At 43.1% G+C, this 72,089-nt stretch overlaps 1 protein-coding gene across 1 annotated transcript; it reads left to right on the top strand.

Moving 5' to 3' along the window:
• The first annotated feature begins 7,445 nt into the window (after positions 1–7,445).
• LOC143958156 (collectin-46-like) lies at positions 7,446–29,601 on the top strand. The gene is made up of 4 exons (XM_077467614.1): positions 7,446–7,485; positions 8,262–8,342; positions 19,491–19,553; positions 29,147–29,601. The coding sequence occupies exons 1-4, from the start codon at positions 7,446–7,448 to the stop codon at positions 29,527–29,529; spliced, it is 567 nt and encodes a 188-aa protein (XP_077323740.1). The 3' UTR covers positions 29,530–29,601.
• The last annotated feature ends 42,488 nt before the right edge of the window (positions 29,602–72,089 follow it).

A 72,089-nucleotide genomic window follows, 5' to 3' on the forward strand; every position in this document is an offset into this window, starting at 1 on the left:
CCTTAGTTAGTATACAGTCTCGTTTTCCGTCACATGACTCGTATATACTTCTTGGCCCACCCCCCACCCCTCTCCTCCGAGGTAGTTATAACTCTCTCATCTACAATTCCACCTTCTCTTCCGATATACCTCCTTATTCTCCTTTCATCCCCCTCATACCATACATTTACAATATACACCTTGATGATTTCTCCATATGCTTTATTAATAACATGCCCATATATTTATATATTATGCCTGTTTAGATGGCTCAAATTATAGTTCCCTCTCTTCTGTCCTTTTGTCCCCGCTTGTCTGCTCGTTTCATCTGTATTCATTACATCCTCTCCCCCTTGTCTCCTCCCCTATCTTCCTGATTCACGCCCCTCTCCACTTAGTCTCTCTCCATCTGTATGCTTACCCGGAAGCCACGCCCCACTCTCCGCCCAACCACGCCTCCTGTTTCAATATCTCTTCCTCTATTTAAACCCCTGTTTTCCCCTTCTCATCTGATTGGCCTGATGAAAGAGCGCGGTCGTCTCTCCACCTTGACCCGAACGCTCAGGAAACGCGTCGCCCGCCGTGACGTCACAACCCCGCGACCCACGTGTCACCGCTAACCAAGCCTCGCTTTGGAAACACATCCTCTGCGTCCACCAAGCCGGCATTTTTTAACAACAAACTCGTGGTAACGTCAGGAGAGGACAACATGACACCCGCGGACCGGATCCTATGTGACGGACGAATCAGATGAAAAAACCGCCCCCCTTGTATTCTACATGCCTTTTTATGCCTTGGAAAATGTGAGTGCATCATCTGTTTGTTTTACCTGTGAATAAATTGCCTTTTAAAAATCTACACCCAGAGGCGCCCCCTTCTTCTTCTCTTTTCCTGCAACAGTCTAGGAGCCTGGTTTCAGCTCCCTGTGGTGGCAGCCCTGCATTCCAAAGTCCCACTCAAAGAACGAAAGACACTTTCACAGGACTTGAGAACTAAAAGTTCTCATTCATATTATCGTCCAATATAACTTTATACAGACAGCCCTCTGGAGTATATTATTTTCTGATCTTTTGCGCCTCTACTTGTCGTATACTGCAATGTGGTCTGACCAGGGAATGGGGACTATGTTGGATGTAAGAATTTCCGGTATCATAGCTGTGGTTAGAAAAATGTGGTCAATACGCGTGAATATCTTATGTGTGTGTGAATAGTAGGTAAAGCTTCTTTTAGATGAATTACATTCTCTCCAGGAGTCTACTAGATTATATCGAGAGAGTAGTTTAGAAAATGATTGCCTGCTTGAGATGCGAGAGGGCAAGGTGATTTGTCTAGAAATGGGAGGAGGACCTGGTTAGAGTCACCGCATATTATGATTTTATGAGTATTTACTAATAAGTGTGAAAAAAATTGGTTTGGTTTTTTTATTAGGAGCGCAATATAATCGTTACTGCATTATCCATCCACATGTGACCAGTGTGACCAGTGATAATGAGATAATGCCCCTCGGTGTCTTTAATTTCTGATTGGATTAAGAACGGGGTAGATCTGTGGAAGTCTATAAGGGTTCCTCTTTTTTTGACACTTGCCGAAGCTGTAAAGACTGAGGGTAAAAAGGACTAATATATTTATGAGTAGAATTTTCCGTAAAGTGAGTTTCTTGTAGGCATATTATATGAGCTTTCTTAGCTTGAAAAGAAAAAAATGCTTTTGTTCTTTTTTGTGGTATCTTGATTCCCCGAACATTCTGGAAAAGAATCTTTAAGGGTGCCATAATAAATGATTTGAAAGGTAATGCTCACCATCGTCTGTTAGTGTCCAGCTGGATGAATCGACCTGTGTGGACCCAAAGAGGGGATGGGGAAGAGGGACTAAAGCTGTTAGGAGTATAGAGAGATAGAGAAAACTTAAAATAAAAAGGATAAAGTTAGACAAGATGTATAAAAGCATATAATGAAAAGTAAGGTTTACCCATGATGGAGGGAATAGGCCACCATCAGGGGGAATGTAGCCTACGTCATTTGCCCACATATTATGTATGGGCAGACGAGGAGGGCTAATTGGGGCACATTGAACTTTCCTGTGAGGTAGAAAAGTCCTATTAGTAATATTTAAAAGAAAACAAGACACAACAAAATGCACAATGATTTGATGTAAAATTAAAACAAATAAATCCTGCTTGGTGTTGGGTTATATTATTCCTAGAATAGATGGAATAATATGAATCTCAATTAAGGTAACCATCTAATAAAAATTTGAATATGCTAGATCAGAACAGAACCTAGATTTCATGGTAAATCTTAATAACTTTGTAAAATAAGAAGACCAGTCGGTAACCTTAGGAGATGACTTTAAAGATAAATCAAATGAAATAAAATAAAATAAGACCTACAACATTGTCTTTAAAAGTCTAATCACAAAGGGAGGTGTGGGGTGAGGGGGAAGGGGGAAGGAGACCACATATATTAGAACAGAGCAGAATAAAAATCTCTTATTTAATCTTATTAATAACTTAGTAAAATGAAAAGACCAGTCAGCGACCTTGGATGTTTTCATTTTTTTCTTCTCTTTTTTCTTCTCTTTTCCCTATTCCTATCCCTTTCTCTCCCCCCCCCCCCCCCCCTTCCCCTTTTTTCTTTCCTTTTCTCTTTTTCGTTTTTATTCCTTTTTTTTTTCCCTCTTTTATTCCCTTCTCCTTCCCCACCCCCGGAAGTAAAATATAATAGATTAAAATCAAATAAGACCTTCCAATTAGTCTTGAAAGGATTGGTCACACGAAAAAAATAAAAATAAGAACAAAAATTTTTTTTTTTAAATAAAATGTATAATATTTGGTGGGGAATGGGGGAAAGGGGGATCAAATAAATGTGAACATAACATTAAACAAACAAACGTTCATTTAGATGATCATTTTTGTAATTGAGCCTACTTATATGTTGATCTACACATGTTTAATACAAAAGGATATGAATATACTTAAATATATAATCATGTTCTATATCATAACAACAAGTAACCTCAGATTAGGCGTTGCAATATTATGTTTTGAATTTAGGAAGCCAAATGAGTTTTCATCTAGGTTTAAAAAATAATGGGTATGTGGAAAGGCGAATAATGGGTGGGTAAGTTATGATTTAAATATAATAGCAAGTCAGGGGAACAGCTTAAATTGTTCAGTCCATGGTTTCTTCAATTTGCTGTAGAAGGGAATCCAAACAACTTCTTTTGCGATAGTGGGAATGATTTCTATTGTTTCCAGAAAGTTCGGAGGATTTTTGTGAAGAAGATGATGACGCTAATTTTCTGCATGGGGAATCAGAAATGGTATCCATTAAATGCAGATTTTGTAGAGTTTGATGTAGTTCTGCCTCTGATCTGCAAATTAATTTTAAGCCTTTACATGCGAATCGTAAAGAAAAGGGGAAACCCCATTGGTAATTCATGTGATGATTTTGTAACATCAGTAGTAGGGGTTTTATTACTCAGCGTTTGTTTATAGTGAGTTGGGAAAGATCAGCAAATAGTTGGTACTTGTATCCTTGAAAAGAGAGTTAATTTCTTTCCTTAGTGTGATAAAAGTGAAACTTCGTACGATTATATCGCGTGGGGGACCTTCTGCTTTTTTAGGTGCAAGAGTGCGATGGATTCTATCCATTTCAAAACGTTCTGCTGACAATGTAGCAGAAGTTCATGAAATAAGACAGTAATTGCAGTTTGCGGGTCTGTCACTGACTCTGGGATACCTCTGTTTATAATATTGGAGCGTCTAGCTCTATTCTCCAAATCCTCTAATTTTGATTGTAAAGCTGGATTTTCCTCCTTAAGATTTCCCAGTTCAGACATGTATTCCTGTGCTGAAATTTCTATTTCATCCACTCTGGTTTCCAGCGCTTCAGTGTGGCTACCCAGCTCTCTTATCTCTTTTGTGAGGCGTTACATGATATGTTCTGAAGTTTGCCTCAGAGCTTTGTTAAGCATTTTTTTCAAATTGCCTTAAAAGTGCCGGAGAGGCAAGGCAATCTTGTGAAATAGACTGTAAGTCACTTGTTTCTGAGTCTGACTAACCAGGAGAAGTTATTTGTATAGGCTGGTGCTTCTGTGAGAGCGCTGAGGCTTTTGAGGAGGAAGGTGTCAACGCCATTTTAGCTGCGGTGTGTGCTTTGGTATCTTTAATGGAGGGATTTTTGTTTTTGGTGTGGATGCTTCCCAACACCATCATTTTGCCCCAAACGTCGCGGATGACAGTCCAAGCACCGCATCATCACGACAATAAAGTCTGGATCTGCCAGGTGCCTGGACTGACACCCGCCTCAGCCTCTCAGCCTCTCAGCCTCTCTCACCCCACCCCCTCCACAGCCCAGTGCTCCAGTGAGTGAGGAGAGGGCAGAGCAGAAAGCTGTGACTGACAGTCTACAGCTCTCTTCTCACGGAGCTCTAAAAACTGAGCAATGTTGGCGGTGTTCGATATTTTGGTTCTCAGTGCAGAGGCACTGGTTGACTGTCAGGAACCATGAAACAGACAGAGACAGAAGTACAATCTAATCACACTTGTTTATTAATAAAAATAAAAGGTAAATAGGAAAAAGCATATTCAAGCAAGCCAGAGTCCAGTAGCCAGATCGAGTAGTCAGCCAGTCCAAAGTTCATAAACCAGATCGGGTAATCAGCCAGTCCAGACGTCAGGGATCCAAGGAGATCAACTGCAAGCAGGATGGAAGCCAGGAGGGATGTTAGCAAGCCAGTCTTGAAACAACAGCAGGAGATGGTTCCTAGTGATGTGACCAAACGTGAAGGCAATGGAGAAATGAGCTGGAAGACTTTAAATAGGCAGGCCAGACAAGCATCATCGGAAACAGCTGGTAACTGTGGAGAGAGAAGAGAGCTGGCAATTAGCCAACAGCTGAGTGGCCAGCCCAGAGGAGGAAGGGCTAAGCCAGCCCTGACATTGACAGATGCAGCATCGGACCGATGTTGCATCCACCTAGGTAAGTATGAATCTGAAAAGAAAAAATCCTTTACTTCTCTTTTAAGTTTCCACTCTCCTGCAAACACAGATGGGAAGAGGATCTGGTTTCTCTCTCTGAGGAGCTCTGAGAAGATACACTATAGTACATGCATCTGGTTTTACTCTCTCATATGCACAGCTTTATATCCTTCATAGAGTGCATTGTACAGCTGACTTTCTTTATAGGACTGGTCTTAGAAAGAATTCACGTGTCAATGTAACCATGTGCAGGGTACCTTATACATTTATTATGGAGATGACCAAAGCTTAGGAGGTATTGGAACAAGGTCATCACAACCTTAAGTTGACTTTATGGTATTACCATGAATCCTGAAAAAAGGGTTATGCACACAGAAGTTTAATAATTGTAGATCGTCTATGTCTCATGGTAAACCAAAGCATGTCTTTGTAAACACTAAAAATCTGATTACTGGAGTCATTATTTTATTTAGGAGAGATCTGGGGTCAAAGTTTGTATTTGCTGTTTTTGATTTACTGAGTTTGCAGGTAGAAATATGTACAAGGTCAGATAACATATCAGTATATATATATATATATATGACCACTTTGGATTTTCTGCTTCATCTTCTCCAGGTCTCTTGTGTCTACCTTTGTCAGGTCTCTTGTGTCTACCTTGGTGAGTACCATTGTACGATTAAGTACCATTTAAATGAGCACCTTACTTCTATTCCTCAATACATTTATTTCTATGTATTGGTAGGTCCAGCTGACAAAATTACTTAAGATCTTTTTTTTTAAATTCACCAGTTTTTGGATGGTGCGAATCTTTTTAAATTTTCTATAAAAAAAAGAATGAATTCAATGGAAAATATTTTTTTATTTATTTTTTTCGTTTTGGATAGATTAAGGAAGAGTAACATCCACTGTGATGATTTCCGCTTGGGAGATTCACTTGATTTGTTATGGTGGCCATCGTCACCAGGACATAACGAGATATAAGAACTGGAACAGCAAAGATCATCCAATAGGGACACCTGTTTCACCAACAACTAGAAGGGGATTCATTGGGGAGAACATTGGGAAGATTTCCTGGTGCTTTTCCAGGACGGAAAGTAAAAACCTCCTCAACTGGTCAATGACTTAAAACACATCCTTGTTATTAAATTTTCATGACAAGTAGTATTTTTGAGATCAGCAAAGGCAAGTTCATTCAATAATGGAGTGGGGGCATTAGCATAAATTGAAAAAAAGATTTTTTTTTCTTCCTCTGTAGATCCGCTGTGTTTAGAATATGAAAGCTCTGTTGGGTTTCGGTCTACTTTTTCTCCATGCGGCTTTAGTGACGTCGAGTGATACTGCTGAAAAAGCAAAGGGAGAACGAGGTATAAATATTCATATCTTAAAGGGAATCTGGAATAGGAGTTTTGGGGAAATTTGTTGCATCGATTTGCACTTTTTAAAATCAGTTAATTGTTTCATAAAAAGAAAAATGTGTTTATGTGATAAAATATAAAAATGTTTTAAATTGATTGATTGTAGTCAAGTTTTAGTTTTTTTTCTTTTAAATAAAAAAAGCCATACCTGCGCTGTCAAACCTCCCCTTCTCGAGCCCCCTGCTGCACACTCCTGGCTCCTCCCCTTCAGCGAGTGCCCCCATAGGAAGGGGGCACTCATGTGGGCGTTCATAGACACAGACAGCATGACTTGATCCCGCCCTCTGTTACTCATCACAGAATTTGACTGACAGCAGTGGAAGCCAACAGCTTCTGCTGCTTTCAGTCTGTCCTGTGAGAGTGGGGAGAGAAGACAGAGCCACTCCAGACAGGCACAGCACTGGATTGAGCGAGAACTCAGGTAAGTATAAGGTGGGTGAGGCGGCAACACTGAAGCTAAATATTTTTTTTACCTAAGGGCCAGTTCACACCATAGAAAAGCAGTCCGGCTGCACTCCAGATGCTTTTTTGCATGCGCATTTTTGATGCGTTCCAGTGCGTTTTTGATGCATTTTTTATGTAGACCAGTGCATTTCCCCCACTCTTTTTTTTCTTAACCATAAATAAGAACATGGGTGTTCCAGTGTGTTTTTGGTGCGTTTAGGTGCATTCCTGTGAGTTTTTGATGCTTTTTACAGCGTTCCAGTATAGTGCAGGAAAAATGCAGCATGTTCTTTTAATCTGGAACTGGAATACACTGGAACTGCAAGCACTGGTGTGAACTATGCCATTGAAAGCCATATAACCTACTTTCTATGCGTTTTTGATTGGACTGCATGTGGTGAGAACTGGCCCTTAATGCAGAGAATGCAGTAGAGGGAATTTGCACAGGAACAGACAGCTGCCACTCCGGTAGCTGTCTACTCCTAACTGCGTTAGGGAATAGTGTGGTGCCCGATTCAGCACATCACATGGCTAACTTTTTTTTTGTAGAAACTATATGTGACTACACTTCATTCATGGCAATGTAGAGCACTGTGCTGCTGAACAGTGCCACACGATTCAGTATGATGCACTGCAATAAAATGCAGCATGCAGCAAACAATTGTTGTGTGTGTCCCTGCCGTGACAGACGTTTTAGGAATGCAGTAAATTGTCTGTCACCATAGATAGTGTGAAATCAGCCATGTTTAGGCATTAGAACCCCTGTAAACATTTTATTACTTTTACAAAAAAATAAGTATATATATATATATATATATATATATATATATATATATATATATATATATATACACACACACACAGTATATATATATATATATATATATATATATATATATATATATATATATATATATATATATATATATATATATATATATATATATAATACAGTATATCACTGTTTACACAAATTGGCAAAGAGGAACTGTGCTGTGAGTATTGAACCCGTCAGATCTTTTTAAATCAATGTTTCAACGGTCTCTAAAGTAGGGGAAGGGATAATGGGGGGAAGGGGGCTGGCAAGTCCAGAGGCTAATTAAAAAAAAAAAAGTTTACTTAAAATTAGAAGAAAATAGGTTTAACCTTAAACTCTTGCCATTCTTTACTGTAAGAGTGGCAAGGGTGTGGAATTCCCTTCCACAGGCAGTGATCTCAGTAGGGAGCATTGATAGTTTCAAAAAACCATTAGATAAGCACCTGAATGACAACATACAATGTAATGCTGACATATAATCACACACATAGGTTGGACTTGTTGGACTTGTGTCATTTTTCAACCTCACCTACTATGGAACTATGCATCTTTGTTTAAAGTGAGCCCACTCAAGGTGGGCACCTCAATTTCATATTGTGTTAAATTTTATGCTATAATTAAACAGGGTTGCCTGGACCGCCTGGAATTCCAGGACCACGAGGAGTACCAGGACCCCGGGGGCCACCAGGCAACTGCAAGGATATAGGTAGGATGGAACATTGTTCTCAAGAATCTTTGCTTTAAATGATATACTATATCTAGATGATATAATTTTTAAGGTTAAAATAAAGCTCTGGGCATTTTTTTTCTTGGCTTTGAAGAATGAAGGTTGGAACCTCTGTTAAGTTTATAATGCTGTGTCCTATTTGGGTTCATTTTATTTTTTTGGTGGATGTTTAATATTATTTTTTAAACATTTTGCTATGGAAACCAATTACAAAAATTCCTTTAAAAAATGATTCCTTTGATTTACAACTGAACGTCTGATACAGGGATCAGCATGCAAGATATATTGCAAAGCATTCTGTAATAGGAAAGGCCCAGAACTGGCTGTGTGCACTGAAGCAGCTTGTGTACAGCTCAGAGAGCCCAATGGTTTGATTTGAGAAACAAAAAAAAACATCTAATGCGGCGTACACACGACTGGTTTTCCCATTAGAATAAACTCTGAAGGTTTTCCAACGGAGTTGCATACACACGATCACACCAAAGTCCAATCATCAAGAACGCGGTGACGTACAACACATTTGACGTTTTACTAGAAAAAGGAAATTCAATAGCCAGTAGCCAATAGCTTCCGTCTCGTACTTGCTTCAGAGCATGCGTCGTTTTTAGTCCATCGAAAAAGCATACAGACAAGTGGTTTTCCGATAGGTGTTTAGAACATGTTCTCTTTCTAGGTCCATCAGAATTTTCTAAAACAAAAGTCCGATGAGGCATACACACGATCGGAATATACGCTGAAAAGCTTCCGTCTGACTTTTTCTGTCAGAAATTCTGGCCATGTGTACGCGACATTGGTGATGAAAGTGTAAGGGGGTTCCTGTATGTGACTCAATTTAGAGGTTGTCTAACCTGATTCCCCCCCACACACACTTTGCCATAACAGTTAGATAGAAGCTGCTATTAAAGAGGAAACTCCTTCAACCCTTGTTCACTAGACATGTACAATTTGTTTCGGTCCGAATACAAATTCGGACAAATTTTTGGCTATTCGGAGATTTGGATGTATCCAAATCTCCAAATGAAATAGTAATGAATAGTATTGCGTTCTGTTAAAAAAAAAATTATTTTGTTTATTCCTTTTCTAAAAAATTCCAACTTTTCAGAACAATTAGAATTCGAATCGGTCGAAGAAAATGATCTATTTGAATTCTGTGTGAAGAATAGCAGGTTGTTAAGCAGCCGGGAAGCTGCTTTGTCCTTAACAACCATGAGTTATCATCTGTCAGTGGGCTTTTCAATGTAAAGAAAAGAACATCGGCATTGTCATGCGATTGAAAAATATTTTAAAAAAAAAAGCCGGTGCTCCCCCCTCCCAGGCCATACCAGGCTCTTTGGGTCTGGTAATGGATTTTAACCACTACAATACAGGGCACTTTCACCCCCTTCCTTCCCAGCCCAATTTTCAGCTTTCAGCGCTCTAGCGCTTTCAGTGACAATTGCGCGGTCATGCTACACTGTACCCAAATGAAATTGTTATCATTTTGTTCGCACAAATAGAGCTTTATTTTGGTGTTATGTATTCACGACTCCGTTTTTTTTTTTTGCGATATAAGCGCAAAAATAGCGGAAATTTGGAAAAAAAACTATATTTTCTTTTTTCTATTTGAAAAGAAATCCAATAAAATCAAATTTTGTCATAAATTTAAGCCAAAATGTATTCTGCTACATGTTTTTGGTAAAAAAAAATCCGTTAAGTGTATAATAATTGGTTTGTGTGATCACGGACATATGTACGCAAATGATCATGTACATATGTGTGCAGGTGATCACGTACATATGTGTGCAGATAATCATTGGGACATGTGATTTTAGTGGGACATATGTGGGGGACATGTTTTTATTATTAGGGACATGTGTTTTTATTATTTGGGGACATGTATGTTTTGGGGACATGTGTGTTTTGGGGACATATGTGGGGACTGTGTTTGTACTGTGTGGTGTGTTGTGTGTTTACACTACACTGATGATCAGTGAGTAAAAAGCTGTAAAAAGCAGCCCATACTCACTGATCATCAGCCGGCTGCAGCGTTCTGCTCTCCTCTCCTCAGCGGTGACTTCCGTGTGAGGAGAGGAGAGCCGATTGCCTAGCAACCGGCTGTTTGTTTACATCACATGACAGCCGTGATTGGACACGGCCGTCATGTGATCAGGAGGGCCAATCACAGAGCCCTCCTGCCGATCTGAGATGTGCCGTGTCCGGGTGACACGAGCACATCGGGATCGCGCCGCTGCGCAGGCGCGCGATCCCGCTACTCCTGAAGGACGTTCCTGAATGTCCTATCAGGAGTAGACGGCTCCCACCCGGCCGTATATATGCATTGGCCGGGTGGGAAGTGGTTAAGGGAAACCGCTGCGCCAAAAAAAAAAAAAAAAAAATGGGTTCCCCTCCAAAATCCATACCCCCCTGCCCCAAAGCATCCCCCATGTTTAGGGCATGTTTTTGTCTGGTATGGTTTCGGGGGGGGGGGGCTGTCACCCTTTCCTGACCTGCCAGGCTGCTTGCCTGAATAAGAGTCTGGTATAGATTTTAGGGGGAACCCCACGCCATTCTTTTAAATGTTTTTCTATTGCTGGGTAATTCCGGCTTTCTTTTCTTTACATTCATCGGTCAGTGGGGAAGCCCACTGACTGATAATGTGTCATGGTTGTTAACCTCCCTGGCGGTACGATTATTTCGGATTTTAGGTGCTAAAAGCGGTACCATTATTTTGCATGAAAATTTGGCGTTTTATATTGTAGTCCTGCAATTCTTAGGAATAACTCTCTTAAATCTGTCCAAACCAGAGTCTAGCAGACATCCCGGGTATGATAAAGTTTGAAAAATTCAATCATAAATTATAATATAATAAATAATTATAAATAATTGTACCAAATAATAATATAACAATAATAAAAATTATTCAATAATGTAATCAAATCAAAAACACTGAAATTTGCTCAGTTGCAGAATTGTCACTGTCATTACTTTTCAGTATTTGATGACGGATCTCCCCACAAATCGCTATCGCTCAATTCTGCGAGTGATTCTAATTTATTATCGCTGTTTTCTAGCTGGTCTAAAATCATTTTTGATGTACAGTGACAGTTTTGGTTGCTATGGGCAATCTCCAGTTTCCAGGCATAAAGAACAGTTTTTATTATATAAAACTGCATGCAGGACACTGGGCAGACCACTAGGGACAACGGGGATGTGAAATATTTACATACAGCAATGTAATCTGTAAGATTACATTATACTGTATGTTTACTGTTTGTTTCACTTTTTGAATTTGGCGCCGATCTCCGTGCCCGTGCGTCGCAACGCTCGCAGGGCACGGAGATCGGCGATGTAATGCATCGAGCGAGACACGGCTCGCTCGTACAGCGGGGAGACAACGCTGGATCCGAGGGAGAAGGTAAGTAAACCTCCTCCTGGATCCAGCGATGCAGTCCCGAGTCTGACTCGGGGATACCGCTCTTGGTATAAAAAATCCACCCCGAGTCAGACTCGGGAATACCGTCAGGGGGGTTAAGGACACGGGCAGCTGGCTTTCCAGTCCGCAGCTTAACAAGTAATCATATCTTTGCACAGAATTTGAATAGGTCGATTATTTTTTCCACCAATCCAAATTCTGATCATTCTAAAAAGTTGTCATTCATTAGAAAATTAATAAAGGAAACATTTTTTAAGGTAAACAAAACAAAACTAAACAAATTCCAAAGCCAAACTAAACGAATTCCATAATGAAACTAAATTAGTAACATAACAAATCTATCTGAAACGAAACAAAACAAATTTTTCCATTCTGCACATCTCTATTGTTCACTGACTCTAAAAGATTGCTCAACTATAATGGTTCCATTCCTGGCACTGTTTCAAAAGTTCTATATCATATAAATTAGACAAGATGCATAACGTTGAGCTTCTTTTTAAAGAATTACCTCCCCCCCGGGGTAGAGATATTGGGGGGCTGCTGTTCATTTCCCAGACACATCATTTTCCCTTTTATAATGAACAAAACCCTGTTTAAAGCAACAAACTCAAGCCACTCTGGTAGCTGGCCAAGTTCTTCCTGGCACCTGCAAGCTGCAAATCCTAGGAGCCATACACCTGTTCTTTACTTCAGATCAGGAAGTCCCCACTGTAGCAATCTCAGGCTCCATCCTTCCAGCCATTAGTCACTTCAATGAAAGGCACTTTCACCTGCTTTCTGCCCAGGCCAGTTTTCAGCTTTCCTGCCCAGGGCAATTTTCAGCCTTCAGTGCTGTTGCACTTTGAATGACAATTTTGAGACAGATAGAGCTTTTTCCTTTTGGTGGTATTTAATCACTACTGAGTTATTTATTTATTTATTTTTGCTAAACCATGAAAAAAAAGACAAAAAATTCTGTTAGTTTTGTAAATAAATAAATAGAAAGGCCAGTATGGTGGCCTGAAATTATGGGAGGAGCCCGGTGGTGTATATAACCTGCCGTCCGCCCATCTTCCTTGTCGGTTCCGGTGCGCGATATCTGACACGTCAGATATCAAGGGCCGACTATCCAGATCAGACGCAGCGAGCCTGTTCGGCGGTTCCCGCGTTTCGTCTTCAATTCGACAATCCCGTCTCGTCCATCAAGCGTCCGTAGGTTCGTCGTCGCTGTACCCATCGAATTTGTCGCTCGGGCCGGCTGTCGCAGGTAGGGCTTCGGCACCCTCTTTTATTACGTTTTCGATGTACCATTATTTTGCTTGTACGCACAAGCCGCTCGGTTCTGTCATATCAAATGTTTCGGTGGCCTCGTACACTTGTCACTGTATGCTACTTTCGACGTAGGCGTTGTCATCATTCGACACGTTCGATTACGCCACGACAGGCGATTCATTCGCAGCTACGGCATTCGAAACCGTTCGACTGCCGTGCATTTCTATTGTAGCGGTCGAATCGTTCGACCCACAGCCGACTGCTTGTTACGACAAGGCAATCAGTCCGCACGTGTCGCTGCTCTGCTCCAGTTCGAATGTGTCTCTTCATTTCTTGCAATTATGTTATGTGTCTCATTTCACCTCGTTCAAACATTTCAGTCCCAGTCATTTCTGCTGCTCCAATATCATTTCTGTCACTAGTCGCGCTCCGTCGCGAATCCTGTCGCACCGCTGGTGCACCGATTCGCTTTGAAGTGCCCCAGGGTTCGGCCTCATTTCTGTACATGCTCCAGTGACGGAATCACTTGCAGGTTCACGCTCGGTCCCTGATTCTTGTCTTTGTCATGGCATATCATTTCTGTCACTTATTACGCTCCAATTCGAATCCTGTCGCATTCCTCTATGCACCGATTCGTCCTGGTGCGCCCAGCTGCTACGCCTCATTTCAGTACATGCTCCAAAGACGGGATTCATTTGTTAGGTGCATGGGCTCGTCTTCTGATTCCAGTCTTTGTCATGGGTTTCATTTCATTTCACCTATCACGTTCCGGTACGAATAGTCATGTTCATGGACCAATTCGTCTCGGCGTGCCCCAGGAATGGCCTCATTTCAGTACATGCGCCAGAGACGGATTCATTTTTGCTACCATCGGTCCACTCGTTGAATCTTGTCTCTGTCATGGGATATCATTTCTGTCACTTATTACACTCCAATTCGAATCCTGTCGCATGTTACTATGCACCGATTCGTTCTGGCGTGCCCAGCTGCTACGCCTCATTTCAGTACATGCGCCAGAGACGGATTCATTATTTGCTACCATCAGTCCAGTCGTTGAATCTTGTCTCTGTCATGGGATATCATTTCTGTCACTTATTACACTCCGATTCGAATCTCGTTGCATTTATTTGATGCACCAATTCGTTCCGGTGTGCCCAGCTGCTACGCCTCATTTCAGTACATGCTCCAAAGACGGGATTCATTTGTTAGGTGCTTGGGCTCGTCGTCTGATTCCAGTCTTTGTCATGGGTTTTCATTTCATTTCACCTATCACGTTCCGGTACGAATAGTCATGTTCATGGACCAAATTCGTTCCGGCGTGCCCCAGGAATGGCCTCATTTCAGTACATGCTCCAGGTTCCGCTTCGTGCTCGGTCGCAAGTTTGTGGCATGGCGATTCGGATCTCTGTCATGGCAGATTCACTCATTTCACGGTCACGTGTTACTTCCCGCTTCTAGTCCAGTTGGTTTTTCAACGTTGGATTCTTATCGGAGGGCCTTGCTCATCAGCCTCATTTCACTAAAAAAAAAAAAAAAAAAAGAGGAGGGGAAGGAAAAAAAAAAAAAAAGAGGGAAAAAAAAAAAAAAAAAGGGGGGGGGGGGGGGGGCGATTCAGGGGGGTGGGAAAGAGGGAAATTTATTTCCTTCCTTGGTGTCGTTTATCTCGTGTGTGACGTCTCACTTCCACTGTTAGCTAGCCTTCGTCAGGTGGGAGTCTCAAACAAACTTCACCTTCATCTCCTCAGGTCAGTCGAGTTCAGTAGGTCCAGCCTGCACCTGGTCAGACGGTGCCTTCTTAGGTAAGCATTATCATCTAGCGGGAAATACCCTTCAGCAAAGCTGCCTTCTTTGAAACAGGTATTTCTTTAGGAGTCTCCAACCAGTTGTAATCCATCTCACCCCTTATAGGTCCGTATTAGGAGAAAGAATCGCATCAGAGGGCTTGTGGCCTCGTCAGACCCAATTTCCGCCACCATGTCCCAGGCCGGCAGCGAGGACCTCACGGCTCCATTGTCTCCATCCGGTTCAGAGAATGGCAGCCAAAGGGCCTTCAGAGCTTGGACCATTCCCAGGCTAACAGCCGAGCTAAGACGCAGGGGTGTCCCCTTCCCAGCAACAGCCAGAAAGGCAGAGCTTTTCCGGCTCCTGTTTCCTCCTCCCGCGGCGGTGGAGGCTTCTACTCAGCAGGCCTCCTTAGGCTCCATCGCCTCTTCTATCTCCCAGCTCCACACCCTGGTGTCATCTATCACGACCTCGATGACAGATCTGCAGGGCCGAGTAGCCCTCCTCGAGACCCAACCCTCTGTCTCTCCGCCTGTACCAGCGTCCCTACCAGTTGTGAGCCCTCCTGCAGGTATCCCCGGAGCTGCACCGATAGTGTTCCCATCTCATATGGTGTCAGCAAACATCAGGAAGGACATTTTAGAGGGAAAGGACGTCAATTTGGCTTCCTTGCTGATCTCAATTCATGAGCTGGCAGAGAATAAAGCCTATACTTGGGGGGACGTATCAGTGGTCCTCAAAGCTAAGGACTCCAGATTAGATAGGAAGCTCTCAGTTACTGAGTTTACCTTAGCTTTTGGCATGATGAGGGACATCATTTGCTCGGCCTCCCCTGGCAGGAGGGAGGAGCTGGATCGGTACCTCCATGTGGTAGTTGACCTGGGCTACAAATACGGCGGATCTTCTTTTTATGACTACCACCGATCCTTCTCCGCTAAAGCAGCCGCCAGGCTTTCCCAGTTCCAGACCCCTACGGATTGGAGCACAATGGACACAGAACTGTTCTGCCGCCACTTCGCGGGGCTTCGGTCCCCTCTGTGTACAATCTGCCAGTCAGCAACACATACTGCGGCCTGGTGCGCTACCTCAGTGGCAGCCCCGCCCTTCGTCGGCCCATCTACCTCGGGGGCCGCTCAGGGCCTGCAAGTGCCAGCTCGCCCGCCACAGACCGATAAGCTAGGGCGCCCAGTTAAAACCATGGGCGGTGCTTCGATCTGCAATAATTATAACAGTGGGTCGTGTAATTTCAGCCAGTGTAGGCTGCTCCATGTGTGCACCCAATGTCATAGAGCTCACCCCCGGCTCATGTGTGAGATCAAGCAGCTCAAAAGGTCCTGACTAAGCCGGCTCAATGTGTCGTGGCTTAGCGTCTACCTATCCAGCCACCCTACCCCCTCACTGTCCACCTTCCTCGTCCAGGGCTTCACGGAAGGCTTTCACACTGGACTCATCTCTCTCCCTCACGTCACACACGAGTGCCAGAACCTCCGCTCAGCAGCCACGGATGAGCTTGCCATCGACCAACTGCTGCAATCTGAACTAGATCAGGACTTCGTCATCGGCCCTTTCATACAGCCCCCATTCGTCACCTGGCGAGTCAGCCCTATTGGGCTTGTCAAGGGCAAGTTCTCTAATAAACTCAGATTGGTTTATGATTTGTCAGCGCCTCATTCCTCTACGGTCCCCAGTCTCAATTCCCTTATTCCCTCTGAGGAGTTCTCCCTTAAATATGCATCAGTAGACATGGCCATCCAGGCCATTCTTAAGACAGGTACAGGTACCTGGCTCTCCAAGGCCGACATCTCAAATGCTTTTAAACTTCTTCCTATCCATCCTTCCCTCTGGTGCTGGCATGGAATCAAGTGGAGGCAGCAGTACTACTTTGCCACTAAGCTCACGTTCGGGTCCAAGAGTAGTCCTTGGCTCTTCGACACCTTCGCACAGGCTCTTGCTTGGATCTTGTTACATGTAGCCCAGTGTCGGGAAGTCATTCATTATCTGGATGACTTCCTGCTGATAGAGCCGCCCGGCTCTCCCCCACAAGATCTGGCTAAGTTGAGGGGAGTCTTCGGTAACCTTAATGTCCCCATTGCGGAGCACAAGGTGGAGGGTCCGTCGCAGGCTATCACCTTTCTCGGGGTCAGCCTAGACACTAACACCATGCAGGCCAGCCTTCCCCCGGATAAACTGACCCGCATCAGGACGGTCCTGAGGGACTTTACTCATGCCAGGACCTGTACCAAGAGACAGCTCCAGTCCCTCCTTGGTATGCTCAATTTTGCTATGCGCATCATCCCCCAGGGGCGCTCGTTCGTGTCACGCCTGCTGGCCTTATTATCCCACTCTCAGGACCCGGAGCAAGTACTCAACCTGGATTCCGCGGCTATTGCAGACCTAGCCATGTGGGAGGAATTCCTGTCCTCCTGGAACGGAGTGTCCCTGTTCGTCCCCTCCGTGTCCGCCCTGTCACCTCGGGTGGTGACCGACGCAGCGGCCTCCACGGGCTTTGCGGCTATTTTTGGCAACCTCTGGCTCGCAGCCCCCTGGCCTCCACAGATACTGGCTATTCCTGGCTTCACTGAGACGTCCTCCCTGTTTGAGCTATATCCCATTGTAGCCGCTGCACACACCTGGGGCCGCAGCTGGTCAGGCCAGACGGTGGTCTTTTCTACAGATAACCTGGCCACTGCGGAGATTGTCAATAAAGGCAGGTCCAGATCTCTACAGATTATGTCCTTCCTGCGGCGACTGACCCAGCTCTCATTATTGTTTCAGTTCAACCTTCATTGTTCTTTTGTCCCCGGCAAATTTAATCAGGCGGCGGATGCCCTCTCCCGCTTTAACTTTGTTTCGTTTTTTGATCAGGTACCCGGAGCCGGACCAACTTCTGCAGCTATCCCGGACTGGTCTCAACTGACATTGGATTAGCCCCGCACTTGTCAGCAGCGACTCAACTTATTGATCACTCCCTCTCAGACAATACCCGCAAGGCCTATCAGTCGGCCTGGAGGGCCTTTACTCGCTTCATATCGTCCCACAATACAGAGACCTCCCGGGTCAAGCAAGTCCTTGCCTTCCTTTCCTACTGCCATTCGGACTTGGCATTATCGTTCAACACAATCCGATTGTACTTGGCCGGGGTACAACACTTCACGTCCCTCCAGGACCCTACTAAGCCCTCCTTATTCACCTGTCACGCCGTCCGGGCACTCATGCGCGGCATTCAGAAACGTCGGCCGGTTTCCAGCATCAAACGGCTGCCTATCACGGGCGAAGTATTCAGGGACATGTCAGACATTCTGGCCTCCTCACCTTTCGGTCTCCATGTCAGTGTCGTCCTGCAAGCAGCCATACACCTGGCCTTCTACGGCTTCTTGCGGCCAGGCGAATTTACCTGCAGTAGCCCCTCGGCACGTATGCTGTGCAAACACCATCTAGTAAGGTTTGAGGACCATTTCATCCTACATTTAGCGGTCTCAAAGACACAGCAGCTTGGCCCAGGTACGGACATACATCTCTATAAGACCCACAACCGCTGGTGTCCGGTCGCTGTCCTCACCCGCTTGCTGACCCTTTTGGCCGATCAACCAGGGACTGGCCCACTTCTCCCCTTTCACTCCAAACCTCTCAACGCAGCCCAGTTCATGGAGCATGTCAGGATACTCCTGAGCATCCTTCACCTCAATCCTGCGCACTACTCGGGACATTCGTTTCGCATCGGGGCAGCTTCAACAGCCTCCCGCCAAGGGGTCCCGGTCCACGTCATCAAAAAGTTGGGTAGATGGAAGTCCTCCTGTTTTGCCCGTTATGTACCCAATCCGCAAGTGGAGATGGCTCAGGCCTTTGTCAAACTTACCCAGTAACAATCTTGGTTCAATAAAATGCATCCCCTACCTGAGTGTTTTGCCCCCTTATTTTGGTATACCGTACGTTAGACCAGGGCACACTTTCAGGTCCATTTCAGGTAGCGAGTTTATGTTGTCCTTGTCTATCATCCTTGTCCGTATCGGTCAGAGGGCTCTTCACCATAAATAGAAAGGCCAGTATGGTGGCCTGAAATTATGGGAGGAGCCCGGTGGTGTATATAACCTGCCGTCCGCCCATCTTCCTTGTCGGTTCCGGTGCGCGATACCCGCCCACCCGTCCCCTTTTATCAGGCCTTCACTCTAGCATACTCCTCATATGAGTACTCATTTCACCCATTTCATATTCATTTCATTTTAGGGTATGCCCCCTTATTTTGGTATACCGTACGTTAGACCAGGGCACACTTTCAGGTCCATTTCAGGTAGCGAGTTTATGTTGTCCTTGTCTATCATCCTTGTCCGTATCGGTCAGAGGGCTCTTCACCATAAATAATATTTTTTTTCCTTCACTGATGTGCACTGATGAGGCTGCACTGATAGGCACTGATGGGGAGGCACTAATATGCAGCACTAATAGGCACTGATAGGCGGCACTAAGGGGCACTGATAGGCAGCACTAATGTGCAGCATTTATGCCCAATAGGAAAATGTATTGCCCCCTGACCTGGATTTTTGGTGGAATAATCTGATAGGTGGATAATAAAGAGCAGCCAAATTATTAAATTAAATACAAATCATGGAGTACATTTTCTTTCAGTAGGCATAGAAAAGCTCTTTGTATGAATCCTTAAACATTATCGAATTCTCTTTCCTCAGTATGTGAAGATCTCCAAGGGAAATTCAAAGCATTGAATGGACAACTAAAAGAACTGCAAACAGGTAAGAAGAAATGAAGGATTGTTGGAAAAATCTACTTGGGCACCTTTTGGACCTGATGTACCAAACTTGTTCTATTAAGGACTTATTTTTGACCTGAGAGACTAAATCTGAGTTGGACCATGGTGACATATCTTGTTCTTTGTAAGAATACGTTGGGTTCTTTATGTTTGGATAACTTGAATTGAATGCAGATTTAATAGTAATTTAATAGTATTTAATAGTAATGTGTTGGGACATTGCTTTTTTTATTAAATATGTGCAAACAAAAATACCCTTGATCTGGGCAGGGGTAAATGTAGTTTGCATGTCAGATGCAATGCTCTGTTAAATGGAGGAACATAATCCCCCAGTGAATAGGTGAGTTTATAAATTAAAGACAATAAATAAGGAGCATATTGCATGGATTTGCGTTGGGCCTTGTCTTAGCTAAAAACAGGAGATAGCAATTAGTGATGGACGAACTTCCGACGGGACGTTTCGCGAACGCGAAACGCGAACGGACACAAACGTTCGCGAAAACGACCGTTCGCCGCGGGCTCCATTGACTTCAATGGGAGGCGAATTTCGCAAACCTTTAGGTCGAATTTGCGGCCACGGGGTAATTATTAGGGGGTAGCACGTAGTCCCACCACCTGGACAATAGCATAATACATGTATGAGGTGAATTTGGGATCGATAACTACAAGCATTTTTTTTTTATTTGGGAAATTGTTCTGACAATTCAGGACTATGGAGCTAATGAAGGCAATGGAGGAGAGGGAAGGTCAGGGACCAGGGTAGGCAAACAAGAGGGTGCAGGAGATACAGAGCACTGACAGCAGCACCGTAATACAGAGCACTGACATCAGCACCGTGACATACAGCGCTGACAGCAGCTCCGTGACATACAGCGCTGACAGCAGCTCCGTGACATACAGCGCTGACAGCAGCTCCGTGACATACAGCGCTGACAGCAGCTCCGTGACATACAGCGCTGACAGCAGCTCCGTGACATACAGCGCTGACAGCAGCACCGTGACATACAGCGCTGACAGCAGCTCCGTGACATACAGCGCTGACAGCAGCTCCGTGACATACAGCGCTGACAGCAGCTCCGTGACATACAGCACTGACAGCAGCTCCGTGACATACAGCGCTGACAGCAGCTCCGTGACATACAGCGCTGACAGCAGCACCGTGACATACAGCGCTGACAGCAGCTCCGTGACATACAGCGCTGACAGCAGCTCCGTGACATACAGCGCTGACAGCAGCTCCGTGACATACAGCGCTGACAGCAGCTCCGTGACATACAGCGCTGACAGCAGCTCCGTGACATACAGCGCTGACAGCAGCTCCGTGACATACAGCGCTGACAGCAGCTCCGTGACATACAGCGCTGACAGCAGCTCCGTGACATACAGCGCTGACAGCAGCTCCGTGACATACAGCGCTGACAGCAGCTCCGTGACATACAGCGCTGACAGCAGCACCGTAAGCAGCCCCAGGAGGAAGTCAGCACAGCACAGGGATGGTGTGATCCCCTCATAATAAGAACCCCCAGGAGGAAGTCAGCACAGCACAGGGATGGTGGGAGCCCCTCATAATAAGAACACCCAGGAGGAAGTCAGCACAGCACAGGGATGGTGGGAACCCCTCATAATAAGCAGCCCCAGTAGAAATATGACACCGCTCAACCTCTTCAAAGAGGAGGGTAGGGGCATATAGTACGGTGTGCTTTTTTGGGTCAGGGAAGTGAGCCAAATGAATTAAGAAGGTCTGTGTGCTTGATTCCAAAAATTGTTTATAGACATATACATGGTCTACTGATCACATGTGTTGAATTCCTCCGAGATCCATGCCTCATTCATTTTTAGAAATGTGAGGTAGTTAACACTGTGGTGAGCTAGGCGAGTACGCTTATCGGTCACAATCCCCCCTGCTGCGCTGAACGTCCTTTCGGACAGGACACTGGATGAGGGGCAAGCCAACAGTTCGATTGCAAATTGGGCAAGCTCTGGCCAGAGGTCAAGCCTGCCCACCCAGTAGTCTAGGGGTTCATCACTCCTCAGAGCGTCCACATCGGCCGTTAACCCAATGTAGTCGGACACCTGACGGTCTAGGCGTTCCCTGATGCTGGATCCGGATGACACCTGTCGATGGGTCGGCTGAAAGAATGACCTCATATCCGAAGTCACCAACACATCTTCAAACCGGCCTCTTCTTGCAGGCGCTGTTGGATTGGTACCCGCAAATCCTTCTCTGGGAGTGGGAATTGCTCCTCTGCCAGCGCACGCAAAAGCAGAATGCAGCATTTCTCGAAGCAAGGCCTGGAAGTGCTGCATTCTGACAGCCCTCTGCGACGGCGGTAACATTTCCGCCATTTTGTGTTTGTACCGGGGGTCTAAGTACGTTGCCACCCAGTACTGGTCCTTGACCCTCATGCTTTTTATACGGGGGTCCCTATTAAAACACTGGAGCATGAAGGCCCCCATTTGCACTAAAGTGGAAGCGGTGTGGTGGCCTGGCTCCTGCTCATCATCCAGGATAATGTCGTCCTCTTCATTCTCCTCTCCCCATCCTCGCACAACAGGGATCCCAGAAAGGTTTAAAGCATGCTCTTCTTGCTCCTGCTCATCCGCCCCGGCACCATCCTCCTCTGACTCCTCATCAGACTCCTGTTGTTGACTTGTCTCAGATAGAGTAGCCCCCCCTGGGAATTCATCCAGCATTGCGACTTCCTCATCTTCCCGCTCCTGCTCCTCCACAGCCTGATCAATGACACGACGCAATGCACGCTCCAGAAAGAAGGCATAAGGTACCATGTCACTGATGGCGCCATGGCTGCGACTGACCAGTTTGGTGATCTCCTCAAATGGCCGCAGAAGTCTGCATGTGTCGCGCATGAGCAGCCACTGGCGCGGTGAAAAAAAACCCAGCTCCCCAGAACCGTTTCTTTCGCAGAGTTCATACAGGTAGACGTTAACTGCACGTTTCTGCTGGAGCAGCCTATCAAGCATATAGAAGGTTGAGTTCCATCGCGTCGGGCAATCGCAAATAAGACGTCTGACCGGCAGATGGTGTCGCCGCTGAATGTCAGCAAGGCGAGCCATGGCCGTGTAAGATCTTCTGAAATGGGCCGAGATTTTCCTTGCCTGCCGCAAGATGTCCTGGACCCCAGGGTATTTGACAAGGAATCGCTGCACGACCAAGTTTAAGACGTGTGCCATGCACGGCACGTGCGTGATTTTGCCCTGTTTCAATGCGCTAAGCAGATTGGCACCGTTGTCACACACCACTTTACCAACTGTCAAATTGAGCGGTGTTAGCCACTCATCTGCCTGTGAACGCAAAGCTGAAAGGAGTGCCGGGCCAGTGTGGCTCTTTGCTTCCAGGCACAACAGACGCAGCACGGCATGGCAACGTCTCACCTGGCATGTGGAATAGGTTCTGGGGAGCTTGGGCGGTGCAGTGGAAGAGACGCTAGCAGCGGAAAAGGAGGAGGCAGCTGAGGAGGAGAGGGAGGAGGATGGAGTAGGAGGAGGAGAAGAAGAGTCAGGCCTGCATGCAATCCGTGGCGGTAAAACCAAATCTACACGGGTGCCACGGGTTACATGCTTGACGGCCGTCAGAAGGTTCACCCAGTGGGCAGTAAAACTGATATACCTTCCCTGCCCGTGTTTGCTAGACCACGTGTCTGTGGTCAGATGTATCTTGGCACCGACACTGTGTGCCAGAGATACATTCACTTGCCGCTGAACATGGCCATATAGCTCTGGGATGCCCTTCTCTGAGAAATACTTCCTTCCTGGGACCTTCCATTGTGGTGTTCCAATGGCCACAAATTTGCGAAAGGCCTCCGAGTCCACCAGTTTATATGGCAGTAGTTGGCGGGCTATGAGTTCTGACAAGCCAGCCGCCAACCGTTGGGCAAGAGGGTTATCCGGCGTCATCATTTTTTTACGCTCAAACATTAGGCCCACGGAAGCCTGCCTTTTTGCAGAAAAATGTGAGCTTGGCGTGATGGAAGGTGGAGTGGAGGACAATTGTGAGGAGAGAGGAGAAGGAGAAGTAGAAGACGAGGCTGGACGGTGAGAGCCTGCAGTGTGGCTTTGTGTGTTCCGTTGCTCCCACTGGGCTCGGTGATGGCTGCTCATGTGCCTTCTTAAGGCGGTCGTCCCTAGGTGAGTATTGGGCTTACCGCGACTAACGCGTTGACTGCAAAGATTGCAGATGGCAACGCTATTGTCAGCAGCGGACACGTTAAAAAAAGCCCACACTGCGGAGCCATGTGCCGGTGTCCTGGGAGCGCCAGATGTGACCGTACATGGTCGATGACTCGCTCCTGATACATTTGCAGTCTGCTTTGTCCCTGCTGTGCAATGTAAGTCATTGCTGCTTCTCCTCCCTATCTGCTGGTCCATATCTCCCTCTGAACTCCCCTCCTCTTCCTCTCTTGTGGGCACCCACGTGACATCACTAGACACGTCATCATCAACGTCACCTTCCCCACCGCTATAAGTAGAGTAGGCAGCAACACCGGGGACCAACCTCCTCCTTGGGCTGATCTGGGTACTGGCGTCAGACTGCTGAGTAGCGCTTGTTGCTACCTCCTCTTCCTGATCCAATACCAAGAGTGGCTGCGCATCAGAAATGTCCTCTTGATATGGATCGGAAAATAATTCCAGTGACTCAAGCGGAAGGTATGTGGTGGTGGTGGTGGTGGTCGTGTTGTTGGTGGTAGTGTCTTTGGGGGTGCACATAGCAGAGAGTGAAGAAGAGGGTGCAGATCGAGAGGATGAGGAGGGTGCAGAAGAGTAAGGCTGAGCGAGCCACTCAACCAAGTCTGGTGCATCCTTTAAAGTAATTGAACGCACCTTCTGCAACTTCCCACTTTGGCTCAAGCCTGTTGCTCCTGCCCTACCCCTACCACCCCTGCGGAAGGGCCTGCCTCTTCCTCTGCATGTCATTTTTTAAATGACCCTGTGACAAAACTCTTAGTCCCTATACCGCTGAAGGACTGCTGCAGTATAGGTGAGCGGTCAGCAGTGGTGCACGTCAACCCTATCTATTGTGGACCGATAGCGGTCCTTACAGAACAGCAGACTGTACCGCACTCAAGCCTATGTACCGTAGCACCCTATACCAAGTTACCAGTCCTTATAAGAACTTTTGTGGACCAAGCAGGTTGTGTATTAGTGTTTAGCAGACTGTACGTCAGTCCCTATACCGCTGAAGGACTGCTGCAGTATAGGGCAGCGGTCAGCAGTGGTGCACGTCAACCCTATCTATTGTGGACCGATAGCGGTCCTTACAGAACAGCAGACTGTACCGCACTCAAGCCTATGTACCGTAGCACCCTATACCAAGTTACCAGTCCTTATAAGAACTTTTGTGGACCAAGCAGGTTGTGTATTAGTGTTTAGCAGACTGTACGTCAGTCCCTATACCGCTGAAGGACTGCTGCAGTATAGGGCAGCGGTCAGCAGTGGTGCACGTCAACCCTATCTATTGTGGACCGATAGCGGTCCTTACAGAACAGCAGACTGTACCGCACTCAAGCCTATGTACCGTAGCACCCTATACCAAGTTACCAGTCCTTATAAGAACTTTTGTGGAACAAGCAGGTTGTGTGTTAGTGATTAGCAGACTGTACGTCAGTCCCTATACCGCTGAAGGACTGCTGCAGTATAGGTGAGCGGTCAGCAGTGGTGCACGTCAACCCTATCTATTGTGGACCGATAGCGGTCCTTACAGAACAGCAGACTGTACCGCACTCAAGCCTATGTACCGTAGCACCCTATACCAAGTTACCAGTCCTTATAAGAACTTTTGTGGACCAAGCAGGTTGTGTATTAGTGTTTAGCAGACTGTACGTCAGTCCCTATACCGCTGAAGGACTGCTGCAGTATAGGGCAGCGGTCAGCAGTGGTGCACGTCAACCCTATCTATTGTGGACCGATAGCGGTCCTTACAGAACAGCAGACTGTACCGCACTCAAGCCTATGTACCGTAGCACCCTATACCAAGTTACCAGTCCTTATAAGAACTTTTGTGGACCAAGCAGGTTGTGTATTAGTGTTTAGCAGACTGTACGTCAGTCCCTATACCGCTGAAGGACTGCTGCAGTATAGGGCAGCGGTCAGCAGTGGTGCACGTCAACCCTATCTATTGTGGACCGATAGCGGTCCTTACAGAACAGCAGACTGTACCGCACTCAAGCCTATGTACCGTAGCACCCTATACCAAGTTACCAGTCCTTATAAGAACTTTTGTGGACCAAGCAGGTTGTGTATTAGTGTTTAGCAGACTGTACGTCAGTCCCTATACCGCTGAAGGACTGCTGCAGTATAGGGCAGCGGTCAGCAGTGGTGCACGTCAACCCTATCTATTGTGGACCGATAGCGGTCCTTACAGAACAGCAGACTGTACCGCACTCAAGCCTATGTACCGTAGCACCCTATACCAAGTTACCAGTCCTTATAAGAACTTTTGTGGAACAAGCAGGTTGTGTGTTAGTGATTAGCAGACTGTACGTCAGTCCCTATACCAATGAAGGACTGCTGCAGTATAGGGCAGCGGTCAGCAGTAGTGCACGGCAACCCTATGTATTGTGGACCGATAGCGGTCCTTACAGAACAGCAGACTGTAACGCACTCAGGCCTATGTACCGTAGCACCCTATACCAAGTTACCAGTCCTTATAAGAACTTTTGTGGACCAAGCAGGTTGTGTGTTAGTGATTAGCAGACTGTACGTCAGTCCCTATACCAATGAAGGACTGCTGCAGTATAGGGCAGCGGTCAGCAGTAGTGCACGGCAACCCTATGTATTGTGGACCGATAGCGGTCCTTACAGAACAGCAGACTGTACTGCACTCAGGCCTATGTACCGTAGCACCCTATACCAAGTTACCAGTCCTTATAAAAACTTTTGTGGACCAAGCAGGTTGTGTGTTAGTGTTTAGCAGACTGTGCGTCAGTCCCTATACCGCTGAAGGACTGCTGCAGTATAGGGCAGCGGTCAGCAGTAGTGCACGGCAACCCTATGTATTGTGGACCGATAGCGGTCCTTACAGAACAGCAGACTGTAACGCACTCAGGCCTATGTACCGTAGCACCCTATACCAAGTTACCAGTCCTTATAAGAACTTTTGTGGACCAAGCAGGTTGTGTGTTAGTGATTAGCAGACTGTACGTCAGTCCCTATACCAATGAAGGACTGCTGCAGTATAGGGCAGCGGTCAGCAGTAGTGCACGGCAACCCTATGTATTGTGGACCGATAGCGGTCCTTACAGAACAGCAGACTGTACTGCACTCAGGCCTATGTACCGTAGCACCCTATACCAAGTTACCAGTCCTTATAAGAACTTTTGTGGACCAAGCAGGTTGTGTGTTAGTGATTAGCAGACTGTACGTCAGTCCCTATACCAATGAAGGACTGCTGCAGTATAGGGCAGCGGTCAGCAGTAGTGCACGGCAACCCTATGTATTGTGGACCGATAGCGGTCCTTACAGAACAGCAGACTGTACTGCACTCAGGCCTATGTACCGTAGCACCCTATACCAAGTTACCAGTCCTTATAAGAACTTTTGTGGACCAAGCAGGTTGTGTATTAGTGTTTAGCAGACTGTGCGTCAGTCCCTATACCGCTGAAGGACTGCTGCAGTATAGGGCAGCGGTCAGCAGTAGTGCACGGCAACCCTATGTATTGTGGACCGATAGCGGTCCTTACAGAACAGCAGACTGTACCGCACCCAAGCCTATGTACCGTAGCACCCTAGACAGACCAAGTTACCAGTCCTGATAAAGAGCTTTGTGGAACAAGTGAGTTGTGAATGATTAGCAGACTGCAGCAGAAGGGCAGCAGTCAAGTATAATATTCTTTCTATATTTGGAAGAAAGAATATTATACGTGTACAAGCCTATTACCGTACCACTGATACCAGTCCTGAAAAGAACCTTTGTGGAACTAATAGTAACAGCAAGTCTTTAAAATTATCCTCACTGCCTGACACACTGCTTCCTGCCTGTCCCTATACAAATTGGCAAAAAAGAGTAGGCTGGAACGATTAGCTGGAACAGCTCTTTTGTGGACCTGATAGTAACAGCTAATGATGATGATGATGATGATGATGAAGAAAGACTAATCTGGCTGAGCTGTCCCTAAAATAGCAGCATACAGCGCTCTGTCCCTTTATCTAAACTGACAAAAGAAACTCAGGCTGCTGACCTAACACCTATACCAGTCCTGAAAAGAACTTTTGTGTACCAAATAGCTAGCGTTTTCTCTGTCCCTACTCCACACAGGATCCTTTCCCTACAGTGACAGAAGAAAGAATGTAAAATGGCCACCGGATCGGGTGTATTTATAGGTTAGGGGGAATGTCCAAGTGTCCATGAGCTGTCATGTCTCAATTGGTTGTCCTGTAACACATGATAAACGTGTCACGAAAGGTTAAAGTTCTTGTATACATTAAACACGTAAGTCCGCCGGGGCGAACGACGGAAAAAGGCGTTCGAACCCGCGGACGGCGAAAGTCGGAAATTCGCCGCGAAACGACCGCCGGGCGAACCGTTCGGCCATCACTAATAGCAATAGGTTGACATAGGATAGGTTCGTCTTTACAAGCATGTTATATGTTACATGCATATTTAAGGTCTGACATGTAACATGCTCCTACTACCCCCTTCCCCTGTGACAGAGGGCATGGGTTCCTCTCCCCGCACCCACTGTCACATTTTGAAAATTGGCCAGCTGTGCAGGGCTTGGCCAAAGATCTATGAATGAGAAAACTACAAATCCAGACCACCGCCTCAGCAGATGGCTTGTAGTTCTTATGCCCTGTGCACACGTTGGACTTTCTGACGGAAAATGTGCCATCAGATCTTGTTGTCGGAAAATCCAATATTGTGTGGGGTCCATCGGACTTTTTCCATCGGAATTTCCAACACACAAAGTTTGAGAGCAGGATCTAAAATTTTCAGACAACAAAATCCAATTGTTTAATTCCGATCGTGTGTAGACAATTCTGATTGACAAAGTGCCATGCATGCTCAGAATAAATTATGAGACGAAAGCTATTGGCTACTGTCCTCTTTATAGTCCTGTTGTATGTGGTTTACGTCACCGTGTTCTGAACGAACGGATTTTCCGACAACTTTGTGCGAACGTGTGTATGCAAGACAAGTTTGGGCCAAAATCCGTTGGAAAAAATCCTACAGATTTTGTATTCGGAATGTCCGACTGTGTGTACAGGGCAAAAATCAACTGCAAGGGTGCTGATGATCACCCTCATAGTTCCTTCACAAGCACTGCAGCTTTCAATCTGACAGAGGTATGGGCAGAAATCTGCAAGGCTTCTCTGCAGGAGCCTGACATTGCACCCGTGATTCATTGATCTTGGGTGCAATGCTCTGCAGGCTTCTATAAAAAAATAATAAATGCTTATTTTTTGCCTGCAAAAATATGTGCATTTATTATTTTTTTCACAAAGGTGAACTTATCCTTTAAGTACCAGCCCACCATCATCACCGTCATGTTATATTTTTACTTGTACATCATAATAGGTCTTGTGATGATATAATTTTTTTCTCTTCTATTTCCATTTCAGCATTTTTATTTTTCAAAGGAAGAGCTAGAAGTGGTGACAAAATTTACCTCTCAGATGGTGGTCTAGGCAATTTCACTGATGCTAAAAAAAGGTGTGCAGATGCGGGAGGTCAAATTGCCTCTCCAAATAATGCTGATGAGAACGAAGCCGTACGTTCCATCACCAATCATTTTGATGGCCTTGCTTTTCTTGGAATAAATGAACTTGAGACAGATGGTACTTACAGATTTCCATCGGGTGATGCGATCTCCTACACCAACTGGAAAAAAGATGCACCCAGTAATAATCAAGACACGCACTGTTTAGAGCTGCAAAGAACAGGAAAATGGAATGACATTGCTTGTCAAAATAAACGTCTTATCATCTGTGAGTTTTCTGTCTAGCGGGGAAATAATTACTTCCTTTGTCACTTTCATTTGTTGGCATGTTTTGGCTTTTGAGGTCTTAAATAAAACCATCATCAAAAAAAAGCTAAAGCATATCTAAACATAAGAATTAAAATGTAATCCTTAGATGAAAACAAAAAAATATTTAAATTAAAGAACTAATGTAGCCATGACATTTCAGCAGTTTATCAATCATTAAAAAAAAAAAAACTGCCTTCTGATTTTGTAGTATTAAAAAATGTCAATTAAAAATAAAATAAAAAAAATGAACATACCGTGTACTGTATATCATTATGTATTTCCATATTTTAAGAAAGAGCAAAGAGAATTAATGACAAAAGAGATGTTGTAAACTTACGTAACAAAGACTTTTCTAGTGGAGGTTTCAGATAAACAGAACATGAATTCTTTATTGTGCTTTAATGCACATTAAAATGTGACTTGAGCAACAACTTTTTTTTTTATTCTTTATTTTCAAGAGAAAGAAAAAAACAGTATAATGTATTTTCCAGTTCATGTGTAGATCTACAACATGGTTTCTCCAAAGGCACGCGTAGTTAGATACTGTATATAACGCACATTTTCATCAGTATGATTTTCTGCTTTGGGTAGGGCAGTGATCGGTTGGAAACTCACGGTTTAATCCATGTCCACATCCAAGAGATTTTTTCCCCCACTTTTTCTTCTGATGACCACATGCTAAGGGTAGATAATCTCCCCAAAGCTATTCCAACCTTCTGCAGGAAGACTAAATTGTCAACCATAAAATAGTTATGTTGTAACATAAATCAAATACCGTTCAATGTGAAGTTTATCTTCTCTCTTCATAAAAATTTCTTTCTCCACCAGTGCATCTTCCACTGCCATACAACCTTTCTCATGATCATTATTATATACAAAGATTACAAATGACAATAATCTTATCTATATAACTTCCTCATAGAACAAGGTACACACCCAGCTTATCATCCTTCCAAATAGAAATGGATTCCCAATATGCCATAAACCAGTTGGCCAAGATGTGTACGAATCTTGTTCCCATACAAACTTTCTCATAATTAATAATTGTATTCAAAGACATCACATCTGTATTATAGTGCTCAATAAGGAAAATATATATTTAGGGAATAGACTATGTATGATACAGTTATACGTGATTAACAGTAGATATGGGCAAAATTATGTACAGTATCTCACAAAAGTGAGTACACCCCTCACATCTTTGTAAATATTTTATTATCTTTTCATATGACAACACTGAAGAAATTACACTTTGCTAAAATGTAAAGTAGTGAGTGTACAGCTTGTATAACAGTGTAAATTTGTTGCCCCCTCAAAATAACTCAACACACAGCCATTAATGTCTAAACTGCTGGCAACAAAAGTGAGTACACCCCAAAGTGAAAATGTCCAAATTGGGCACAATTAGCCATCCCCCCCCCCCCCCCGATGTCATGTGACTCATTAGTGTTACAAGGTCTCAGGTGTGAATGGGGAGCAGGTGTGTTAAATTTGGTGTTATTGCTCTCAATCTCTCATACTGGTCACTGGAAGTTCAACATGGCACCTCATGGCAAAGAACTCCAGAGGTTGTCCTTAGGAAACAGACGTATGAGTGCTGTCAGCATTGCTGCAGAGGTTGAAGGGGTGGGGGTCAACCTGCCAGTGCTCAGACCATATGCCACACACTGTATCAAATTGATCTGCATGGCTGTCTAAAGATGATGTACAAGAAAGCCCACAAACAGTTTGCTGAAGAAAAGCAGGCTAAAGACCTGTATTACTGGAACCATGTCCTGTGGTCTGATGAGACCAAGATAAACTTATTTGGTTCAGATGGTGTCAAGCATGTTTGGTGGCAAACAGGTAAGGAGTACAAAGACAAGTGTGTCTTGCCTACAGTCAAGCATGGTGGTGGGAGTATCATGGTCTGGGGCTGCGTGAGTGCTACCAAAACTGGGGAGCTATAGTTCATTGGGGGAACCATGAATGAAAACATATACTCTGACATACTGAAGCAGAGCATGATCCCCCCTCCGGAGACTGGGCCACAGGGCAGTATTTCAACATGATAATGACCTCAAACACACCTCCAAGATGAACACTGCCTGAATTAAAGTGGAGGGCCACCCTGAAAAAAAAAATATAAAAAATTACAAAAAAATCTAAAAAAAAAAAAATGAAAAAAAATTTTTTTTTTTACTTACCAGAAGTGCCTGTTGCTAGGCACATAATCCTAATCTTCCTCTTCCTCCTCCGCGGAGATCTTCTTTCTTCTCTCCTCCGTGCGGCGTCTTCTGGGTAATGGGTCGCGCTGTGTTATGGGAACTGTGTGTTCCAGAACACAGCGCGTCCCATTCACAAAGCGCTGCGTGACTCGCGCATGCACAGTAGGAAACGGGCACTGAAGCCGTAAGGCTCCACTGCCTGTTTCCCTTACAAGGAATGGCGGCGCCGGGACCCGAGAGCCGAGGGACGGGTCGGCCTCGGGCGGCCGACATCGTGGGCGCCCTGGACAGGCAAGTGGGCTGATTAAGTCAGCAGCTGCAGTGTTTGCAGCTGCTGACTTTTTTTTTTTTTTTTTAGACGGCCCTCCGCTTTAAGAGCTTTGCTGTGTCATTGAGCATATGTGGGGCATCCTCAAATGGAAGGTGGAGGAGCGCAAGGTCTTTAACATCCACCAGATCCATGATGTCATGAAGCTCTGGTGAGCTCCATGCCCAAAAGGGTTAAGGCAGTGCAGGAAAATAATGGCGACCACACAAAATATTGACACTTTGGGCCCAATTTGGACATTTTCACTTAGAGGTGTACTCACTTTTTTTGCCATCGGTTAAAATAAATTTCCTTATTAATAAAAATAAAAAAACAATGTCAATCACGATGCCCGCTGTACCGCCAGAGCCAAAAAGAAAAAGCTCTGCCTGACCGCTGAATGCCTGCTCCGCCATTTAACAGTTCTTAAATAGGTAAAAAGCGGAACCATCTGCTGATGTCACCTGGTGGCACCACCCCCTTGTGACATCACCGGCCCAGCATGCATCGGTGGGTGATATCACAAGGACTGTCAAACAGTGGAGGAGGCATTTGGCAGTCAGTGATCCTCGTGGGCAGATCTTTTTTTTTAGGGTCCGGTGGTGTGACGGGCGTCAAATTTGTATCTGGACTGAAACGAATTGTCTACTACAATCCATAAAATCAGAGTTTTGTCTCTAAAGAGTGCTTTAAAGAAAAGAACCAAAGAAGCCAATAACTGTCATAACCAGGTATTGTCCTAATACGCCTCCTGATTGACGAGGAGGAAGGTTAGTGTGAAAATAGTGAAAATGTATTCGCTTTGGTCACACAATTGGGTGGGATCAGGGTGCACTCTCTGCGCCCTGAGGCCACCCTATTTTGAAGCCTATTAGAGCCTCTGGCTCTAATCAGGTGCTTCATAATATATCACCCCCTCCCACCCCGCCGTAAGAATCCATATGTCCGGCATCCTGAAAGGGGCCAGGCGCATGGATGGGGGGGCAGCGCCTGTTTGCCCACAGTGCACGGGCCGCCACTGATGAAGAAGCGCATAAACCCAGACCCATAGTATGCACAACTTAGAACAGCACCACCATATATAGTTTGTGCTATTGTCCCTAGCTGAGAACAGCCACACAAATATTGATGGACAAAATCAAACAAAAGGGGCTACGCAAGCTGGCGTATAATATCATCTATACAAAATTGTATAAGCATTTTCCAAAATGAATACATTCTTAGAGCTCTTAGCCCTTATACACACGGTCGGAGATTCCGACGGAATGTGTCCTATCGGACCGTTTTGTCAGATATTCCGACTGTGTGTGGTCTCCATCGGACTGTTTCTGTCGGAATAACCAACTTTTCCAACTTGCCGGTAACATTTTCCGACAAAATGCTCCGATCGAACATACTCCGATCATGTGTAGCCTACTCCGATGGACAAAGTGCCAAGCATGCTCAGATCAAATTCCTAGACCAAAGCTATTGGCTACTAGCCTGAGCGTAGTCCCGTCGTAACGAAATAACGTCATCACATTATGTACAATCGGATTTTCCGACAACTTAGTCCGACCGTGTGTATGCAACATCACTTCTGGACCTCTTCCGGAATTAATCCGTTGGAATTACTCAGACGGATTTGGTTGTCGGAATCTCCGACCGTGTGTACAAGGGCTTAGAATGCCAAGGCCATAATCTGTCAGTACACAAATAGAAAGGTGCAGCGCACTGAACAGGGGAATACCAACAGACAGGGCAGAGTCCACAGGTGGGTGCTCAGGCAGTGGTGTCCTCCAAACAACACCCAGATAGGTAGATACAATAGAAAAATAGCTGGGAACTCCAAACCATAATAAATATTTATTGGCACATATAGGAAAACAAAGGAGTAAATAATCTGCCAGTCATCCTGATCCAACCCTATCCCTAACTCACACTCCCATTGATGATGGAAAGACCACACCAGGGTTTTGTAAAAGATGTAATGGAGGGGTATATCAAGCAGATAAGGCCTGTGGAGTGTGGTCGAGCTCTACAGATACTTTCAAATGGTTTTAGCACATAAGGAGGGGACTGAGATTTAAGGAGTTGTGAAACAAAGTGGCAGATCTGCATACATCGGTAATGCTCCTGCAATGGGATTTCATGGGAAGACCTAGGTCAGTGATGGCGAACCTTGGCACCCCAGATGTTTTGGAACTACATTTCCCTTGATGCTCAGCTACACTGCAGAGTGCATGAGCATCATGGGAAATGTAGTTCCAAAACATTTGGGGTGCCAAGGTTCGCCATCACTGACCTAGGTGCATGAAACATCGATATCTTAGTGGGGTAGAGAAAGAATGGATGTCCATAAACCAGGTAAACTGTCCAAGGTTGTTGAGACCCAGTGAGAACATTGGACTGTGCAGAAAGCATAACAAGAGTAAATTAGATACAAAGAATTACCGCTCTAAGGTAATGACTTCTCCCAAAACAGCTGTCTCCACAATCCCACAGGGTGCTGGCTCTGTTTGCAACAGGAACTGAAGTAGAAAAGATGTAGCTAGATAGCCGCACTCCGAATCATTCAACTTTATTTCAAAAATGTAATTAAAATCATAGCATCTAGGCTGGTAAATAGACCAGCCTAGATGCTATGATTTTAATTACATTTTTGAGATAAAGTTGAATAATTCGGAGTGCGGCTATCCAGCTACATCTTTTCTACAAGAGTAAATTAGATGGGATCAGACCTGCCAAAAATTTGAGTCCCAAAGTCGAAGAGTATGGACTGGAGCAAAATTGAACTCAGGGCTGATGGGCGGGAAGTAGGAGAAAGCCATGGCAAGGAAGATAAAGCTGTAGGATAGGAGTCATTAAAATCCATAGTGGCCCAAAGCGTTAGGTGATGTTTCTTGTGGAGATAGGACAGAGGAGCAATGTTGGCCACTAAATAATAAGTCTGAAGGTTAGGGACTGAGAGGCTGTGATTGTTCTTGCGACCAGAACAGAATTAATTTTGTAGTTCTATGCCCCAAAGACCCCCAAATAAATTGTAAAACCCTACATTATTGAATATGGAGGATATGAGGGGGAGGGGGCGGGACCAGCAGCACCCAAAAAGCATATAGCAGTTTGGGAAGGTAAGTCATTTGTATAGTGTAATACCGCTTTATGTTTTATTGCTTAAAAAGAAAGTATGAGCGTATTTGTTTGTGATTTCATGCTGGACTATGTAAGTGCTCTTTTTAAGCAATAAAACATATATCCTGCCTTATGTGGCTCTTTGTTGGGGAGCTATTTCACAGACCTACTTGATGCAAGTTGATACATGCAGTGGAGTGATGTTATAAGGTGAAGACACCTACATTTGTATACCTGCAAAATGGATTGGGGCCCAGCTTCCTCCATATATGATTGCTTGATTGGAATAGGATGCATAAAGGATCTACAGCACAGAATTAAGGCGTCCTTCTAGCCCTTTTAGCAAGTTTACTGAATCACGTGAGCACTTTATTTTCACGGTGTTGGAACATACACAAGGAGATTTGTTCACGTATGATTATTATGGACATTTTCGATGGTTTATTTTTGCACTTTATTAACCACTTAAGCCCCAGATCATTTTGCTGGCCAAAAACCAGACCACTTTTTGCGATTCGGCACTGCGTTGCTTTAACTGACAATTGCGCAGTCATGCAACGTGGCTTCCAAACAAAACTGATGTCCTTTTTTCCCACAAATAGAGCTTTCTTTTGGTGGTATTTGATCACCCCTGCGGTTTTTATTTTTTGCGCTATAAACAAAAAAACTATTTTGAAAAAAACAAATTTTTTTTACATTTTGCTATAAAAAAGATTCGCCAAAAATATATAAAAAATTGTTTTTTTCCTCAGTTTAGGCTGATACGTATTCTTCTACAAAATTTTGGTAAAAAAATCGCAATAAGCGCTTATTGATTGGATTGTGCAAAAGTTATAGCATTTACAAAAAATGGGGTAGTTTTATGTCATTTTTATTAATCTTTTTTTTACTAGTAATGGCAGCGATCAGCGATTTTTATCATGACTGCGACATTATGGTGAACACATCAGACATTTTTGACACATTTTTGAGACCACTGTCATTTATACAGCAACCAGTGCTACACAAAAGCACTGATTCCTGTGTAAATGACCCTGGCAGTGAAGGTGTTAACCACTAGGTGGCAGTGTAGGGTATATGTGTGTCCTGGGGCGTGTTTCTAACTGTGGGGGGATGTGGCTGTGTGTGATATGTCACTGATCTCTGCTCTAATGATGGGGAGCAGAGATCAGTGACACTGTCACTAGGCAGAACGGGGAGATGCTTGTTTACATTAGCATCTCCCCATTCTTCCTATCCGTGAGATGATCGCGGGTATCCCTGCAGTGATCGAGTCCACAGGACCCACGATCGGACTCACGAAGGTCCCGACCAGCGCGCACACGTGATGGTATGGCGTACAGGTACGCCCATTTGCCTGTCCGTGCCATTCTGCTGACGTATATCGGCGTGCACCAGTCGGCAAGTGGTTAATGCGATATACATTGTATATTAATAATTTGATATTCGATTTCTGTATTGTTTCCTTTGTGCCCTTTATATATACTGTATTTTTGCATTGCTATTCGTTTTTCATTAATTTTATCTGCAGCATTGGTATTTAATCAACAAATAGTTTTTTTGTATTGTGGCACCGAGACCCAACACTTTTCTCCTCAAAAAGTATGTATGTATTCCACCCAAGGTGTGGACAGGTCAGTCTATCATTCGTCTCCCAAGAAATCAAAGGATTTCCTGTTGCCCACTTTTTGTTATGCTCCATACAGACGGTCGGACATTCCGACAACAAAATCGATCGTTTTTTTTCCCGAAATATGTTGGCTCAAACCTGTCTTGCATACACATGGTCGCACAAAGTTGTCGGACTTTCCGATCATCAAGAGCGCGGGGACGTACACCCCGTAGGATGGGACTGTAAAAGAGAAGTTCAGCACCACGTGTGGCACCCTTTGGGCTCCTTCTGCTGATCTCCTGTTTATCGCGTGTTAGCAGAAGATTGGTTAGAGACTTGTCAAACTTGTGCTTCAGATCGTTACTGCTCTTGAGTTTGTGCTTGTCGGTGCATATCTGCTTATCAGTGCGTGTAGTCAGTTTGCATTTGTTTGTCATTGCGTGCTATTTCTATAGTACTGTATTTGCTTTTCAGTGCTTATTGTCCGCTTGTTGCTGATTTTCAGTTCGTTCTCGACTCCACATTTTCCTTCAGCACCACAGGAATGCCAGACTGTGGCCTCCCACTTTGCCAACCATTGGGACTTTCCCAATTGTGGAGGTGCAATTGATGGGAAACATGTCTGCATCATCCCACCCCTCCAACTCGGGGTCCTACTATTATAATTACAAGGGGTATAATAGTATAGTGATGTTGGCGGTGTTGTCAGCTACCTACAAGTTCCTGTATGTGGACGTGGGGAAAAATGGCCGGGTGACAGATGGTGGAGTGATTGCGCAGACAAAGTTTTAATGGCATCTCCAGAGTGGCAGTTTGGGCTTACCACCTCCAGAGGAAAATGTGGAAGGACTCCCCTTCGTCTTCGTCGTGGATGAAGCGTTTGCGCTGGGGAACCATCTTATACGGCCATTCCCTATGAGGACCCTCACCACGGACCAGAGGGTTTTTAATTACTGGCTGGCCAGAGCCAGAAGAGTGGTGGAGAACGCTTTCGGGATAATGACCAGCCTATTTTTGACAACCATCCACATGGCGGAATATAAACTGAAACATATAGTGCTTTCCTGCTGCATTTTGCACAATTTTTAAAACAAATACTCACCAAACTATGTGGCCTCAGTTGGGCCTGAGGCAGACTTTCCAGGACTTGCCAACCTGACGGCACTTGAAGCAGGCTTGCCCCCCCAAAGCACCTGCGAGGTCAGACTTTTTTTAATAAATGTATCTTTCAAACTGCAATAATATATATTGTTTTAATTTACTGCTTGGGTTTGTTTTAGGTGTCTCCTAACTTTTTATTGGTTATTATTTGGGCCTTTTTTTTCAACAGTGCAAACCAAATTTCTGGGTGAGATGAGGTTACAGTCTCTTCTTCAGATAATATTATTATGTTGTGGGTCTGCTGCACACACACCTTGTTTTTGTTGTTAATGTATGTAGCGCATTACTGACAAAAATATTGCCCATTTTCAGCACCATAACACAAATGTGTGGAGACTTGAAAATGGCGTGATTGGAGAAAATTAAAAAGCACTGTGGGTGTTATTTACTAAAGGCAAATTCAAAAAGTGCTTGAAAAAAAGTGCACTTGAAACTGCACTTGGAGTGCAAAGTGGAGTTGCCTTTAGTAAATAATGCCCATTGCCACAGAAAACAACAACTTTACTACAAATACTGCTTTTGCGCATTGAAAAAGGAAGCCACTCATTGTTGATAATAAAACTTTTTACTCAAAGCACATTCACACATGTGCATTTATAAAAGGGTTTTACAACAAACCAACATATTTGGTGTATATAACATTCATTTTTGGTAACATTAATATAACTAGCCATATTTTAGAAAACAGGCATGTTTCAAAGCATAACATACAGAACTCAGGAACTTACAAAGTTCAACTTTGAAAAGTGAAGACAATATCACACATTAGTATGTCCAAACTGTGTTGATATTGCCTTCATAAGATGGGGTGTCACCCCTGTAAAAGCCAAATTTGGAAGATGCACACAAATTGTGATTCAAACTGGGCAATTTCCTCCTGATCTCATGCCTAATATCAACATGTGCTGTAAGTGTTTTGGGGGTGCAACCCCTTCATCTCGGCCTCTTTAGTAGCGAAGAAGGGGTTGCACCCACAAAACGAGTACATTGATCCCCCGTGATGGGAGATAGCACATGTTGACACACTGTGTGCATCTTCCAAATCTGGCTTTTGTCAAAATATAAAACTTTTTTAAAATATAAAATCAATGCTAGCTAGTTTTGTGTGTTTCAGATTCTCCCCTTCTTTCTGAGGTGTGGGGTCCTTGGTGTCCTCAGACGTCCCGAGTCTTCTCTCCCCTATGAGTATGTAAAATTGGAATACTTAACACACAGATACAATTGTCTTTTTTGGCAAAGCTCACATTATATTTGAGACTTTCTAAAGCTGGAATACTTACCTGTTTTGTGCAAGTTTCACAGATGGAGACACCCCTATAGTATTCACTGGAGCACGTGTGTGGGACACCCTAATAAAAAGCTTCTTTCTGGTGTCCCACGCTACTGCTCCTGAGTCCAGATGTGTAAACAGCTACTGAGTGTCCTCTCCTTTACACTGAATCAAGTTTGCATTTCATTCTAGTTACAAACCCCTCTAGACAACAAACTTCCTTTGACTAGAAATAGGCATGAACAAATGTAGTTAAGTGAAACTTTCCAAAACATTGTACTTGAAGTGGGCGAACAAACAATGTTTACTACGATGAACCCATGAACATGAAAGTGGCCATTTCAAACTGTACAACACTAAAGAAAAGCACATGGAGCAGTATGCAAGCAATAATAATAATATGAACACACGACAACTACTTCGCTTGTTCCTTCTGTACTGATCGTGCTCAGTTTCAGGTCTGACCAGCATTTCCTCAGTTGATCCTTGGATCATTGTACCCCAAAATTCTTCTGTAGACTCTTCACAACTTTAGTCATGATCTTGGCCTTTCTGACATTTAGGTTTGGGTAAGGTCCATACTTCCCATCATAGTCGTTCCTCTTCAATATGTCCACAATCTCTACAAAAGACACATTTGAGACCTTAAATCTTCTCCTCCGAGATCAGGACGTTTTTTCCTCCGGGCTTTCCTTGTCCTCCTCGTTACTGGAATAATTAGTGCACACCTGCTGTGTCTCCGCTATGTGCTCTCCCCACTGCACTGAAAGAGAAGAGACAGGGAATAGACTAAAAAAGAACGCCAGGGGCGGGCAGAGCTTCCCGCATGCGCACTGTATATAAAACGTAACACGTGTGCATCGTACATGCAATCTGTGAGCAGAGGATGGAGTATCAGAAGCAAACTTGGTACATCACTGGCCTATACTGCTTCTAGATTGAGCCCTATATTAGGTAAAAATTAGGAGAGTTTATCCTGACATTAGGGTTTGTCTTTTGTTGTGTCTTGCGGAGAAAATGGATGGGTTCCATGACCACAGCTTTCTCCAAATCACTCTCCACTCTTCCTTCCATGCTTCGTTCCACCCCTGCTGAGGCTTCCGATCCCCAACCTGGGACTTCCAGCCAGGAAGAAGTGGAGGAGACCAGCTTGAGCCAAGTATAGTATTGTTCAACATATTTTTGGAGTAAAAATGAATGAGGTTAACTAGATGTGATTATTGATCGCTAATTGCTGATTTAATAAAGTGTTTTACATATCAATAGACAATAGTAGCCAAAAATATTTGGGACAAGAATGAAAAATGCTGGGCTTAGAATGATAGTCTTTTCTATTTGTTAACATTCAATTTGCAACAGTCATGAGCTGAAAATTGTGTGTGATTGATGAACCAACAACTAAAAGTATGTCCCAAAGGCTTCACCAATTTCACCAGTTTCTCCAGCGTTGCCTCTTTATTTTATTATGACACCTAATAAAGTTTTTTTTGGGTTAAAGAAATACTTGCCTATGTGTTTTACTTAAAAAATGACAGTTTATTTGTGAGTACACAGGTATATTTCAAAAATACAAAGTCAAATTAACAAGGGACAACAACACAAACAAAACCCCTTGAGTATAAAAAATAAAACAATAAAATAAAAAGATAATAATGGTGTTGTGGTAAGCTGACACACAAAACACACAAAAAAAATTACGAAGATGACCAAAATAAAAAAAAAAGGAGATTTTGATTAAAAAGCAACCACAACATTTTTAAAAAATATTAAAACATAAAAATCAAAAATGATTCAGGAGATCTGACGAATAAAAATATTCTATTCATGAAATCAGGAGAAAGAATAAAGAAAGAAGTTTGTGAGAAGTCTGTGTGAATAGGAGCCCAAAACAACTTCATTCTTCTAGCATTATAAAGAAAAAGAGAATGCTCTGTATTAAACAATTTTTAGCATTGCAGCGTGACGAATGTGCTATATCCATTACGAATGCTAATTTTACCAGACCAAGCTTCCATCTCATAATTTATTCTGAGCATGCGTGGTACCTTGTCCGTCGGACTAGGCTACACACGATCGGAATTTACGTGATCAGATTTTGTTGTCGGAAAATTTTAGATCCTACTCTCAAACTTTGTGCGTCGGAAATTCTGACGGAAAAAATCCGATGGAGCCCACACACGGTCGGATTTTCCGACAGCATGATCCGATCGCACATTTTCCGTTGGAAAATCCAACCGTGTTTATAGGGCATTAATATTCTAAGCTAAATGCTATGCTATCTCATCTTTGTCCCCAAGGGCAAGCTAAGTGGTGTGGTCAGTTAATAGGCCACTGCTGTCTCCATGAGGTCGAGGAGTTAAAGTATGTTAAGCTAACCAATGGATTGTACAAATGTCTATGGTTGATGTCAGAAGATAACACCTAATGATTCTAGTCTCTCCAGAGGCTTGAAGGAAAGGAACCGCTCACCATCTTAACCGCCTCAGAGCAGTTTATTGAATCATCCAACAAACAGACAAATCCATCCAATGTACAGACCCTCTAATGCAGTGATCATCAACTCCTGTCCTCAGGGCCCACTAACAGGCCAGGTTTTATGTATTACCTTGGGGAGATGCAGACTAGAATACTGCAATCACTGAGCAGCAAATAATATCACCTGTGATGTATTTCAGTTATCTTGCAAACCTGGCCTGTTAATGGGCCCTGAGGACAGGGCTGATGACCACTGCTCTAATGCATTTAACATGATCGGGAGCTTACTCATAGGGTACACTTAGGGGTAGGCACATGGGGGGCCTGAAAGAGAGACCAGCCAAAATTCAATCTTCTGGGACTGGTAATATGTGATATACTTGTTAACTAGTTTGTCCTTTAAAACAATTTCGTATCACCACAGAGTGATACTGTGGATACGACACAAAAAATAACAAGATGCCACGTCCCGATAATTGAAGTTATTAGAAGAAGGATTTTGTTGAAAATGATGGACTTTATATGCATAACACAGAAAAATTTGTATTAACAAAGTTTATTTACAAAAATCAAAACACTGGAGTGCAATAGCACATAAAGAAACATGCATACTTTCACAATAATTGCCTCAGAGCATAATGATTTCACTGTTGGAATTGGATCATAAATGAATCAGATGCCCGAATATTGCACTTGAATCCAAAAATAATAGTTGTCAAAAACAAACAACAACACAGAAAGTATATCATAAAAGACTCAGCTCGGATTGCCCTACATGTGATGCCGCGTACACACGATCGGAATTTTTGTCGGAAAAAAGCTCTGATGGTTTTCCAGACGGAATTCTGCTCAAGCTGTCTTGCTTACACACGGTCACATTAAATTCCGTTTATAACGTGGTGCCGTACAACACGTACGATGGGACTAGAAAAGGGAAGTTCAATAGCCAGTAGCAAATAGCTTCTGTCTCGTAGTTGAATCTGAGCATGCGTGATTTTTGGCGTGTCGGAATTGCATACACATGATTGGAATTACCGATAGAAAGTTTTTCCGCCGGGAAAATTGAGAACATGCTATCAATTTTTGGCTGGCAGAAATTCGGACAGCTAAATTCCGATGGAGCGTACACACAGTCGCATTTTCCGATAAAAAGCTCTAATTTGTCTTTTTCTGGCTGGAATTCCGATCGTGTGTACGCGGCATTACGCGTTGAACAATGCGTCATCAGGAGCTTTGGTGTTTTATTTCCTAATAGGAAAAAAATTATAGTAGATTCGAGCAGGGAATGGTAATCTAAACCTTGGTGAACAACCAAAGGAAAGAGAGGAGGGAACTTCTTTGTCCTATTAAAGGGGTTGTAAAAGTTTGTTTTTTATTTTCTAAATAGGTTCCTTTAAGCTAGTGGATTGTTGGTTCACTTACCTTTTCCTTCGATTTCTCTTCTTAATGTTTTTTTTCTTTGTTTTCTTTGCCTGAATTTCTCACTTCCCGTTCCTCTTCAGTAAGCTGTTCTGGCTCGGATGATGGTGTGATGTTTACTGAGGAGAAACAGGAAGTGAAAAATTCAGACAAAGAAAAAAAACATTTAGAAGGGAAATCGAAGGAAAGGGTAAGTGAACCAACAATCCACTAGCTTAAAGGAACCTATTTAGAAAATAAAAAACAAACCTTTACAACCCCTTTAAGGCAATCTAATGTTAGATACGTTGGGGGTGACCAATATTTACTGGTATACCCGAGGTAATCCAAGGATACTCAGCTATAGGTTAAGTCAGTCCAGGATATTTCAAAATATTCCAGGGGGAATAGAGTGTTTCTTGTTATTTTGCACCAAGAATGTCTTAGAGATCAATGTTCCACACGCTCCCTGCTCGAGTGACAGCACCGTGCCAGATAAGGGCCAAATCTAGTTTGTCCTTGAGGTATGTTTTTTTTCTGATTGATAGTATTGGGTTCAGGATTGTTTTTGTCATTTTTATGTAATAGCAGGTGCAGGTGTGCTTGATTTTTAGGTATCTTAGATAAGTAATAAAACATTGGTATTCTTAGGTATTCAGCTTATATAAGGTCAAATTCTTGCTTGGTAAAAAATTGTCTGTTTGCATGTGCTCGAGCAGTGGTTCCTACCCTCAGTCCTCAAGTACTCCTAACCTCAACAAGTCATGTTTTCAGGATTTCCTACACCAAGTGCTTTTTTTTTTTTGCCACATCAGCGAATCTTTATCCGAGACCATAAATCAACTTGACGGTCATTTTGTCTCTTTATATTAATCTTCACATCATTGTGGTGGTTTTCATGGTAAATTACTTATATAAAAGAAAAAATATTTATAAAGCTTTTATTTCACCTTCTTAAAACTATTCTTACGTCTTGCTTACATTATTCACTAAATTTTTACTGCCCCCCCCCTCCCCAATCCCCTTGTCAGTAGTGTCCCTACTCCTAATAGCTTAGTCCTTATGATCTTAATTGTGCTAAGTAACTCCTGTCTCGTTTGAATTGTTTCCAACCTTTCCATTTTTTATAAAAGTTTCCCTTTCCTCTTCTTCTCTCAAAGATAGACTTTCCATATTATATGTTTCCTCTACCGCATCTACCCACTCCTATGTTGTTGGGCAGTTTACCTCTTGCCATTTTTTGGGGATCGGTTTTTTCGCTGCGTTTAGTAAATGCGGGATAATTGTGTCCTGATATTGTTCAACCCGACCTTCCGTACCATGGAAGAGTACTATCCAGGGGTCAGGTTTCAATGTTATTTGGGTTATTTCCTTTATCATTTGAAGGATCTTTTCCCAATATATCCTAATTTTGGCGCACTCCCACCAAATATGTGTCATGGTGCCTATTTTCCCACAACCCCGCCAGCACTCGGCGGTCCCGCCCAGTTGGTATTTAGATACTTTATCCGGGATATTATACCAGCGGGAGATAAGTTTGTAGTTCATCTCAGCTGTTTTATTGTCCCTTGCCGAACAGTGTACCATTTTCAATATTTTATTTATTGTTTATTTCCCCTTTTGTGACCCCAGTTCCTTTTCCCACTTATTTATATATGGCGGCGCCTCTTTACAGCTGGCCCATATCAACAGCCCGTATAGCTTTGAGATTATACCCTTCACTCCGTCGGCTGTACATAGTTGTTCCACCTCAGTCAGTACCTCTTCAGATCTGATCGGCTGGGGTAGTTTTTCTATAAATGGGTCAGCTGGAAATAACGCCATCTATCCCTTCTCATAAATCCCTTGTGCACTAACTCTTCATGTGAAAGGAGTTTCCCTTTTTTAATTATGTCTTTTATTTGTGATCCCTCAAGTTTTATCCAATTCCCTCCTATCTCCCTTCTACCTGGTGGGAAGTATTCATTATCTTTTAAGGTTATCAATGGTGAATTATAGTGCCCATTTAATCTCTTATATACTTTATCCCATATCTTCAGTGCAATCTGTGTTAACTCATTTGTGTCTGTGTCTAGTGACCTGTTTTTTGGGGGATTCCAAATTATGTTACCTAAATGTGCTTTACTATATATATATTCTAAATTTACCCATCTTTTTTCCTCTTTTTTTTTTACTTTTACCCATTCGACAATTCTTGATAGAACTACCGCCTGGTAATAATATTGTAGATCAGGGACCGCCAGTCCTCCCCTTTCCTTTTCTTGTTTTAGTACTCCCTGGGAGATCCTAGGTTTTTTATTATTCCATATATATTTACTCATTAATGATTTTAATTTTTGAAAGTAACTAGATGGAATTTCTATCGGCAGCCCGGGAATTTATATAAAATTTTTGGAAGGATAAACATTTTGAACCCGTTTATTCGGCCTATCCAAGACATTGGTCTATTACTTGTTCTTCTAAGTTCAGTTTTTATTTAATTTTTTAGAGGGATAAAATTTAAACTGTATATTTTGTCCAGAGAATTTGCTAATTTTATTCCGAGATATTTCAGATCTTTAGTCCACTTAAATGTACTTTGTTCTTGGATTCGTTGTACTTCCATCCTACCTACATTTATGTTTAAAATTTCAGATTTTGTTTGGTTGATTTTAAAATTTGATAATTTCCCGTAATCGTCTAGGGCCTTTATTATCTTAGACAATGAATCTTCAGGCTTACTCATATAAAACAATACGTCATCTGCATATGCTGCGAGTTTATGTTCCTCCTGTCCCGCCTTAATTCCGATTATTTCCGGGTTATTTCTAATTGTCGCAAGTAGGGGTTCCAGCGAGAGCACAAAAAGAAGGGGTGACAATGGGCATCCCTGCCTGGTCCCATTTTCCATTTCAAAGGGAGAGGAAGGTAACCCATTAATGTTCACAGTTGCTGTAGGGTGGTCATACATCCTTTTAATCCATCTGACCATCCTTGGGCCAATGCCCATTTTGTCCATTGTCTGGAACATAAATCCCCAATCGACCCTATCAAAGGCCTTTTGGGCATCTGTTGACAGTAACAAAGCCGAGGGTTCCGTCTTCTTCCTTTGGGATAGAATCAGTAAGGTTCTCACCCCATTGTCCTTTCCCTCCCTCCCGGGGATAAACCCAGTCTGATCTGGGTGTACCAGTGTATTCATTACTTTTTTAATTCTATTTGCTAATACCTTGGCAAAAAGTTTAGTGTCCTCATTTAGGAGTGATATTGGTCTATAACTGGCGCGTTTGGTCTCATCTTTTCCTTCTTTTTGTATGACCGTTATTGAGGCAGATAGTGCCTCTTTACTCATGGCATACTCTGTCCCTATCCCGTTCATATATTTACAGAGTTTCGGTACCAGAATATTCTTAAACCTTTTATAATAACTAATTGTCAGACCATCAGGTCCTGGACTTTTCCCTGGGGCTGGTTCTGCTAATGCCTCATTTATTTCTGCTTCCGTTATGGGATTTTCTAGATGTTCTTTATCAGTTTCACTAATCCTAGGAAGTCTCGCCTTATTTAGATATTTATCAATTTCTTTTGGTTTGCTTTCTTTATTTATCAAGTTGTTTTTTACTGTATACAGTTTCCCGTAATATACTTTAAATGATTCAGCTATTTCTTTTGAGGAGTATACCATGTCCCCGGATTCTGTTTGAATTTTCTCTATATAATTCATAGCTTTTTTCTTTTGAAGCATCTTAGCTAGATATTTAGTAGGTTTATTTTCTTCTTGATACCTCACTTTGTTAAGTTGGTTATAATATTTTTTAGTTTCTTGTGCCAACAGCCCACATAATTCTTCTCTCCTGGACATTAATTTTTGGTGTAACTTCTTGTCTACAATCCCCAGTTTATGTTGTTGTTCTATTCTAAAAATTTCCTCTCTGAGTTTATTACCCCTTTCTGCCCGTTCTTTTTTTTTCCACCAGCCTCGTGCGATCAAGATCCCTCGAATATACGCCTTGTGGGCATCCCACAGAGCCTGCCCGGAGATTCCTTCGGTCTCATTCATCAGAAAGTACTTCTCTAATTCCTTACTCACTGCTTCTCTCCCCTCCTTATCGAGAATCAACGTATCATTTAAACGCCACCTAGAGGCACATTTACTTTGTCCGGGAATCTGCATTTTCATTCTTATAGGCGCATGGTCTGATTGTGTTGCTATTTCTATGTTTGTTTCCAGTACCATCTCTAGGGCTTTGTGCTCCACCAAGATATAATCAATCCTTGAGTACGTCCCGTGCACCAGGGAGAAAAATGTATAGTCCAATATTTTGGGGTGTTGTGCCCTCCATACATCCACTAGTTGATTGTTGTTTAAATTTTGAATTAATTTTTTTAATTGGGTACTACTCCTTCCCGGTGCCCGGGACGTACTATCAAGGCCGGGATCCAGACAGAAATTCAGATCCCCCATTATGACCACATGCCCACTTTTAAATTCTTGTATCTTAGTCAGTATTCTCCTCAAAAAGTTAATAGGGTTTTTATTTGGGGAGTAGATGTTAGCCAATGTATACCCAATGTTTCCTAGTTTTCCTTTTAATAGCAAGTATCTTCCTTCTGGGTCTGTTTCTCTTCCTTCTACAGTAAATCGGGTATCTTTTCCAAATCCTATCGCTACTCCTCTTGCCCTCTTTGAGATCGTGTCCCCGTAGTACCATTTCGGGTGGTCTTTAGAGTAAAGCCTGCTCCTTGATGTATGTAATATATGCGTCTCCTGGAGAAAGATCACATCTGCCTTTAGCTGTTTTAATTCTACCAGGATTTTATGCCTCTTTTTTGCTGTATTAAGCCCCCTGACGTTATAAGATAGGAAATTTAATTCCCTTTTCTCTTTATCCGTATTCTCTGTCATAGCCATCGTTTCTCTCTTTTTTTCCCCCCCCTCGGGGTTTCACTACTGACACTTCCCTCCCTCCTCTTCCACCCCATAACCCTCCTTCCCTCCCGCCTCCCTGTCTTCCCCCCCTCCCCCCTCTTGTTTTGGCCACCATACGGCCCTCGACTTATCGATTGGCCTCAAATCTCTGGCCATTTAAAAGTCTTAATGCTCTGAGGTGGGGTTCGCCTTTTGCCTCCTTTCCCTCCCTTATTTGATGTATCTCCTCACAGGGGGGGAATGGGACTGCCCCTCAACCGGTCACAACATCATACCTCCCCCTCCCCCCCCTCCAAGATTTTTATCTCTTCCTCCTCTATTCTATCATTTAATTTCTCCGAAGATTTCCTCAGGCCCGTCTGTCCAGCCGGGTATATTTGGAATTTGAATCTCCAGTTTTCCACAAAATTCACTTAGTTCTTCAAGGAAACTTAGTTTAGCTGTTATTCCGTCTTTAAATGCCAACAGGCACGCCGGGAAACCCCATCTATATCTAATATTCCGTACTCTCATCTGGTCCAAGAGGGGTTTCAAGAGACGTCTCTGGCGCTAGGTCCGGGAAGATTTGTATTTCTGTTTCTGCATATTTTAGTGGGGATTTTCCCCTTAATTTCCTCCAGATCTCCGCTTTATCTCCATAATGTTCAAACCTTACAATAATGTCGCGAGATCTTCCCCTTCCTGTTTCTTCAGATCTTATCTTCCCGGCCCGATGCACCCTCTCTATCATAGGGGGTGTCGCCTCTCCATTATCTAGTATGGGGTGAAATATATCTTTCATAATATCCCTTAAGTCTTCTTTCTTGTTCTCTGGGACATTTCTTATTCTCAGATTTTGTCTTCTATTTCTGTTCTCCTGGTCTTCGAGTCGATAAAGAATTTTTCTCTGGTTCTGCAAGATTAATTTGACTTGCGTCTGTACTTTGTTTAAATTCTGTTCTTGATTCTCAGTTCTTTCTTCCACCGCTTCAACTCGCGTTAGCATATGACCAAGATCACTCCTTAACATACTGATATCTGATTTTATAGAGTTCTCCAATTTTTGGAGCATCTCCCTCATGGCCCCTTTTGTTATTCCTCGTTCATCCATAGTATGATCTTCACTTTTACTTAGTTCCAATTCGCTCTCCATTGTCAGTTCATCTCTGGATTGATCCGGGGTCTCCCCTACTATTTTTCCCGCCCCTTTATTGTTCCCGTGATTTGGAGGAACCTTTTCCTTCTCTTCTCCTCTTGGACTCGCACCTTGAGTCATATATTGTTTTATAGTGCTTTCGGTGTTGGCATTTTTTGGGGTCTTAAGGTCCCCCCTTAGCAGTTTGCTTTGAGGCTCTACTCATTTTGCTTTTTTTTATTTCCCGTGGTCGTCTCCCCAGTTTGTTGCTCTCCTCACGTCTTCTTTCCACTACTAGTGATTTTACACCAGGAGCTTTCCTTCGATCCGCCCCCTGCGTATATCAACCGAAGTAGTACTCCTTGAGTCTAGATGAGAGATTTTCTCCACTAAGTCTGTCCACCTTATGCTTCTATCAGTATTGCGCCTCCTAATTGGTGGTCAGTCCGGAGCAAATCATTTTAATCAAAAACAATCTCTTTATGTTAACAGGTCATCAGATTTTATAAGACGCACTGAATATAATTATGTTTACTCTGATAAATTCCTACTAGGCTCCATAGGAAATGAAGAAATGGGACATAAAATCGCTTTCTATGCATATGATGTCCTTTGTGCGGTTTCTTGCAGGCTGTTACTGTGTTGCCCGGCAGAGTTACTCCGCTGCCTATATATTGGAAAATATGCGATTTGAGGTAACTATGCAGGGGTACCATATGGTTCATTCAGGAATGCTATCCTCCTATCCTTGCATTTTAACGATCCAAATTGATTGTGTAGAAGTGAACAGCTTAAAAAATAGTCATTCATTCCTTTATGCCACCTGCCCTGCTTATTTTGTTCCCACACAGCGCTTTCAATACGTTATTAATTATTTCGTACACTTTCCCTTGGTATTTCCTTCATTGCAGCCTAGTATATTGTATCCTATATCTAGTTGCATACAATTTCGGCCATAAGCGCGTCTGAGTTATATATCCCGTGTAGAGCGTTTTATTTCTCTATAAAATTCTCCTCCGTGTTTAATAATCAGTCCATGAGGAAAATTTTATGGACAGACGGGTAGTAGAGATAAAGCCGAGGCAGTATAGTGCGGCGATCAAACTTATCTAGCCAGGATTAATTATTCCTCCCTCGTTATCCAATTGTTGACCGCGTGTAAGTCCCGCCGTAGGAGACTAAAATAAGTTTCCCCTTTTATCATGTCTTTCCCATCGACCAGCCTATTACCATTGCTTTAACTGGCCATCAATGTATTTCTTATTCGTACCGGTACAATATATGTGGTTATGACCAATATGGTGAACTCCTAGCAAGCTGCAGGGGAGCGACTGGGTATTTTCCCAAACATATGATATCCTTCATGCAGTCTCCTACTAGCTGCTAGCATTTTAATAAAGGGGGAAGGAAAAAAAAAAAAAAGGTCCGTCAACTTGCTTTAGTTTATGCACAAATCAATGGAGAAGTAAGGAATGCACATTATAGAGCCATAGCCATAAATGGGTTTATATGTGTTTCAGACAGATTCCCCCAGCGTTTTCACATACAGCCTAGTAATTCTTTGCTGGCAATCACTGCGTTTTTCTAAGTTGCAAGCTCCTGGGGCAGCCCTCCAGCCCTCTAGCTTTTTAGACATTCATGCTGCGCCTTTGTTCTTTTTCCAATTTTAGCAATCAATATTGAAACATACTTCTCATGAATATAACAGTAACTTGCAGAATTTCTGCCCAACTTATCTGTTCCTACGTATGTCAGTCTTCTTAGGAATCCGTGTCTCCAGTCGCCTTGGTGCCCGTATAGTTCCTCTACATCCTACTGGTGCGCCTGTGACGAAGAGGTGAGGAGGGGCGAGGGTGAACGGGGGGGGGGGGAGAAGGAGGGATAACCGCCGTTCCTAGCGGTTCTCGTTGTCTCTTGGCCGGCGGGTAGGCAGGTTCCGGATAGGCGTCATGCGGCGGCGTGATTTGATCTGCTGGAGCCTCTCACCCTCCGGCATGTCTCCACTCTCTGCTTCTCCTCCGCACGCCCTCTCCGGCTAAGCCTCCTCGAAACCCCTCCCTCCACCTAGAGCGTCCCTACGTCATGACGCTACCCGAACCAGCTGCAGTTCCTCTTTGACCAAGTGCTTTCAATCAATGTCAATGGCTTGGTATTCATGACAGTTATTCTATCTAAGGGAAATTCCCAAAACATGGCAAGTTGGGGGTATTCGAGGATAGGGGTTGGGAACCGACATTGTAGAGGCTGCATCTTCTTTTTATGCATCTTAGGTGAGTAATAAAATGTTGGTGTCCTCAGATGGTTGTTTATTTTCTCGGATATTCAGTGTAATAAAGTTGAATTCTTGTTTGGTCAAAAGACCGTTATCTTTATTGCTTATTTACATATATTTGTATTCCTTTTTTATAACTATGGATCAAATCTGAACATAATCCTTGGTACAGTATCTCACAAAAGTGAGTATACCTCTCACATTTTTGTAAATATTTTATTATATCTTTTCATGTGACAACACAAATTATAATTTGCTACAATGTAAAGTAGTGAGTGTACAGCTTGTGTAACAGTGTAAATTTGCTGTCCGCTCAAAATAACTCAACACCCAATAACATCTAAACCGCTGACAACAAAAGTGAGTATACCACTAAGTGAAAATGTCCAAATTAGGTCCAAAGTGTCAATATTTTGTATGGCCACCATTATTTTCTAGCACTGCATTAACCCTTTTGGACATGAAGTTCACCAGAGCTTCACAGATTGCCACTGGATGACTCTTCCACTCCTCCATGACAACATCACAGACCTGGTAGACGTTAGAGACCTTGCACTCCACCTTCCATTTGAGGATGTCCCACAGAAGCTCAATAGGGTATAGGTCTGGAGACATGCTTGGCCAGTCCATTACCTTTACCCTCAGCTACTTTAGCAAGGCAGTGGTTGTCTTGCAGGTGTGTTTGGGGTCATTATCATGTTGGAATATTGCCCTGTTGCCCAGTCTCCAAAGAGATGGAATCATGCTCTGCTTTAGTATGTCACAGTACATGTTGACATTCATGGTTCCCTCAATGAACTGTATCTCCTCAGTGTCGGCAGCACTCATGCAGCCCCAGACCATGACACTCCCACCACCATGCTTGACTGTAGGCAAGACACACTTGTCTGTACTCCTCAACCTCTTGCCCCCATACACGCTTGACACCATCTGAAACAAATACGTTTATCTTGGTCTCATCAGACCACAAGACATGGTTTGATGCTTATCTTCAGCAAACTGTTTGCAGGCTTTCTTTGGCATCATCTTTAGAAGAGGCTTCCTTCTGGGATGACAGCCATGCAGACCAATTTGATACAGTGTGCTGCATATGGTCTGATCGCTGACAGCCTGACCCCCCACCCCTTCAACCTCTGTAGCAATGCTGGTAGGACTCATACATCTATTTCCCAAAGATAACCTCTGGATATGATGCTGTAAAAGTGCACTCAACTTCTTTAGTCAACCATGGTGAGGCCTGTATGGTCTTGGGTACTGTGCTGGAGCTCAGTTCAGGGTCTTGCCAATCTTCTTATACCCTAAGCCATCTTTATGTAGAGAAACAATACTTTTTTCAGATCCTCAGAGAGTTCTTTGCCATGAGATGCCATGTTGAACTTCCAGTGACCAGTATGAGAGAGTGAAAGCGAAAACACCAAATTTAACATATCTGCTCCCCATTCACACCTGAGACCTTGTAACACTAATGAGTCATGTGACACTGGGGAGGGAAATGGCTAATTGGGCCCAGTTTTCACTTAGGGGTGTACTCACTTTTGTTGCCAGCGGTTTAGACATGAATGGGTGTGTGTTGAGTTATTTTGAGGGAACAGCAAATTTACACATACAAGCTATACAAGCTGTTATACAAGCTGTACACTTTCTACTTTACATTGTAGCAAACTGTCAAAGTGTTGTCACATGGAAAGATATAATACAATATTTACAAAAATGTGAGAGGTGTACTCACTTTTGTGAGATACTGTATGTCACTTTACGTAGCATCCATTAATACAATTCTGCCCCTGTTATCTGCCATGCATGTTATAATTTGTTGATCCTTACATAAAGAATTGATGGTTCATTTCTCATATTTATTGACATTGTCAAAATTATTTGGATTATTCACATTTTTGTGTATAACAGATTCTCAACATTTTTAAATGGGAACAGCATTTCAGTATCAACTTAATAAAGGATCAGTTTGGGAGGATATCTCTAAATTCCTATTGTATCTTTGCCATAGAAAGTAAATAGGAAATTTTCCCAAAGAGACACAAAGGGTGAATAACTTACAAGACTGATACAAGACTTTGTTTAGTTGATCAGAATTTGATTATTTGTACATTACAATAAATTAAACAAAATTTTGGCAATGTCACATTTACTGAAGTCTGTTTCTAATTTACTGACCTCACTGTAAAAAAAAGGTTAAACAAAAATGTTGTAATGTAGATTTACTGGAAACTGTTATGATAGGAAACTTTGAACTTTTTTGAACTGGTAACTGCTGAAAATACTTTTTTGGTTTTTACTTTGCAGACAACAGGTCAGATCAGATAATAGGTGCAGGTCAGTCAACACACTAGTATGTATGTAGTAGATGTGGCAGATCTGTAGCTTTTTTGTCTCCTCTATTCCTAAAGATCAGCAGGCGGGCTGGTACATGTAGATCCATGGCTTTAACTTGTAAGGATCTGCTGTTATGTGTTACATAGTGAGTCAGGTTGAAAAAAGACACAAGTCCATCCAGTTCAATCACAAAAATAAATAAAAATAAATAATAATAATAATAATAATAATAATAATAATAATAATAATATCATACAATCCAATATACCCAATTCTAAACCCATAGTTGATCCAGAGGAAGGCAAACAACCCAAGCAGAGCATGATCCAATTTGCTAAAGCAGGGGAAAAAATTCCTTCCTGATCTCCCGAGAGGCAATCGGATTTTCCCTGGATCAACTTTACCTATAAATGTTAGTACCCAGTTATATTATGTACACTTAGGAAATAATCCAGGCCTTTCTTAAAGTAATCTACTGAGCTGGCCAGAACCACTTCTGCAGGGAGTCTATTCCACATTTTCACAGCTCTTACTGTGAAGAAACCTTTCCGTATTTGGAGATGAAATCTCTTTTCCCCTTGTCCTCTTTGTTGACTGTAAAGTGAATAACTCAACACCAAGTTCACTATATGGACCTCTTATATATTTGTACATGTTGATCATATCCCCCCTTAATCTCCTCTTATCAAGAGTGAATAAATTCAGTTCCTCTAATCTTTCCTCATAGCTGAGTTCCTCCATGCCTCTTATCAGTTTGGTTGCCCTTCTCTGCATCTTCTCCAGTTCTCCAATATTCTTTTTGAGAACTGGTGCCCAAAACTGAACTGCATATTCCAGATGAGGTCTTACTAATGATTTGTAGAGGGGCAAAATGATATCTCTCTCTCTACAGTCCATACCTCTCTTAATACAAGAAAGGACTTTGTTCACTTTGGAAACCGCAGCTTGGCATTGCATGCTATTATTGAGCTTATGATCTACCAAAACCCCCAGATCCTTCTCCACTATGGATCCCCCAGTTGTACCCCCCCTAGTATGTATGACAGCTTGTCTGACTACTCTTCTGCTTGATCCTCCGGTACCTCCACTGTCCGCCTAATAACTGGCCCGGCTTGTCTGACTCTCTGCTCTCTGTATCCTGGTTCCTGACACCTGCCTGCTGCTCTGCTCCCAGTTTGTGGTCCAGCTCCTGCCTGCAGTCCAGTCCCAATTTGAGGACTCCATGCTTGCTGTGTCTCTGACTCCCTCCAGGCTTCAAGTGTCTCCTAAAATAGTGGAGACCTCCTCCGCTCTTCCTACTGGATCAGCTGGCTATTGCAGTCCCTGGACGCCATGCCCCATTTGCCTGCTGCTGTAAATTCAATGGGCAGAGCTATGGAGAAGCTGGGTGGGCGGTCCTGCAGCAGTTACTTAGAACAAAGGGGTCAGGGGGAGCTGGGAGGTGGAGCCAGCAGTTCTAGTACAGTAGCCGATTGAAACTTAGAGCACCAGGCTGGATGAGAGGGGCAGCGAGGCAGCATATAGAACAGAAAGAAGTGGCCCTGCTTTTTCGTTGTCATACCATATCATATTTGCCTTGAGCTGCTGTCTCTGGATCCTTGGCCGATTGCTGTTTTTGACTATCTGTCATGAGTGGGATACTTACCTAGAAGCTGGTGAAAGGAGACATACTTTTCTTTGGAGACACCATTGTATTTTTATTGTCACATTTGATGAACTAACAAATAAAATGGCACTTGGTGGTGGATTATTGGACATTATTTATTCATTTACTTACCTGTTTGTGTATGTTACTTTGAAACATATCATTTTTCTAAACACTTTTTTTTATCGCTTAGCGTGGTTTTAATATAACTTTTGTGCAAACCAATCAATATACAATTGTCAGGTAAAATAACGCAGTGCCGTATCGCAAAAAATGGCCTAGTCATAAAGGGGGTAAACCTTCTGGGGCTGAAGTGGTTATAAAAATTGGCGACGCTGCTATTTTATTCTTCAAGCTCTCTGCTTTAAGAATCTATATGCTGTTTTTGCAGATTTAAGTAAAAACAAAGACATTTTTAAATGGGAACACCATTTTAGTATCAACTTAATAAAGGATCAGTTTGGGGAGGATATCTCTAATTTCCTATTGTATCTTTGCCATAGAAAGTAAATAGGAAATCTTCCTAAAGAGACACAAAGTTGGGAAAACGTATAAGACTGATACAAGACTTTGATTAGTTGATCAAAATTAGATTATTTGTGCATCACAATAAATTAAATATAATTTTGCCAACGCCACATTTACTGAAGTCTGTTTCTAATTTACTGACCTCACTGTAAAAAAAAGTTAAACAAAAATGTTGTAATGTAGATTTACTGGAAACTGTTATGATAGACTCTTACGGTAACTCTGGAAACTTTGAACTTTTTTGAACTGGTAATTGCTGAAAAATCCAAATTTGGTTTTTACTTAGTTTGCAGACAACAGGTCAGATCAGATAATAGGTGTAGGTCAGTCAACACACTAGTATGTATGTAGTAGATGTGGCAGATCTGTAGCTTGGTTATCTCCTCTATTCCTAAAGATCAGCAGGCATGCTGGTACACATAGTTCCATGAGTTTAACTTGTAAGGTTCTGTGGTTACCTATTATCCCATGAGACTTGTGTTCAAGACTGATTGAGTACCAATTGTTGATTCAATTAGCTGCACACTCAGCCTAGCCAGGCCATCTCCCCTTTAATTTAAAGAATAAGTTCACCTTTCCAGGAAAAAATAATAAATGCACACATTTTTGCCGAAAAAAATGTGCATTTATTATTTTTTTCCTGCAGAAGCCTGGAAAGCATTGCACTTCTGATTAGTGGATCAGGGTGCAATGTCAGGCTTCTGCAGACAAGCCCTGCAGGGCTTGTGAATGAACTACGAGATCGCTCATCAGCACCCCCACAGTTCATTCAGAACTACAAGCCACAGTGGATTATGGAACTTGTAGTATATTCATTCATGGGAAAGTGTAAATGAATGATACGGCTGTGTGGGCGGAGCCGAAAAAGGGACAGTGGGCACGCTGAGAGGATTCCCCACTTGCTGGGTAGAACATGTAACATGTTCTAAAAGGTGAACCCAGCCTTTAACTTTAAGCTGGGCTCATTTCCTAAGGCTTTTCCTGAACAACAACTCGTGTTCAGGGTTGCCAACAGCTCTTAAATGTACCTGTCCAGGTACCGGTAAAAAAGGTGGCTGCGTTTGGCTTTGTATGGTACTTGGCTGTGTGGCCGTGGGGTGGGTCCAGGAAGGTGCATGTTTGTGCTGTGCAACCTGCATGTGGTGTGACATCAACAACCAATGTGCCTTTTCCCCGCAAGCTGCCATTCCATTGCCAAGAGCCAGAGGAGACATACATGCCCCCCGCTCTTCTGCCCGTCATGCTGCCTTTGCCTGCCACCACTGCCAGCGTCCTTCCTGTCTCTTGCCTGCAGCTGCCCGCTGCCGAGTGTGCCCAGTGCTGTCCACTGTTTTCTCAGAAGCCAGCTCTCTCTCTTTGGTAAATTAGTAACAGTATTTGGGCAATGGAGCTCTCTCTCTCTCTCTTTCTGGCCACAATGGAGCACTCTCTCTCTCTCTGGGGGTAGTGGAGCACTCTCAATCTAGGGGCAATGGAACAGTCTCTCTGAGTCTGGGGACAGTCTCTCTCTCTGGGCAATGGAGTACTCCCTCTGTCTCTATGGGGGAGAGAATGGAACACTCTCTCTTCCTGGGGGGAAATGGAGCAGTCACTCTCTCTATCTCCTTGGGAGAAATGGAGCACTCTCTCTATCTCTCTGGTGCAATGGAGCACTCTCTCTATCTATCTGGGGTAAAGTGAGCACTCTCCCTGGGGGCACTGGAGCACTCTCTCTCTCTCTCTCTCTCTCTCTCTCTCTCTCTCTCTGTGGGGGAGCTGGAGCATGCTCTCTCTGTGGGGGTAATGGATCAGTCTCTCTCTCTGGGGGTGATTGAGTAGTCTCTCTATCTGGGGACAATAGAACAGTCTCTCTGGGTCTGGGTGCAACAAATAGAACAGTCTCTCTCAGCATGGGCCTGAAGGCAATGGATCAGTCTCTAAATCTGGGCCCTGGGGACAGTGGAGCAGTGGCAGGAACATCTTGCCAGTAATAGGCTTCCTGGGCTTGCCCCTGCGCATTTGCGCGTGCCTGTGTGCATGCACGCATGCATGCGCATTCGCGTGGGAGTGTGTGCGTGTTTGCACGGGTGTGCGTGCGAGTGTGCATGTGCGCATGCGCCTGTTTGCGCCAAACAGACTATTTAAACCTGACTGTCACTCTGGGATCTTGCTGTCTGATCTACTGCATGTGTGTGCTCTTATCATGAAAAAACGTTTTCTGTACCAGAACTTTACCTGGCTTGTCTCTGACCATCCCTGTCCTCCGCCTGCATCTGACCATGGCTTGTCTGACTACTCTTCTGCTTGATCCTCTGGTACCTCTGCTGTCCACCTGATAACTGACCCGGCTTGTCTGACTCTCCGCTCTCCGTATCCTGGTTCCTGACACCTGCTTGCTGCTCTAATCCCAGTTTGTGGTCCAGCTCCTGCCTGCAGTCCAGTTCCAGTCTGAGATCCGGCTCCAGTATCCTGGTTCCTGTGTGCTGCCCAGCTTCCAGCTCACTGGCCAGCTCCTGTCTGCAGTCCAGTTCCAGTCTGAGGTCCTGGTCTGGTGTCCTGGTTCCTGTCTGCCGCACCAGCTCCTTCCAGGCTCCTGCCTCCTGATCCAGTCTGAGGTACAGTGCTTCCTGGGTTCCTGATCCATCTTCTGCTGTTGATCCTGCCAGGCACTTGTGTCACTCCTAACTCTGGTGCTTCCTGTTCATCCTACCAGGGCCCTCGAGTCGGAGCCGCAAGAGAGGTCACTCCCTGCAGGTCGGGTTCGTCCACCAGTCATGTGACAAGCCGTCTCTCTGAGTCTGGGGGGCAATGGAGCAATGTCCCTCTTTCTGGGCTAGGGGTAATAGAGCAGTGTCTCTCTCTCTCTCTCTGGGGACAATGGAGCAGTGTCTTTGACCCTGAGGGCAATGTTTCTAATTTGAGAATGTTTTTGGTGGGTTTAGTTGGCATTACAATTTATTCTAGGGTTTATTACCTTCTCCTGCTTTGCGCAGTTAGCTTCTCCTGGACTCGCAATCACACAACACTGCTATTGTCCAGCCTGTTCCAATGCTGCCAGTGCCTTACCATCTACCCAGTGGTGGTGCATCCATAAGGGCACTGGTCCCTCTCTCCTGCCACCTCTCTTTAGCATCAATAGATAGATACATGCATTGCATGAATGTATCTATGGCCACCACTGCCACCCCCTATTCAGGCGCCCAGCCCCTTTTTGGGCACAGGAACCAGTTGTTTAAGTCACGTATATTCCATGTTTTAGATTTTAAGCATTTTCTATTTAATAAATAGATTTTATAATTACTTCATTGTACTACTATTGAGTGCCTTCAAAGTCCCAACCCTAGGGGTTTTCTCGCTTTCCAGATATATACAGGCATGTGGCACGTTAGGGAATAGCAATCACCATTATCTTTCCATTAATATTCATATAAAAGAACATCTAGGTAGGGGGGGGGGGGGGCGTGGCTTGGACAGGACCCCCCCCCCCACGCAATTCCAACCCCCCCCCCCCCCCCCCGGGACATTGTGTGCTGAATTGTGAGACCTGTCTCAGATAACACTCCAAAACAGGTGCACGCTACGCCCCCTGCTGGAAACATTATGTAACACGTAAATGTCTGCTCGCTTGTTCAACTGGTTCCTATCACCCTCAAGCATTTAGGATTGTTTTCACTAATATGTTTTCTTAGTTATATTTTTTCTTTCCCCCCACCCCATTTTTTTAAAATCATAAATGTAACCTAATGTATATTATTCACAGTGGAGGAAAGACCTAAGCCTTTATAACCAGGTTCAACATTGTAATCCTGATGCAGAACCTACCTAAAATTTTTTTTTAAATTAAACTAAATTAAGGCAGAGAAGCCTCTTGCCACAACATTTTTGAACAGAACGTCACCACACCCAAGATATTGGCACAGTGATAACATACAACCACAAAACAAAAACTCACCTAAGGCTTTCTTCCTTTAGGAAAACATACCTGGTCTAACCCCACTAAAGCTTATTACCCTCCAGCTGAGACAAGGATTTTGCTTCTTTATTGTAAACAGACAGAGCCCGAGAGTCAAATGGAGGTGAAAGAAAATAAGAGATCTAAAGTATTTAGCCTAAAGGTGCATTATACAATAGTGAGATTTGATTGTTGCACTAGTTGACTTGAGTTCTCAATACGTTTTCAATATACTCAATAACTACATACATAGAACAATAGAATTCACTCAATAGCATCTCATAATGACATTCCAACCAACCACTCAATTAAGATGTTATACATGCAATTGATGTCCGCACAACAATGGTGTATCTCCCATATTACATACTACACCTACCCATACAGTATTATACCTGAAGACACATATACAGTCCTTTTCAGTTCTCAACAGAGCCAACATATATGATTGTTTTCCAGTTTACTGTCCCACCACAGCAGTCCTATTGGACTTTGCCTGAAACTCCGGATTTCTTTTAATTAGGTGGCTAGGTGACCTTACAACCACTCTCTTAATCGTCATACTCTTTTTCACACCTTCTTGAGTCTTATCTACCCTAACTCACAACCTATAACTCTTGTTCTAACTTTTCTGATCCTCACTACTATCTATACCTCCTAGTGGGGACTTCCCTTTTTTCCACCCCCCTTCACCCCCATCTTATTACCAACAGACAATAGTAAGACTACAAAATGGTCCCTGTTGATAAGATTGGAAATTAATGGATTATAGTTCTACTTAAGTTTTGTTTAATTTTCTTTCATTTCTCTCTCTGCATTCTATGTGTACGTGTCAAAATATGTTGCAAGGTTGTAGTTTGTGGTTTTCTGTTAAACGACTGACCATCGCGTGATGTATGTTGAAATTAACTGCTTGTTACCTTATATGGAAACTTTGCTAAAACCTATACTTTTGTAACCACCCTATATAAGTTAATAAAAAAGAGGAAGAAGCTGAGCACGGGACATTTGAAGCTCAAAGCTGGCATACGGAGCATGGTCTTTCTGTGTCTCATTCTTTAAAGAGCTAAAATTTGGCACAGCAATATAAACTAGAAAGCAATTAAGTTTGAAATTGCAATTAACAGCTGGCGCCCGAACAGGGACCCGGCCAATGAAACTACAAGAGGTGGACGAACGGGACCGACGGAACAATCGGATCAGGCATTCTGGGAACCACAGACCAAAACCTGCGCAGGTAAGAAAAAGCTTTATTTTTCTTATATTCTGTGCTCCCCTGATTTGTGCCTATCCGTTCTGTCAGTTACTGTCCTCCTGGTGCAGAGCATCAGCCTCTGTAGTGGCGGGTCTTCAATTACTGTATATTTGGTTTATATTGCTGGAATTATTTGTTGTTTGTTGTCTGTCTGTCTTGTTGAGAAAGTGAATGAGCCTTGTCAAGGATGGTATGAGTTGGAAGGGGATTGCCGAACTAAGCAACGGAATGCGCCCTTTCGGGGGGGTCTGACGCTTATGCTTAACCTCACATCTAATTCATAAACCATAGGCGGGTTGAGAGTATAAGCCCTGTCTGCTCCATAAAGCAGGGATAAGAGTGCACGAGAGGGATCCCAGATACAAAGGGGAATAAGGTCTCCACAAGCCCGGAGATCTAGAGGGGATACCTGGCCACTTAAAGGAATGCTTGTATATGTTGTAGCCGTCAGTCTGGTTATAATATTTGTCAGTTGGCTAGCATATAAGGTAATTCGATTTCAGAAATCTCATCCAGGAGAGGTTTTTAGTATTTTTTGGCACCCTAGGAGGAAAGTAACGAGGTGCTTTTTGTAACTTTTTGAATTATATATATATCGGTACATTAAGTGTCCCACACGCTACCTAGGCACAGACTGCCAAAATGGGCCAGCTGAATACAAAGCCCCGACAGGGAACTGTGGCACACTATACTGTGCAACAGATAGTTAAAAACATCTATGGTAAAGATGGAGCGAGGGATTTGAAAAATGTCCTCCGTAAATTCAAAGTGAAAGGAGCAGCGGGTTTAGACCCAGAAGTATGGGATGAAATAAGAAAGGACAGACAGGGAGAGGTGTTAGAGAAACAATGGACGTATCAGATTGAATGCTTAATTAAGGTCTCAAATCGAGCACAGGATGAAGGGTGGAAATATAATCCAGAGTGTGACGGATGGGATATGAAAGACCGACGAATGAAACTGCTTGAGCCTAAAGTTAACCCCAAACCATCCACCCCACCCCCATATGCTGACATAGAGCGTAAGACACACAAGATACATCCTGTACTTGAGGGGAGAGGATGGGTTTGTCAGGTCTGTGGAGCACAGAACCCAGAATGGGCAATAGAATGTGTGCATTGTGGGGCACAAAAACCTCACCCAGAAACGGTAGCTCCCGTACGAACTGACACGCGTATAGTGCAAGTGAATAACCCAGATTTTGGACCAGCCAACCCAAATGCCCCACCAACTGTCACCCGTAGAATGCAGATAAGGACTTGGGCGCCTTGGTCAGCAGACACCCTTATGGCATTAATACAGAGCGCCCCAGACCCAGTAGCAAAACCAGCTGCTTTCTGCAGATTTGTAACCCAATTAATGAATACGCATGAAGCGGCCTAGCAGGACGGAGAGGACTTATGTAGACATAAAATGACTTTGACATTATTCAACCAATTTATGAATGAGATAGGTCCACATCGGCCGGCAGGACAGACTGATGCGGATGGTAACCTGTTGGGAGGGCATGTGAGACACATAGACTCAAGGGCCCCTTTTATTGCTAGATTAGAAGCTTTCTGTCAGGCAAAACAACAGGAGAGGGGGTCCATATCACCCATGAAACAAATGCCAGGACAAACTGTTTCAGAATTTTACTTGTCTATGGAAAGTATGATGGCAGATGAGGGATTGGATTTGGCTCTGCCAGTCACGATCCGAGCCTTCAATAGACAGTTACATTGTATATCACAGGGTACAAGACATCTCACTGAGGAGAGGGTTCAAGTGATAAAGGGAATGTTACCCCCACGGAATTTCAAACAATTGTGTATGTTTTTAGGTATTGTGTCATATTGTAGACAATGGATACCACACGCTAGCTCTTTGATGCAGCCATTATACGATTGTTTGAAAATCGTGCCATATATGCTTACGGAAGTAGCTTATGAGTCGTTTGTCACTCTAAAAAAGTTATTGATTTCTGCACCGGCTATCGGTATACCAGATTACACCAAGACATTCCATCTATACATTGCTGAGATCACTGGACACGCCACAGGTGTTTTGACACAGTCACATATAAAACAAAGACCCGTTGCCTACTTCTCAGCAGCACTAGATCCTGTGTCCAGAGGTTCGCCGTCCTGTGTACGGGCGGTAGCTGCAGTGTCAATTATCATAGATAAGTCATCAGAAATTGTTCTAGACAATCCGGTTGTAGTGCATACCGCACACGACATACATGCAATCTTGTCTCAGATACAGCCTAAACACATATCCATGGCCCGACAACTAAGGCTCCAGTGTACTCTACTCTTACCTCCGAACGTCACCTTTCAGCGCTGTACAACTTTGAATCTAGCTACCTTTCTGCCTCTTCAGTCATCAGATTTGGCAAGGGGGAATAATGGAGGAGCTAGAACCAATAAGGAAGGTAATGAGGAAACTGACACTCTTTTGTTTCAAGAGATAGATGAACATGATTGTTTTCAACTCATGGAACAAGAGACAATGGGGTTCCCACATGTCACAGATATACCAATTCTGAATGCTGAACACACTTTGTACATAGATGGTAGCAGGTTTGCTGATGATAAGGGAAAATATCACACGGGATATGCTGTAGTTACAGATACACAGATTATTGAGGCTAAGCCCCTACCTGCACACATGTCGGCACAAGAAGCGGAACTCACGGCCTTAGAAAAAGCCCTAGAATACTTAGAAGGACGAGAAGGGAATATTTACACTGACTCTGCCTATGCTTATGGTGTTGCACATGATTATGGTCACATATGGAAAGCTAGAGGTTATCTAACAGCAGCAGGTACACCTGTAAAACATGGAGAGGGAATCAAGAAAGTCCTGAGTAATCTCCAAAAGGTTAAACGAGTGGCCATTATGAAGATAGCGGCACACACGAGCGCAAAAACAATTGAGGCAAAAGGAAATGCATTTGCAGATTTAACTGCAAAACAAGCAGCTCTAGGGGAAGTAAGCCCTGAGACCTTAGCAACGGTAAAGGTGAGCATCCCAGAACCGACATGGCAGCAGCTGAGTAAACTACAGGAGCAAGCAGGAGAGAGCGAGAAAGATAGATGGGTAAAAATGGGAGCAGCACCAGGCCTTGACAATATATGGAGGGAAGGAGGCAGAATATGCCTACCTGCCTCTCTGTATCCAGCAATGGCGGCGGTTCACCTACCCACCCATGTCAGTTCCAATTCCATGTATAGGATTGTGAACCAAGGATGGCTCGCTCCTGGATTCAGTAGTACTGCGAGAAACTACTGTGCAGCCTGCCAAATCTGTCTTCTGAATAATCCAGGACAGAGAGTAAAAACTCCACAGAAACACCAGGTTCGGGCCCAGTATCCCTTTCAGAGACTGCAAATTGACTATATCCAAATGCCCAAGAGCGGCCCATTTGAATTTTGTCTCGTGTGCATCGACTTATTTTCAGGCTGGCCCGAAAGTTATCCAGTGAAGTCAGCCACAGCGAAAGCCACAGCGAAGAAACTGATCACTGAGTTAATACCTAGGTTTGGTCTCCCGGAAACTATTGAGTCAGATCGAGGTACACATTTCACAGGAGAAATTATGCAGAATGTAATGGCTATGTTAGGGGTTCAACAAAGTTTCCACACCCCTTACCACCCACAGAGTTCAGGATCAGTAGAAAGAGTAAATGGGACAATAAAGTTAAAAATACAAAAAGCTATGCAGGAGTTAAATAAGCCATGGCCTGAATGCCTACCCTTAGCTTTGTTCTCTATAAGGTACACTCCAACAGGGAAGACAGGCTTGTCTCCATATGAAATACTTTTTGGGAATGCACCCAGACTAGGTTTATACTTTCCACAGAGTATGCAATTGCAATGTGATAGTTTGACTGCATATGTGATACAATTACAACAGCATCTAACTAAGATCCACAAAAGTGTGTATTCTTCTCTTCCAGACCCTAACTCAATAGCAGGTACTCATTCGCTGAGCCCCGGAGATTGGGTCTATGTAAAGAAACATACCAGAAAAGCTTTAGAGCCACGGTTTGAAGGACCATATCAAGTACTGCTGACCACTCCCACATCGGTCAAGTTGGAGGGTAAAGCAGCCTGGATCCACGCATCACACTGCAAAAAGAGTCCTGAATCGAGAGAAACAGAATGACGATCTTTCTAACTATGATAATAGTGCTTGAGTGTTTTCAAACGTTTGTTTACACATGGACTCCCGGTATCAATGTAACAGTACATGAAAACAGTACTGATCTTAGATGGATAAATCAAGATAAGAGTATAACGCAATATCCTTACTATGAATGGTATACTGTAGGAAATTTCACAGTGTCAGGACAGGAGGGTCCTTTTTTACATGATGCAGAATGTGGATTCACCAGTAGTGTGGATAAAAGCAAAGTCACAAGCACAAGTAAACATAACTTTCCATTGGAGGGACAATTTAACATGGCCCTTTAATAGCTCACCACATAAATGTGGAGGGAAGTATTTGACAAAACACGAATGTTACTTTTTACCCCAGATTCCCAAATCTACAGGAACCAACAGAGGGGAAAGGGTCCCAGACCAGTAAGTGGAAGTGAACAATTCAATCTAACAGGTCCTATTAGTACAAATCAATCTGCAACTTATATTTGTGCAGCATGGTATTTTGTACCAATAAGGAAATCAGGTAAAAAAATAGGAGGATATATACAATGGCAACATTATGGTTTCGATATAAAGATAGAGGACACTCTACCTACCATCTTTGAATCCTCTGTATTAACTCCTATTCCTAAAACTTGCATAAATGTTTCGGTATCACAACAGAAAACAAAAATCAAATTTAATGTAACTTTTCCCCAGCTACCAGAGTGTAGGTATCGACGAGAATGGTATGATACAGTTTTGGGAGCTGCAGGAACTGGAATGGGAGTAATGAATGGGATACAGATGGAAATGATACAAAATAAGTGGAAACGTGCAGGAAGTCACATAGCTGATAGTTTAATAATCACAAGCAAATGGTTACCTACAACATTTGAAACACAAATTAGCCAGGTACAGTTAACTAAATATCTCAATATTATGGTTAATCACACAGTACTAGCTAGTTTGGAGTTGTGGAAAGCAAATCAGAAGTTCATAAATATTACTCAATGTGCTTTCTCTACACTATCTTATCACATTCAAATTAATAGAGCTCGAGATGAGCTACGATTGGGGAATTATCACACTTGGATGACCTATTTCAAGGGTTTAAATTTAGAAAATACATGGTTCGAAGTACCAGGAAAAGAAGTTGAATGTGAAGAAAGATGGTGTGCTGGAAGATTTGATGTTTATAAAGTAGAAGGGATTGAGGTAATGTGTAAGTTAATAGTAATGCCACTCCTGATAGGGAAGGATCTACCTGAATTTTGGTATCCTGAGATCTATGGACATTATGTAGATACACAAAACATGACTCATGATCTAAGTCTATGTACTAAAACGAATAAGGGAATAGTTTGTGGAAGAAGTTCTCCAGTCTATGAACCTTGCTTATTGAAACATCAATCTAATATATGTAAGTTTCAGAGACTACCAGTAAGTGTAGGAAACAGATTTATGGAGATAGGACCACAACATATTTGTTTAATTACAAATGATCAGGAAACTATGGAAAGTTTAAATAAAACAGCTCCTTATTCAGGATGTGTAAAGAATGTTAAAATGCTTAAATGGCAGAATGAAACTTTCCTTTTTGAACCAGATGCACATAGAATATTCAATCAAGAATGGACGGTAGATAATCTTACTGATACTACACCTTTCATAATATCATTAGAGCCCTTACAACAAATCTTAAGAGAGTCCGAAATACTTAGAAAACACATAGAGACACAGGAACATACCCTTCAAAATAATCTAATATCTGCAGTTATAGATAAAGGAAAATTAATACATTTATCCTCACAGATAAGAGCTGAAACTACCCACCATTGGTACAATGTTTTCAGTGGATGGTCACCCACAGCTACGGGTATTTTCAATTGGATGCTCAATCCGATGCTTATTCTAATTTTAGCTTTTGTATTGCTTACCATAATAAACTGTTGCTTATATAGGAAGATTAAGGCACGAACAGATAGAATGGAAAGAGAAAGATATTAAGGAACTCTAATGATAAAAAGGGTATTTTGACATCACCCCTTTTCTATTCTCTTTGCTTATAAGATGCTGGTATGGATTTGAGGGATGAGGGTAAATAGAGAAGACTTATCCTCCTCTGACAACCCACGGTCAGGGATAGTACTCTTTGAAGTATCGGCTGTTCACTTGTTTGCAAGGACCCAGAATGGTGAAGGGTATGATGTCAAAGGGGGAAAATGATAAGATTGGAAATTAATGGATTATAGTTCTACTTAAGTTTTGTTTAATTTTCTTTCATTTCTCTCTCTGCATTCTATGTGTACGTGTCAAAATATGTTGCAAGGTTGTAGTTTGTGGTTTTCTGTTAAACGACTGACCATCGCGTGATGTATGTTGAAATTAACTGCTTGTTACCTTATATGGAAACTTTGCTAAAACCTATACTTTTGTAACCACCCTATATAAGTTAATAAAAAAGAGGAAGAAGCTGAGCACGGGACATTTGAAGCTCAAAGCTGGCATACGGAGCATGGTCTTTCTGTGTCTCATTCTTTAAAGAGCTAAAATTTGGCACAGCAATATAAACTAGAAAGCAATTAAGTTTGAAATTGCAATTAACACTGTGAACCTACTACATCAAGGTGATACATACTACTAACATTCAGAATGCATCCAGAACAAAAGACCCAAAAGACACATTTCATGTTTCATTGAAATGCATATAACTAAATGTCAAAGGCTTAAATTTGCCCGAAAAGAGATCACACGTTCTTTCAGCCCTAAAGAAACACAAGGCTATCACCAAATTGACAAATCACATATACAAACAAGTTATACACGCTACAAACCCAGAATCTAAAACAAAAGGGATCTCTATCCTCATTGCCAAACATGCTGACTTTCAAATGGGGGACACAATCATTGATCCTGGAGGCAGATATGTTTTTGTTAAGGGCACATACACATCTAAACCTAGCCAATATATACTGCCCAAATGAGCACCAAGTGTCCTTTTTCAAGAAAATATGTGACCTCCTGTACAAATTCCAGGAAGGGATGGTAATATTAGGAGGAGACTTCAATGTACCATTGAATCCCAATCCTGACACCTCCACAGGCACCTCTACTCTCTCTTACCGGGCCCTACGCCAAATCAAACTCCAAATCCAAAACTTAAAACTCCTTGACACTTGGGGTGCCATGTTCCCAACCGATAAAGACTACACCTTTTACTCATCCCCACACCAAAAATATTCCAGAATAGACTATCTATTTCTATCACAGACTGACTTATCCCTTCTCACACAGGCCACTATAGAACCAATGTTCCTTTCGGACCATCACCCTATTTCAGTAACACTCACATTCCCAGAAACGAGAAAAACATCAAAACATGGCGGTTGAACCCTTCCCTTCTCAAGGACCCAGAAACGCTGAACCAGATACACTCCCACATTCTAAGGTATTTCTTAGAAAACTCTACCCTAGATATTGCACCCATCACCCTCTGGGAGGCACATAAGTGCGTACTAAGGGGGAATTCATAGCCATAGCAACTGCCAACAAAAGGAGACAACAGGAGCAAATTAAATCTCTGATCCAAAGCATAAACCGACTAGAGACTGCTCACAAACAAGCAACCTTACAAAATACATTACAAGAACTGCTACAAGCCCGATCTACATTACTTGATGAGCTAGGAAAACGCACAAGGAGACAATATGTACTCCAACAGAAAGTGTTCTATGAACACGGCAATATGAGCGGCAGACTGCTAGCACACACGATTCAGGCAACCAAAACATCTTCCAGAATACACCACATCTGAGACAAACATGGTGCTCTCCTCTCAAAAAATGCAGATATCTATAGACATTTTGAAAAATATTACTCTAAGCTATACAGCCTACCGCAAAATAGTGAGGACAAAACAAAAGCAAACAAACAAGGTTCTCATATACAGAAATTCTTAGCGCAGTACTGCCCTAAACCTTTCACCTCCTATCAAGCAGAAGCCATGGAAAGCCCTCTATCAGTGGAGGAGCTTCAATGGGTAATAAAACAGTTGAAAGTAGCTTAGAGCCTGGGTCTAGATGGCTTCACACTAATGTATTACAAAAGCTTCCAAGACATTCTAGTACCTGAATTGCTAAAGACCTTCAATGCACAAGACCCAAACACCTCATTAGGCAGGCTATTAGAAACCCATATAACCCTTATCCAGGAAAGAAGGCAAAGATAATTTACAAGCCTTTATTTACAGTGTATAGGCAATTTTCTCTACTTAATGTAGATATCAAACTATTCCTCCAAAATACTAGCCAAAAGGTTACTACCACTTATCCCTGGCCTCATATCCACTGATTAAGTAGGAACTATCCCAGGTAGAGAGGCCAGGGATAACATCATGCGCACCCTAAATATACACCACTGGCTGACTTCATCGGGCAATAAGGGCTTTCTCCTTTCCCTGGATGCTGAGAAGGCATTTAATAGGGTGGCCTGGGATTACATGTGGGAGGTCCTGAAGGGCATTGGTCTTTTCTCCGCATGTACACACACATTAAAGCATTGTACACTAACCCTTCGGCAAGGGTGAGAGCTAATGGCCTCCTGTCAAACGCCTTTTCTATAAGCAATGACACACATCAGGGATGTCCACTATACCCCCTGATCTTCGTCCTGATGCTGGAACCCCTTTAAACAGGCTATGCAACAACCCAGACATCAAATGAGTCTCCATAGCACATACAGAATTTAAGATAGCTGCTTTTGCGGATTACATTTTACTTACCCTACAATCTCCCCAACTTTCACTACCCAACCTTCTGAGGGACATGAAAAACTTTGAAGAACTATCAAACCTCAAAATGAATTACTCCAAGTCCCATGCCCTAAACATATCACTTACCGCACAAGAGACAGCTCATGCCCAAGACTCATTCCCATTTCAATGGGAGAAAGAAGCCATTACATACCTTGGAATCCAGATCCCCAAAACAATAGATGACAAAAAACACAATTATCTAAACATATTATCCAAAATCCAAAATAACATAAAGGAATGCCACAAGTTGAATACATCCTGGTTTGGCCGCTAACTAAAATGATTGTCCTCCCTTTCCTCTTATATTTAATGCAGACAATACCGATATTCCTACCCCCTTCATTTTTCGCTATAATCAAAAAGACGTGCACAGCCTTCCTTTGGAATAACAATCCACCCAGCATAAAATACTCCCGACTGACGTACCCCAAATAAAAGGGCGGAATCAACCTCCCTGACCTCCACAAATATCACCTAGCATGCCACATGTCCAGAATTGTAGATTGGAAGATACATTACCTAGAAAAAGTTTGGGTTACGATAGAAAAATTCTTTATACACACCTCTACACATGTTCTCCCATGGCTACCAACCCGACTGTGGCCCCAAACCCTGAAGACACATTCATTTATATACCCCTTACTACTGGCCTTTAATAAAGCCATCTCTCTATTTAACTTGTCCACACACTCAGGACCAATGTCTTCCCTATGCAGAAATCCTGAGTTCCCCCCTGGGGAGTCCACCACATTCCTCCACAAAGAATGGCCACATATTGAGGTAAGGGAACATCAGTTATTCCATAAAGGTACCTTACAAACTTACCAGGATCTAATGTCTGAGTCTCACACAAACACATTCCCTTTCTGGTCATACAGACCAGTGAGACGCTTTTTAACCTCTTCAACACCAACCACAGCATGGACTATTAAATTCACTCAATTTGAAACCCTATGCTCCAGTAACACATCTCAAAGACACCTCATCTCAAACATTTATGCCCTACTTCAAGACAACACCCTTGTGTCAGCAACAGAAAACCCACATAACTTATGGGAAAAGGATTTACTAATAACAATGACGTATGAGGACTGGGAATCCATTTAGACATTTCCCCATAAGTGGTCAATGAATGTAGCAATCCAAGAAAATGGGTATAAAATCATAACCAAATGGTACAGGACCCCATCACGACAACACACATTCTCACTCTCAATCCCGAATGTATGCTGGAGATGCAAAAAAGTGGTAGGATCCATGATACATATTTGGTGGGAGTGCGACCCCATGCAAACATTCTGGAAATAAGTACACTCCATTATAGAACAGGTCACCACCTATTTGCTGCATTATAACCCTGCTCAATACCTCCTGCATCATATTACACTACCCAAAAATGACTATTACAAATCCTTAGCCAAGCATAGGGTCAACGCGGCAAGGATCTGCATCCCAATACACTGGAGATCAACAGAAATACCAACCATTAGAGAATGTCTACTTAGAATAGCCAAAATTTTATAAACTGAAGAATTGATATTTACTACACAGGAACGTATACAAAAATTTACAACCACCTGGGCCTGATGGACCCACTTTAAAACATCAGACAGTTACAAATCATACTTCTCTAGGTAACCTCTGAAAACTCTGAAATTCCTATAAAATTCCTGCTCTGCCTCTTTCCCTCCCCCCATATTGGGGGCAGAGGGCAGAAAACACAGCCGAAGAGTCTCAAAATCTCTCTTGCTCTCCATCCCTCTTACCATTTGAATTACAAATACCCACACAACGATATAACTAAACAATTTGTTTAGGACAACTCACCATATACACATAAACAATCCCTGCCCTAAGAAAAGTCAAGCTAAATGTCCCGCCCTTTGTCATTGCCGTGAGAAAACCTGTAGATAGTGGTATAAGTGGTATTGTTTTCCATTATAACACAAATCGATACAATATGGGTAGCCCCACTTAAGAGGTTATTATATCGGTTGTACTCACAAAGGTTTATTTGTAGATTAAATATACTTGATTATATAAAATGTTTGATTTTCCATGACT

Source organism: Lithobates pipiens, unplaced genomic scaffold (genome assembly GCF_037356315.1).
Source record: "Lithobates pipiens isolate NorthernLeopardFrog02 unplaced genomic scaffold, aLitPip1_a1.2 Scaffold_59, whole genome shotgun sequence".
NCBI classification, from domain to species: domain Eukaryota; kingdom Metazoa; phylum Chordata; class Amphibia; order Anura; family Ranidae; genus Lithobates; species Lithobates pipiens.

Excerpts from the sequence above, each read along its gene's own strand:
- LOC143958156 (XM_077467614.1), top strand. The coding sequence starts at position 7,446 with ATGCACTGCAATAAAATGCAGCATGCAGCAAACAATTGTT. Across the intron at positions 7,486-8,261 it reads GCATGCAGCAAACAATTGTT|GGTTGCCTGGACCGCCTGGA; the intron begins GTGTGTGTCCCT and ends ATAATTAAACAG. Across the intron at positions 8,343-19,490 it reads AGGCAACTGCAAGGATATAG|TATGTGAAGATCTCCAAGGG; the intron begins GTAGGATGGAAC and ends CTCTTTCCTCAG.